This window comes from Nymphalis io, chromosome 5 (genome assembly GCF_905147045.1).
Source record: "Nymphalis io chromosome 5, ilAglIoxx1.1, whole genome shotgun sequence".
NCBI classification, from domain to species: Eukaryota; Metazoa; Arthropoda; class Insecta; order Lepidoptera; family Nymphalidae; genus Nymphalis; species Nymphalis io.
In genome coordinates, this window is record NC_065892.1 from 5554860 (window position 1) to 5619781 (window position 64922).

A 64922-nucleotide genomic window follows, 5' to 3' on the forward strand; every position below is an offset into this window, starting at 1 on the left:
CCGTAGTAAAGTCATTTCTTTTAGCACTATGATATGATTTTATAAATTATTACTAACAATATCATCAGTAATAAAATCAAAAATATTTTCTTTGCTTAACTTTATTTTTTAAAATGCATAACGTACATTACTTGTGGCTCTTTGTTTTGTAACATAACAATAATAATAAATTATTATTATTTGTTCTGTACGCTTATTTATCTCTAACGTATTTATCTCTAATGTGAATCATGTATTTTTGAGTACATTTAGGTACCTTATTATCAAGTAATACAATTCAACACTAGTACATAATAAAAACGTGCATGCTTGCACTCATGAATTGAGCCAATATTTAACACTTGTCAAAAAAGCAAAGCCTGTAAATATCCCACTGTTTGACTACGGTCTCCGTTCATTTTTTGGGGAGACCCCACGATGCTTCATTTTGGGTGACACATGCAGATTTTTTCACGACGTTTTCCTTAACTAACATACTAGATTAAATATAAACAGAAATTAAGCGCAATCTTCCATTAAAATTCACGCGCTCTGACCACTGTTTCATTGGAATATCTCGGCTGTTTATATTATGTACAGTAAAATCAGTTATTTAAATTTATTATAATTAATTTATATAATATGATATGATATCATGACCTGTCATTAAATCCACAAAAATATATTTACACAATTTTTGCTACTAGGCATCAAATTCTATCGCTTGGTCAAATGTGTCATAGGATATTTATAGATGGTCATTCCTTAGTTGAGTCTAAGCTAGCGAAGAATCTTGGGGTGAAGTTGGATGGGTCATTACGTTTTGAAGAACACATATCATCTGTTACTTCGAAGTGTTACGCTTTACTCAAAATGATTTATAAGTTTGGACCATTTTTGAATGAATCAGCGCGATCAAAACTTGTGGAATCCTTGGTTCTATCTCAGTTGGACTACTGTGATGTCCTTTATGGCCCCTGCCTTTATAAAAAGACTGAAAGGAAAATACAGAGGATACAAAATTCTTGTCTAAGATTTTGTTACAATATACCTCGATATTCGCATATTACACCTTATTTAAATTCCAAGAATATATTAAATATGAAAAATCGCCGTACACTTAAATTAAATAATATCACTTTCACCTTAAAATATCGTAAAATTCCCAATTATTTGGCGGATAAACTTAAATGGTCTGAAACAAATAAATCCAATTGTAGATTTAGCCGAGTTCCGCGACTAGTCCACATTTGCAAGCATTTAGAGGTAGCTTTCGTTTCGCTGCTTCTAAGTGTTGGAACGATATCCCACCTCCGATTAAGAACAGTACATCTCAAAATAAGTTTAAGGCACAATGAAAGCAATGGCTTCTATCTATGCAAAAGACGCAATGTGTCTGGACAAATGTGTGTAACAAAACTTCAATACTTACTTGTTATTTTGATTGTAATTTATTAAAACATATCTCTATTCGCTTAAACATTTTAAATATTATTATTATTATTTTATATTCATTTTTTTTATTCAATATGAAATATTTTTATTTTTCTAGAATTTGACAAAAAAAAACCTCAGTGTTTTAGTAATGCTTGCATGTTTTTTTTTTTATTTTAGCCTATTGGGCGTGTTATAAAATTGTATTAACTTTTATTATTTAAGTAATTTTATCTTCTTTTATCTGCACTGAATGTAGCGTTTGTTTGGGTTTCACCAAATTATCAAATATCATATTGTTAACTATTTTTTATGGTTTTGTATCTTATTTTTTTTGACTTTGTTTCTTTTTGGTGAATAAAGTTATTTATTATTATTATTTATTATATGATATTAATCCAGAAGTAAGAAAGTTAGTTAAAAATTCAATTGCAAGATTCTATTTACATGCAATGTATGAAACAGATTACTATTAATATAATGATGAGATAATAATTATATTTAGTTGAATATAGAATGTAACACGTTAAATCAAACTAAATGAGCCAACACTTGAGATGCTTACTAGTAGCCATTGAAGAACTCCATTATCCACCTCCGGTTCTATTATTAGACTAATTCCCAACTATAACGTACGGACCTCGTCAAACAACCAAATAAGGCTAAATTCGAACCATTAAAAATTTACTTCAGGGTCTAAATTATGACTATCAATTTCACCTGAATAACAATTATTCACAGTTACAAATCGATAAGACAATTATAAGGTAGTATGTTTAAATTGACTTCGTAAATTTGTTTACATACAAACGTTTTTTTAAGACAGAAAATGAATATTTGAATGAACTAATTCTTGGTCAAAAATATCCAATCGTCCAATAAAAAAATGAAATGATTGTGCTGCCATCTTTGTTAACTTATTGTAAATAGCTTAAGACCCTAACGATGTGGAATTTGTGTGCCTAATTTGACGATGCTTCGGTAGATGTCGCTACAGCAAAACATAAAAAAATTATAGTGATCCTGCTGCCATCTTCATTAAGTTACTAGGAATAGCTTAAGTTTTTTTTAAGTATGTTCGAGTTAAGTTAATTGAGACCTAACAAGCTAGTAGATGTTTGAGGATAATGGTCAGATTTATCTTTACTTCTCCATCTGGCGATGATTTGCTTCCATCTTTATGCACGACGTTGAGGAAACTTGTTTTTATATACCCTGCTGCCACTTTCACAACTACGTCATATATTAAATGTTTTTGTAAATATTTAATAAAATGTTCTAAGTACAATTTATTCACAATTTATCAATAGTGTAGTCAAGATCTTAATCCGAGGCAGTCGGCGTAATGTATAAAAATAAATTAAACATTTGTAAAATTTTGTCCGTTTTCACAATATTTTCTTTTTACGTTTTTAATTTTTTATATTTCAAATATGAGAATAATATGAACATTCAATTAGCTATAAATTCCACTATAAAATTATTTCCCTTTTCTCACTTGGATGGATAAAACTTGAATTTAATAACGTAAGCCCTTTTTTCTGAATAAAACACCGGATGTTTTGCCGGTAATACGATACGATATAAAGAATTAATGAACTAACTACTTCTACTACAATTACTACTCTTCTCTAAGTACTTAAGTGAAAACAATATGAACAAGGTATTATATATATTATATAGGAGTTTCGTAGTAACATAAAAAAAACAAATACATAAAAAAAAAACATATTTTTATTTCAACTAATAACCAACGAGAGACCAATAATTATTTGATTTATCTTTTTAGAAAATAATAATTCACAATTCATTTTATTTAATTAATTCATCAATAAAATTATAAATTACGAAAATTAATATTGCAAATTAATATTTATACGACAATCCTAAAGTGCAAAGAGAATATTTTCGTTGATACATATGTATGTTAAGACAAAATCATAATCGGTGGGCCGTCGAAAATACTTATGCACCTAATTTTGATTTATTTTTTAATATTGGTTACTAGCCGTATTATTTCTATTTCGTTTTATTTCAAAATACATAGGAACATATGTCGGATTTCGTGTCGTTAATAAACTCTCGATTCTCTTTTTTCTATATTTTTCAGAGCTCTCTTGCAATAAACTTATCAAACTTTTGTGTTTCACGTTTCTGTAATGTCCATTTATTTGTGGAACATAGGTTCCTACTGTTGTATAGATATTTTCTTCTTGTTTCATTTCAAAACCTTCAGTAGTAGAAGTTTCTTCATTTGCATTTTCTTCTGAGGTAGCTCCAATCGTATTTTTTAGTTTTACTATAAGCGTATTAGGTTCATACTCATCGTAATTTACTTCAGTGCTTTCAGAATAGTTCAATTTATTAATCTCACTTTCTGTGACCTTATCTGTGTTAGACTTTCTTACATTCATATAGTGATCGGGAACTTTAGCGTCCTCAGGACTAAATTTAATAATATCAGGAGGATTTGTAGTCATTGTTTCCGTAGTCGACATGAAAAGTTCAGATAGAGGTATTATGGACGTGACAGGATTTATTGGTGGTCGTCTATGATCAACAGGAATTATACCTGAGCTTCCCATATGATAATCTTCAATATCTGAATAATTTACTTTTGGATAATTGATAACGTGGCTGTTTCCAAATGTTGCTTTGACGTCCGAATTGATAGTAGAAAAATCAAAGTAATTTTTTTTAGGTTCACTTATTTTTATTTCATTGTTAATATTTTGTATGTTCGTGTGATGATTAAAGTATTGAGTAGTTGTATTTTTCACATTATTTATTTGAGAAAGGAAATTGCTCTTATTTCCATCTTTAAAGAACGTAGGTCCTTTGTTATTTCTGTAAGAGAACCGCCTTACGGGGCCTGTATATTTTCTTTTAAATTGAAAAATAGGTTTTGATGTAGTTATAAAAATATGATCTAATTCATTTTTATATTGAGAATTAGACTTATTGATCGGAAACAAATTAAGCATCAGTGATTTGAGTTTATTATTGTTTAATTGCGGTGAAATAGTACTTATAGCCCCTTCAGCACTTGAAAGGTCATCGCTCTTAAGGATATTCTTATTAAAGACTAAACATTTTAACCCCACACAACTTTGTTTCGATGTAACAGGATGCTTCATTTCCGTATTTTGCTTATTAAGTCTTGGAACAAATGTTGGTGCGAATCTTAACCCATCCGCTAATAAATTTACTTCACCTGGATTGTTCGGTCTATAAATGTACAAAGGATCCGAGTAATGATTAGACTGTGGAGAACTATGTATAACTGTTTTTATATTAGAGTTAGTATCCTTCGTTTCAACGGGGCCCACATACATTCCTGAAAAAGCAATTTGGGCTCTAGTTGGTAGATAAATATCTCCAAACTTTGCATTTAAAGTTTTTTCTAGGTATTTGATTACATCATGAAGGTTTTTTAGTCTTTGAGCATTGCGATATTGTTCCATCCAATTACTTGGGCTACTGTTCACCTTTGTAAAAGGCATTGGATATGGACTCTTGTACTCGAAAATAAATGGTCTAGGGCTAGTTCTTCTTATGAACCTATTCAAAACAGTAGATGTCCGTGGCTTAATGGTATAATTTTTAGAAATTTGTTTTTTTCTTTGAGAACGAATACGCGTTTCTGAATCTGTAGTGCTTTTATCTTGTAAAGCATTGATGAGAAGCGGCATTCTCTCATAATAATCTTGATCAAATCCAAAAAAATTTCTGTCAAGCCTATCAGCTATTATTGGTAAATCCTTATGGATGTATTTTGTTTTATTAAAAAATCTCTTTTCTTGTACAAAACTTGTTTCTACTGCAATCATATACTCGTAGATTACAAGAACTATCTGAAATATTAAATATAGAAATTAGTAGTGTATTATTGGAAAATTATATATATTTTTATCTGCTTTTTTACTTGCCGAAAAGAAAAATGTATTAAATACATAAATGAAAGACACATCTTTAACAGAATAATAGATTAGGAAAATGTTTTATTAGAAGTATGAAAAAATATAGTTTATATTAATGCTTATTCAAATAAATATTGATTTATATTATTATCAAAATCTTGTTGTTCATCTGGTTTCCATTCATTACGCTGAATCTCCAGATAACTCGCTCTATCTTGAAGTATCATTGATTTTATATCTTCTCTTGTATCGTATTTATCTTCAATTTTAATTAGTTCCCATTCATATAATTCAGAATTCTCTGTTGTAGTTTCATTATATACATTTGAATTATTTAATTTTTCAAATATATTTTTTAGATTCTTTAAATCTTTTTGTGGCATTACGTCCTCGTAAGAGATTTTTTCTGTTTCCTCTTCTAAAGTAACATCATCAAATTTCAACGTTTGTTCCATTATTTCATTTTCTGTTGTCAACTGCCTTATATCAGCGACTGTTGTTTTATTTTTTAAATTTATTTCACTACTAGAATGAGAGCTTATTGTAGTTACTTCCATACTTAAAGACTGTGTTTTTCCATGTGATTGCCAATTCATATCTGAATTAACATGAGGAGATACAGTTGATGAAAAATTTACTTCTCTTATTTTCTTTAGCAAGTTATAACTTCCTTCCTTACATACTTTGCAAGGAGAGCTTGTTTTACTTTCAGATACATTTAAATTTGGACCTTGTTTATACGAAATATTTCTTCTTTCCATTAATTCTAAGTTATGTTGATCGCGCGCATCAATATTTGCTTTCAAAGTAGTTTCAACATAGTCTTCGTATTCCCTTTCAGAATTTACAGGGAAAGATAACAGAGGTTTGCTTGTTTGTACAGTGTGAGATTTTAAAATGAAATCTCTTATAGTGATAGCAGAATTAGGAAATAATAATGTAGCACTATTGTCCATAGTATTTGTTGTATCTTTGAATTGAAACGAGTCTTTTCTGTCAACATCACTTTTGGTAGTAGTACTTTTTAACGAGTGCAAATTATTTCTACTTATATCTCTCTGTTGTATACTAGGTTTAAGTAAAGCTAATATAGCATTTAGCGTGTAATCTATCTTAGGTAAATCAGTCGATGTTTGATGACTTATATATGGCGTAGTAGGTGTTTCCGTTACACTTCTCGATGAATTGTAAGATTTAAAAATAGATTTTAATTGTGGTTTCAAAGTTCTTGATTGCGGTGACTTTTTTTTTACATTAAAATGCTTAGTGCTTGATGATGAAATATTGTTGTAAAAAGTGGGTAATAATGAGTGAATGCCAACAATGAGCTTCTTTAAGAGTTCGTTTATTCGTTTCGGGCAATTACAATTATGTTTTTCGTCTGATATTATTTTTGTTTTTATTATGCGTGTCTTTTGCGTGGTTATTTCATATGCTTTAGCTTTCATCATTGGCGTTGTTAAGTCTGCTATTGAGTTCTTGTGAATATTGTAAACATTTTTATTCATTGGCTGGGTAGATCCGAACGTGACTCTTTCGCTAATCATCTTATCCACGTAGTTCATTATCCTCCGATAATCTCTTATCTTTCTATCCTTCTTAAAGTAATCAATATTCCTCGTTGGATTTTTAAAATATACAATGGGCGATGTTTTATATTCTATTGTATACAGCCTTGATGTTGGCATTCGCATCCAATTCCTTGTATCTGAAAATATATTTTTATTATTTGTATGTTCTACTATATCTTCTAATGGATTTGAACTCGAGGGTTCTTCTATATTTTTATCAAAATATTTGTGTTTCTTCAATGTTTTTAAAGAGTCAAGGTATGTTTTGGCTTTGTCCAATTTAACTTCGAAGGGCAGGTCATTGACACTAGAATTCATAAGATTGAGCCAGTTGGGCGTCAAAGAAGTTCTCGAAGCAGCTTCAGATATCGTACTATATTTACATATCAGAATGAAGCTCTGAAAGCAAAAAAAATTATTATTTTTTGTTCAACCTTAAGCAGTGCAGATATTTTTAACTAACATAATATAATTTTAAATAAAAGTGCATTATAGAGATAAAAAAATTAAATAAATTTCACAAATTAAGACGTACCAACAAAGTATACATGTTTGAATAATTAATTAATATTTTAATCTAAAATTGTATTCTTCGATATTTCATATACACATAATAACTTAAGTACAAATTAAAAACACACAGAAACCAAGTCAGAAAATCTACTAAACATAGGTAGTTACTTACCTTAAATATTGCCTTTTGTCAAAGCACCGATTTAATAGTTTAAATGACATAAACAAAAGACTAAAACAAAATTAGATAACAGAACGAGAAATACGTTTACATCATTTGTGAAATTGAAGAAAGATAATTATAATTATTGTTAGTTATAACATAAACAAAAGCAACATCGATAGTTTAAAAAAAGTAGCGATAGCGTTGAATTGAATATATTTTTTATGATCAATAACTAAACATTTATCGAACCCAATAAAACGTAAACGTGAGAACATAAATTTATTGTAATGTAACTGTCTATTCAACTTTCATCTAGCATGTCCAGTCGGCCACAGCTAAGTCACAATAGACTGTCAATATGATGTTATCGTTAGAATAATTGCGATCAATTAACATTTCCAGAAACGACCGCTTCTTGATAACAATTAATAGTCACCAGATTTACATACGAGTACATCTATACTTAGTTATAACAGGCATTTGAAAGCAATCGTTATAATAAATTAAATGTTCTCTAATAGAAATTTATATAATATTACATAAAACTCTAATTTAATGAGCTTATATGATTTATACATCGAGCCGAGATGGCCCAGTGGTAAGAACGCGTGAATCTTAACCGATGATCGTGGGTTCAAACCCGGGCAAGCACCACTGAATTTTCATGTGCTTAATTTGTGATTATAATTCATTTCGTGCTTTACGGTGAAGGAAAACATCGTGAGGAAACCTGCATGTGTCTAATTTCACTCAATTCAATCAAATTCTGCCACTTGTGTATTCCACCAATCCGCATTGGAGCAGCCTGGTGGAATAAGCTCCAAACCTTCTCCTCAAAAAAGAAGAGAGGAGGCCTTTAGCCCAGCAGTGGGATATTCACAGACTGCTACGGTATATGATTTAATCAGAATTTGACGCAGCAGAGTCTGGAAGTTAGAAGTGTGTGTACACTCCCATGCCTCGGAAAGCCCGTAAAGCCGTTGGTCATGCGCCTGAACTCTTTCCGGTCGTGTTGGATTGCCGTCCCATCGGATTATACGAGTTAGGGAATCGAGAGTTCACCTGTGTTTGCGCATACACTTGTGCACTATAACATTCATTTATTTATCTCCGGCGCAGTTGATTAATCTCTCTTGAGAATGGCCGCCGTGGCCGAAATCGGTCTGGAGGACATTATTATTATAATTCAGAATATTCATATGAAATATACGAATTACAATTACACTACAAAGGATTTTCTATTAAATATTACATGAGATATGTAGGAAGGCATACACGAGAGCAGATGCACAGCGCATTGTACAGATTGGTCATGACCTTATTTCGCATCCTAGGGGCTCCCGTAGCTTCTGGCGTTTGACCAAGTTTGTGCAAAACAATTTCTGCCAACCTTCGCTGCCACCGCTCAGAAATCCGGACGGATCGCTAGCTCACAGTCCGCAGGAGAAAGCCGATCTCCTGGCTATACTCTTTGCCGACAACTCCGTGATCGATGATTGTAGTGCGCTGCCACCAATAATACCTTCATGTGGCCACACGATGCCTGAAATCAAAATCAGGCAACGTGATGTGCGTGCGGAGCTGCAATCACTTGATATACGGAAAGCTAGCGGTCCCGATGGAATACCAGCCATAGTGCTGAAGAAGTGCGCGGTGGAGCTGTCTCCTGTGTTAATGCGCCTGTTCCAACTTTCTCTCTCTTCGGGATGTGTGCCGGAGGCTTGGAGAAGAGCTAATGTGCAAGCGGTTCCCAAAAAAGGGGATCGGTCTGACCCGGCAAATTATCGGCCAATAGCTATCACCTCAGTACTTTGTAAGGTGATGGAACGGATTCTAAACAACCAACTGATTCAATACCTAGAAGATCACAGTCTAATTAATGATCGTCAGTACGGGTTTCGACCAAAATGGTCTGTGGACCGTGATCTTCTAGCGTACGTAACACACCTCTGGGGTGAAGCTATCGACAAGCATGGAGAATCGTTGGCTGTCAGCCTCGATATCTCCAAGGCTTTCGACAGGGTCTGGCATAGAAGTCTTTTCTCCAAGCTACCGACATATGGTCTGCTTGCTCAGCTATGCACCTGGATTGCCAGCTTTCTACACAAGCGTAGCCTTCGTGTTTTAGTAGATGGTTGCGCTTCACAATTCTATGTAGTGAATGCTAGGATCCCCCAGGGATCTGTGCTATCTTCCACACTCTTTCTTTTGCATATCAATGATATGCTCTCTCTTGGGAACATACATTGCTATGCAGACGATAGTACAGTGCATGGTGGATACCACTGACGCGCAGTGGCTGGGCGGGCGGAAACTGAGGAGAGGCGGGAGAATCTTGTCATTGAACTCGATAGGACTTTAGAGCTCATCGCCAAATGGGGTTCTGATAATCTTGTTGAGTTTAATGCCAAGAAAACACAGGTATGCGCTCTCACAGCGAAAAAGTCACCATTTTCCCCTCTTCCCTCCCTCTGTGGCACACCGCTGATGATACAAAGCAAAATCGCCATGCTGGGGATGGACGTTCGCTGCGACCTTAGTCCGAGGGATTACATCGAGGCTATTATAAAAACAGCTTCACGCAAACTCGGAGTTCTGAACAAGGTACGGCGTTTTTTCACGCCACAAAAACTGTGCCTGTTATACAAAACACAAGTACGGTCTTGCGTTGAATATTTCTCGCGCCTTTGGGATGGCTCCGCTAAGTACCTACTGGAGGCCTTGGACCGGTTGCAGCGACGTGCAGTACGCATTATAGGCGACGTAAAGGTCACAAACACCCTTGAAACTTTACAATTGCGTCGCGAGATAGCAGCACTGAGCGCTTTCTATCGACTGTATCGCGGCGAGTGCTCTGAGGAATTATTCTCTCTAATTCCTGCTTCCCCCTTCCTTCTTAAGTCTACGCGAGCTGGTTCTCGATGTCACCGCCTAACTGTGACATCAATTCCATCGCGCACAAAGAAATTTGGCAACTCCTTTCTTTGTCGCACTACCAAAAAATGGAACTCCTTACCAGCTCACGTGTTCCCCTCCTCTTACAACCCGGGTTCCTTCAAACGAAGCGTGATGAGGCATCTTGCGGGCCGGCAAGGCGGGGACGGCTAGTACAGAACATTCTTCCCGACTGTACTGGACGTCGTCGCGTTTGGACTCTACTACCACTTACCATCAGGTGGAGTAGAGTCATTTGCCATCCCGGCGCATATAAAAAAAAAGAGAATTATTTACATTGTTGACTTAAATAAGTATATTAAACATATCGAATTTAAAATAGCTACTTTAAAAATGACTGAGTGCAATATAGTATTAATTGAATATAATCAAGGTGCTAATTCTACTAACAAATTAACACTTTCTCACAATCTAACCGAAACGTAATCGTGCCGCGTTGGCTCTTATTCGTTTTCCTATTATTAAATGTAACTATCGACCGTTGGCATAAAAGTTAATAGTTAAGTTTGGTTTTTGGTTTTAAAATACAGAATAGTCATCGTATCAAGATAGGAATTGAATCGGGAATATATTGTAATCGTTATAGATTCGTAGAAATGTCCCAAACTACCAGTGATTATAATATGGCGTGGTTTTATATGTTTGCACTATTACCCTTCATGAATAAGTAAAATGACAATATTTTATTAGAATATATTATTCCGATTAACATATAGATTATTTTTTAACCGAAAAGTAATAAAAACACCACCTATCTTACAATTTGTATTACTTTCTTTAAGCCTGTAATAACACAGGTTCAATCACGGTTCTAAATCGGAAAACAACGCTTATAGAGCTGTTTGCGTTTCATTTCCATATATTAATGAATAATAAATAAACTTTCATTAAATATAATCATCCATACACATGTTAACGATTAAAAAAGACAAATTTAACAGCCTTTATTGTCAAGGCTAATTTAACAGCGCTTATTTACAATTGCAACAAAAACCCACATACAATGCGACGAAAGAAAATACAATGACAATAACAGTTTAAATGTTTATAAAGCAACACAGGAAGTCTTTGAGGATGATATATTTATTGTTGACATAATATAATATGTTTTGAATTCCAGTTATTTACAAGCGCGAATTTTTAACCTAACTAATCTTTGCCCAGTGGTCGAAACTCAACCATAATCACTGTGGAAATTTTGTGGAAAACATATTTTATACATTTGCATTTTTGGAACCTTTCTTTTCTATTACACATTATAGTTAAATTAACTTATTATATTATTAACACATTAAAGTTAATTCACACTAAATACTATCAACTGAATTTCTTTACCACAAAGCATTAGATTAATTTGAAGTAGAAGACGATACTCAAACATAAGAACTTAGGCAAATTCTTTGGTCCATGGGACCAAACATGGGACATAAGGAGAGTTCGCCTGGACCATGATTTGACGTTTGTTATGAATTCTAAGTCCTAAAATAATATAATTTCACACATTTTAAAAACATTTCGTGAATAAAATCTCTTCCTTTTGTATATTATCGGATAATTTAGGGTTATATATAAATTGCTGTGCTGAATATTGAATGTTCGAATCGAATTATTTTAGAAACATTGGAAAACATAATACATTTTTTTAGTGTTATAGGTATACGGACGGGCAAACGGGCCACCTGATGGTAAGAGGTCACCTCCACCCATTATTTATAGACATTGGCGATATAAGAAACAGTATCTATTCCTTAATCTAAAATGCGCCAACCAAGGGAATTAAGATGCTATGTCTCTTGTGCCTGTAGTTACACTGGCTTGCTCACCCTACAAAACCAGAACGCAACAGTACTAAGTATTACTGTTTAGCTGTAGAATATCTGGTGATTAGGTGGTACCTACAAGGCGGGCTTGCAAAAAGCCATACCTATATATAAATTTGCAAGTTTCGAATATCTTACACTTTTATTTCATTTGTTTTTTATTGATAACAATAACCTCGACAAAATTTACCACAAAAAAGGTCGTCAAACAGAGGTGTAAAAGTAATGAACTGTCTTATCTTTGCCTATATACAAATAGTTGAAAAACACTAAAAATTACACGTAATCATGATATTATAGAAAAAAATTGTAAGAAAAAAATTAGTGAATAAGATGTGTAAATTTCACTACACATAACTGTGAATCACATGGATGTTACATAACGGGTTAAATTACCATAATTAAAATATTAATTTAGCAAAGAAACGATAATTAAATACTTTCACTGCCTACATTTAAGAAATACTTACAACTACAACGGTAACGGTGATCGTCGTGGAAATAGCTGCGCAAGTGCAACCCTGTCTCATTTGCTTCTTCTTCGACAGCCTTTGAAACTCTTCAGTTCTGGCATCGATGGTTCTGTACAAACCAAAACGCCTGATTTGCGAACTAGTTATGCTGTCAGACTCGTCTGTCGACATCTTGTTGTTTGGTTCACATCACTGATAATGCTTCAAAGAGACTGCTGACTATTTATGTTCTTGTTTTGATAAAACACGCGCGTCGCTCGCGTCCGTACTGAAAAATGCGCCGGATTCTTTGTGAGCGCTGCCATTATTTTTTCTTAGAGATGTTTATATTATAGGGACGGGATGTACACTTTTACATTTTCATCGACCAGTTTATTTATTTTTTACTTATTTAATATATTATAAGTATTGTCACCAATTGTTTTTAGTAATTCCGGATTTCACAATTGACAATTTAATTTATTGGAGGTTAAGTAACTAAATAAGTATTATCATTAAATTGTATTGTTAGACATATATTATCTACCTCGGATAATGTAAAATAATAAACTTAGCGACGTTGTATTTTATTATATAAAAATAATAATTTATCAAACAAGTAATCCTTTAAGTTAGTAATTATAATATATAAATATATATGGTCCCTTTATACAATGCCTGACTTTGCACAGCTCAAATAGTGTCATTTATATTCTATGCTTATTTAAAAATAAAATATTATAATATATAATACATAAGACAAAACAAAATAATAAAAAAAATATAAAAAAGGTAAAAAATATAGTGCTCAAAATATTGCCAGCATTAAAATATTTAATAATATCGATATAATGATTTCACATCACTTCAAATTCGCGTGTGCTGGGCAGTGGAGCGTGCTAGCCACGGACAGTGCTCTAATCCCACCAAGTACTGAGTGAAAACGTTTGTTTTATTTTTGACATTAGGTACTTTCGTAAGTTTCATATCGCACGGGTCATACGCCACCAATTACGAAACTAAGGATTTGCATACCCTTTTTGTATATTGTTTTTAAGCAAACATACATAAAATTCAGTTTTAATAATATTCTGTTAATAGAAATTAGATTACATAAAAGATAACTATCTTAACAGCGACTGAATCAATATAACTATTATTTGTTTGTTATATTTGAATTTTCATGTTTCGAAAAACTTGTTAAAAATAAAAAAGAAAAAAATAGCTCGATACAGAGAGGAGAAAAAGGTATTGAATTGATTTGTCTTTGTCATTTTATAATATAATGTATGTAAAATTAATTACAATTAAACACTAATTTAAAATCTCGTAGTTGTAATATATACATATATATATATATATTATTAAATAATAAAAAAGTAAAACTAACTTTTTTTGGACGTTTTCTTAAAGTTATTTACTATTAAATATAACCTAGTTACATTTATTAATTTACTTTTACATTTTTATAATTATAATAAAATTTATTAAAATGAGAAATTAGTTTAATGTAATGTGTAGTATGTAGATTATTATTTCTAATCTGATTAAGCGTAGGAAATTTTAAGCAGTAGCACAGAAAAACAAACTTACAAGCCATTAGGTATTTTTCTATGTAAATAATTTCAACAATACTTACTAAATTGATTGGTCCAGCATGAATTGTATATAAGGATTAAAAAAATTAAGATACTTAATACTTTGGTTGAATGGCCTCAGTTTCATGTAAGGATTTTTTAACATAGATAAATAAAATGAAAAAATTAAAAGTTATCCTACTATTAAGTCATCATCTTTGCCCGTAGACGCAGCTGACATCGCAAGATAAAAAAGGTTTCGCGATCCATTGGATTCTAATATATTGTGTTTCGTGTCTGTAATTACACTGGCATATTTACCCTCGACACAAAGACAAGCATATGACGATGACTCGTTAATACTGAGCTCAATAAATACTCGTAACTTATTGTAATAATACTGAGTACAATTTACATCATTTAATGCCCACGTCATATTGTTAGCAATAAAAAGATAATTAAAATCATAAAATACTTAAGTAATTATCTCTTTGTATATGTTATAACTTGGCGCATAAAAAGAAATAGTCACCTACATTTATACAATCATTGAGACTATAATGGGTTATATTGTATACGATGTTATTAATCGAACATATTTTGGTATAGGAGCTATTGAACCGACACTGAATGGAATACGTGAACGTTAATCAATGATTGTATATTTATTTATTTATCCAATTTAAAACTTAGTGTATTTCTAATAGATGCAAGATATAAGATTTATGGTTTAAAGAATTATTATTATCGTTAAAATATTGTTATTGAAATCGTATTAGTAAAAACATATATTACATAATTGTAGTATGTAATAGTGCTAAGCAACCCAAGTTCTATTCATATTAATCTCCGTATTAGTTGATCTGTATGACGGTAGGAGCAAAATTGCGGGTTCAAACAAATGCTATTGAATTTTCAAATGCTTAATTCGTTTAATTCATCTCGTACTCGGCGTTGAAGGAAAATATCGCGAGGATGTATGTACGAGGCATGCCTTTTAAGTTTTGTCGTTTGAAGAAAAAAACAGAACTCGAACCTTATAGTACTTTTTATTGTTTTTCAAAGTATTCACCACGTAGCTTAATACACTTTTCCATTCGCTCAAAGCAGATTATTATAACATTTATTCTACTCTAAAGTGGGGGTGTTCAAAATGGCTGACTTGAAAGCGTCGACTGCTTCTTCACCGGACTGGAACCTTTGACCACGAAGACTTTTCTTAATTTTAGGAAATGTAAAGAAATCGTTAGGGCTTAGGTCAGAACTGTATGGAGGATGGTCAAGAATTTCTACTTTTTCCTTCTTCAAATACTCAATCGTTTGACGAGCGCTGTGTGAGCTTGCGTTGTCGTGGTGCAGGATGATGTGTCGCTTTGAGTCAGATTTACGAAGTTCGGCGATGACTTGTGGTAAACAAACTATGGTATACCACTCTGCGTTAACCGTTCTACGATCTTAAAGTGCAATAGTCGCAACATGGCCAGTTTTTCCAACGAACGTGGCCACCATCTTCTTTGAAGTGCTTTGAGAACGAACAACTTTAGTCGGCTTTCGCTCGTCTTGAAAGACCCATATTGTAGATTGTTGTTTGGAATCAGGATCATAGGCATAGATCCAAGATTCATCACTGATGATGTCGTAGACGTGATTTGACTCTACTCGGTTGAACCTTTGAAGAGTTTTCTTACACCATCTGACGCGGGCCGCCTTGTGATCGTTGGAAAGCAGATGCGGTATCCAACGGCAAACTAGCTTTCTCAAAAAGCGCTTCATGCAAGATCTTCTGAATGGTTGTCCCTGAGATGCCTAATAGAGCTTCTATCTCTCGATACGTCACATGACGATCTTCGAGAATTAGTTGTCTCACAGCAATGATATTATCTTCAGTGAAGGCGGATTTTAGGCGTCCTTCGCGAGATTTGTCACTAACACTAGTATGTACTGAAACTAGTACACGCTGAAATTCTAAATACCAGCGTTCGACAGTCCGCAGACATAGGGCTTCATCACTGAACACAGATGTTAGCTCTTCAAAACACTGAAGCCGTGTCAGGCCTCTTCTAAAGTTGTAGAAAATTATTGCACGAACATTTTCCTTAGAAAGATTCATTTTCGTACGTAACCTGACAGATTCCAATCGACGCTGTGACTAAACAATAGCTTTAATCCTAATACTTTCAACTGTTTTGAGGTTCAAAATTTAAACACATTTGAATATAGAACAGTTCCAAATTCAAACTTGCTGGGAAATATGAAAACGACATAACTTAAAAGGCATGCCTTGTATCATACAAAAGTCTGCCATGTATCCATGCGAGTAATGCAGCAATGGTGGAACGAATGAACTAGGAGGAAACCTTAGCCTATCAATCAGAAATTTACAGGTGTTTCTTTTTCTATATTTATCTATAATTAATATTTTCGAACTATCATACAAACCTTTTTTTAAACAAATAATAATAATCCTATAATAATATCCTGGAACATTTTTACACACGGCCATCTGATCCCAAATTAAGCTTGTACAAAGCTTGTGCTATGGAAACCAGACAACTGATATACTACACATACTACTTTTCTTTTGTAAATACATACTTATATAAATAATTACACCCAGACTCAGACACAGAATGTTTATGCACACAAATGTCTGTCCTGGGTGGGAATCGAACCCACAACCTTCGGCATGAAAGGCAAGTATCTACCAACCACGCCAACCAGCTCGTCAATCATTTGAAAACACTTTAAAGTAAATATTAAAAGTGTTAAAAGTAAAACCCATATTATCATGTAATCTAATTCAAATTCACTCGGATCGTTCCTATTACGTGTTTTAGTAATGAAAATCAAACAAAAAAAAAAAGATTTATTTCATGTTGATATGAAATTATCTGAAAGCATTTCTGATTGATGAGTTTTAATCACGAATGAACGTACATTTGAAGGAATGTATTAATTTTTAATATACCTTTTACAAGTCGAGATCACCCTGTGGTAAGAACGCGTGAATCTTAAACGATGAACGTGGGTTCAAGCCCGGGCAAGCACATCTGAATTTTCATGTGCTTAATTACTGTTTATAATTCATCTCGTGCTTTTTGGTGAAGGAAAACATCGTGAGGAAATCTGCATGTGTCTAATTTCATCGAAATTCTGCCACATGTGTATTCCACCAACCTGCATTGGAGCAGCGTGGTTGGAATAAGCTCCAAACCTTCTCCTCAAAAAGGGGCCTTAGCCCAGCAGTGGGACATTTACAGTAAATAACATTACTTACTTGTACCTTTTCCATTTGACATAAGTTGGAAGAACTTCAAACAGTATTTATTATTCGACTACGGAAAATTTCTTATTACTTTCTTTGAAATAAAAAACAAAGTATTATTATTTTTTTTATTTAAAAAATATAATTATACAATCTTAAAATTAGATTAAGGCAGTGGCGATTTCGCGTTCGAGACTTTTGAGTATTATAATTATTATTTATATATATTTTATACATAAAATACATCAATAGATAATGAAATAATTTGTACATTTTCAAAGCAACTAGCAACTGTGCAACATTGGTTTAAATAATTTCCGCAACAACATTCCTTTTTACATTAATATTAGGTTTAAAAAATCAATACATCGACATGTAAACAAAAACAATCAATATGTTGCGCTCAACACTCAGTTTGGTATCACAATAATAATAATATTTAATAGTTATGGCATCTTAATAACATCCTTACACTAGATTAGAACACAAAGGGTACTGAAGGTTTGTCGTAGAAGTATCCTTGGTCGGGAACAAATGGCGGCCGTGTAGAAGGGGGAATATAAACTGGTGGCGCTCGGGTCGTAGAAGGTGGCACGTATACAGGGGCCCTTGTTGTTGATGGTGGAAAGTACACTGGTGGAGCTCTGGTAGTAGAAGGTGGTAAATATATAGGAGGAGCTCTTGTAGTTGATGGAGGTCTGTAAACTGGAGGAGCTCGAGTTGTAGAAGGTGGTATATACACAGGAGGAGCTCTTGTAGTTGAGGGGGGAATATAAACAGCTCGGGTCGTAGGAGGTGGTACATATACAGGAGGTGCTTTTGTAGTTGACGGCGGAATGTAAACTGGTGGAGCTCGGGTCGTAGATGGTGGTAAATATACTGGCGGAGCTCTTGTAGTTGATGGACGAATGTAAACAGGTGGTCTAGTAGGTATGGTAAACGGTACTTTTGGAGTTGGGTAATCGTATCCGGTAGTTCTAAATTCAGGTATTATTGTCGAGTATGTTGGTGGTCTAGTGGTTGATGGTGGAGGTGGTCTTGTTGGAGGTTGTGTGGGTGGCGGAGGTCTCCTAGTAGTCGGTGGTGGTAAATAAGTTGATGGACGTGTTGGTGGTGGAGGTGGTCTTGTTGGAGGTTGTGTGGGAGGCGGAGTTCTCCTAGTAGTCGGTGGTGGTAAATAAGTTGCTGGACGTGTTGGTGGTGGAGGTGGTCTTGTTGGAGGTTGTGTGGGAGGCGGCGTTCTCCTAGTAGTCGGTGGTGGTAAATAAGTTGATGGACGTGTTGGTGGTGGAGGTGGTCTTGTTGGAGGTTGTGTGGGAGGCGGCGTTCTCCTAGTAGTCGGTGGTGGTAAATAAGTTGCTGGTCGTGTGGGTGGTGGAGGAGGTCTTGTTGGAGGTTGTGTGGGAGGCGGAGGTCTTCTTGTCGTCGGTGGTGGCAAGTAAGTTGATGGACGTGTGGGTGGGGGTGGTGGCCTTGTCGGGGGTTGTGTGGGAGGCGGAGTTCTTCTAGTTGCTGGTGGTAAATATGTTATCGGTTTTTGCGTGGTGGGAGTTGGGGCTCTAGTTGGAAATGTAAACGGAACTTTAGGAGTTGGATATTCATAGCCAGTTGTTCTGAAGATGTCTAATATTGTACTGTATGTTGGTGTTTTAGTCGTAGTTGGTGGTGGAGGAGGTGGTGGAGGTTTTGTCGTTGGTGGAGGAGGAGGTGGTGGTGGTCTAGTTGTTGGTGGTGGGGGAGGTGGTGGTCGTCTCGAAGTAGGAGGTAAATACGTAGGTGGCTGAGTAGGTGGAGGAGGTGGTCTTGTTCTCGGAGTAGGCGGTGGAGGCGGTCTTGTTGAAGGAGGGAATGGCACCCTCGGAGTGCTGTAATAGTATCCAGTTGTTGACGGCGGAGGTCTAGTAGGTGGTGGTGGAGGTGGTCTGGTTGTTGGCGGTGGTGGTCTAGTAGTAGGAGGAGGGGGTGGTGGTGGAGGTCTAGTAGACGGTGGGCGCGGTGGGGGTGGAGGTCTAGTAGGCGGTGGGGGCGGCGGGGGTGGAGGTCTAGTTGACGGTGGGGGCGGAAAAGGTATACGAGGCTTTTCATACACGTAACCTGTCTCTGAAGTGGGTGGTGGTGGTGGTGGCCGAGTTGGAGGTGGGGGTGGCGGCCGAGTTGGAGGTGGAGGTGGCGGCCGAGTTGGAGGTGGGGGCGGCGGCCGAGTTGGAGGTGGGGGTGGTGGCCTAGTTGACAGTGGTGGTGGTGGTGGTCGAGTTGGCGGTGGTGGTGGTGGCCGAGTTGGTGGTGGTGGTGGTGGTCTGGTTATTGGTGGTGGCGGTGGAAATGGAATTTTCGGCTTAGGGTAAAAGTACCCATCCTCGTTCAAATCCGCCGATATGGGTGCACCTAGGACAGCATAGTTTTGATTTGGATTGCTTGGGATAGCACGGTATAGTCGGTCCGCTCTGCAGGTGTGGTACACCGCGAACAGGACCACCGCGATGTGCAGTGACAGCCTCTGTAATTCAAATAAATACATATAAATATTTAAATATTTGTGGTTAGAATGTGTTCAGCGATGTAAAAAAAAAATTAAGAGATTTGAGGTATTTAAAATGGAATTTTATTACGTATATACGTTTTTTGTAATATAATATTTTTTAATGAAAATCGATGAATTAGGAATGAGCATTTTTAAATAGCTAAGAATAAAATTGGTCGCGAACTCAGGTCAAGGCTTGCCTCTAGATTTTGCAACGTTAGTTTAATATTATCTGACCTAAGGTCAGGCACGTGGTAGGTAAACATTATCAGTTGCGCGTACATCGACGGCTCTAAAACAAAAGTAATTTAACGTAATACTATATTAAACTTGCTTGCACAATTCAAATCATTAGAATGCTATTTTTATATAAATGATAAAAATACCTATTAAATATATAGAAAAAATATAAAATAAACTATAAAACCTACAAAATCAAAATATGCATTTAAGTTGTTCCTAAAAATCACTTTAAGTTATATTACCGGATTTCAATGAAAAATTACCACTAAGTTAAAATTACGATTCAGTAGTTTTCACAGTGGAGTTTTTCTAATAAAATTACATTATAACTCTTTTTAGTCATTTAATGTATTCATATTCCGTAATATTGTATAATTATTAGACTAATTTATATTTTTTTATCAGACTTTTTAACATTCATAGTGAAATTTATATTAGGCACAGATTAATATCTTATACATAAAATATGTACAAAATATAAATAGAATTGGTCCTTTACTATTTTATTATAAGATTATATATAATATTAAAAGATTATATATAAAATATTATAAGATTATATATAATAAAATAGAAAAGGACCAATTCTATTTATATTTTGTACATATTTTATGTATCGCAGAAACGGCTCCAATAATTTGGCTCAAATATTGAGTAATTCTTACAATATTACACAAAAAAGAGTCGAATGGAAATTGTAACGTTCAGAGCTACTTTATTATTATAATGACATACTATAATGAATTATAATTACATATTAAGCAAGTTGTTAACTTAACATGGTAGCACATGCCCGAGTTTGAACCCCCAATCTTCGGTAAAGATTCACGCGTTCCAGCCACTGTGTCATCTCGAGTCTCGCTAAGTTTCGTAATGATTCCATTTGTAAAATACGGATTAAAAATGTCAATACACAATATTGGTAATGTACGGATTTCTAATTATGTGGTAGTCTGTTCGGGTAATTCGGTGATATTGACAAATGTTAAGTAGATTTATCTTATTGATCATTGAGTTTCAAAATATTTGACGAATACATATACGCTTGAAGACATTTACCTAATCAGCTTTACTGTCTTAGTAAATAGGTACTTATTAATATTTTACCGCATAGTGACGAAATTTTGGCATCTGGTATTTATACACGTGTAGCAATTTAGTGATTAATAAAATTTTAAGAAATATGTGGACTAACTTATGACTGTATCCTTTTACCAAAAAGTTACATTTACTCATCGACTGATAAATAAGTAAGTCGAGATGGCCCATTGGTAAGAACGCGTGAATCTTAACCGAACGTGGGTTCAAACCCGGGCAAGCACCTCTGAATTTTCATGTGCTTAATTTCTGTTTATAATTCATCCCGTGCTATTCGGTGAAGGAAAACATCGTGAGGAAACCTGCATGTGTCTAAATTCATGAAAATTCTGCCACATGTGTATTCCACTAACCCGCATTGGAGCAGCGTGGTGTAATAAGCTCCAAACCTTCTCCTCAAAAAGGGAGAGGAGGCCTTAGCCCAGCAGTGGGACATTTACAGGCTGTTACTACTTTTACTACTGATAAATAAAACATTTATGAAAGAATGACTAGTGGACCCTTCAACAACCCCGGATTTATACAAGGCGTCGGCCTAAGGGGCTAAGTCGAGGGGCCCAACCCAACTAAAAATAATATAACTTTATTCTCAGCGCTACGGAATAATTAAAGTTAAAAAATAAAAATATTAAAGTTCCTAGGGACCTTCTAAGCTCTTTGATTAATATTTTTATGGTGTTTTTCTAGACAGACCGGCGCAACCAATAGCTATTCAGTCAAATATTGATCGTGTAGCTATTTTAATGCATGTCACAACTTTACATGTTAAAAATGACATATCTAAGCTCCAGTTTTTAAGGCGCTGTACAAAATTAAATTAACTAATTTGCCTTTAATATGAAAGACCATTGGTCGTTGACACCCGATGTTATAACATTCGATCAATGAACGTTTAGATAATAATATAAGTTATTTATTTAACTAGAGCTTGGTTACTTCACGCCATGCGTATATATATTCTAAATTATATATTTATTTTTGTTGAGAAAGTTTCCTTAATATGTCATTGCTCAAATAATTTATCAGGCGCAGAATATTAAGAAGAGTTTATGCATACATATTATTTAGTATCAGATTAACTCAGATGTCGTTATGTTATGACCAAAATTGTTACACCTTCAGATATTAATGATAAACATGACGATAAATATTTAAAGAATGAGTAGGATTTAAGTGGGTTGATTCTAGACAGTGAGTTGGCTGAGTATGCGCATTATTTTATATGCAAATGGCGCACGAGAAGTGCATCTTCAATCGACATCTACATTTGTAATTTACCGCTTTGCTGAATCTATTTAGTCATTATCTTTACATTCCTCATAAAAAAAACAATAACCTGAACAAAAAATGACAAAGCGCTAGAAAATTTTGATATGCACATAGTTGCTACTATTATTAGCAATTATGTAACAGCTTTATTGTTTGGCAACCCAGGACCTCGGGATCTGCGGTCTTAAATCTAGCCACGCGACCAACGAACCAGTCAAGTATTATGGATATATAGTATATAAAAATATTACATAAATGTCGGCTATTAACTTTACATTATGTAACTTAACGTCGTTTAATACGCTATCAAGTCAAAGGGCAAGTAGCGGATCCTCAAAGTAAGACAAACGTGCCCCCCAGAAGGTAATAAATCAATTTTTAGAAGTCTGTTACTTAATTGAAAAGGTTACATTGTAATGTTACATCGACTGTTAATATATTACAAATAGTAAGACAATTTACAACGGAAGATCATTTTTTTTTAAGAAATATTGACCTTTATTAAAAAAAACATGTTCGAATTGTTTGACCCCGGTCAATGCCATGTATTGTTTTTATTATAAAATTTCATAAGACTTTGAAAATATTTAGCGGCCTATTTGTTAGATACTAAAATTGCTTTGTCTACATAATGACAATAACATACATAACACTAGATATGCAAATGAAGTTTGAGAAGTATTTATTAAAAATTTAGTAATTTTTCGATAAATATATTAAAGTAGGTATCGCTTGCCATGCTATGATGCATTCAATTGAAACAGACTTGAAATAATTTTATTTCTGGACTGTGATATCGGTAGTGAACTGAATTTTCATGTACTTCGTTTGTGTTTATAGTTCATCTCGTGCTCGGCGGTAAAGGAAATCCTCGCGAGGAAACCAGTATGTGTCTAAATTCACTGAAATATTGCCACATACGTATCAATTAACGTGTATTGGAGCAGTATGCTGGAATAAGCTCTAAACCTTCTTCTCAAAGGGAAAGAATCCCTTAGACCAACAGTGGGTCTATCACAAGCGGTTTTCTTAAAAAAAAAGTAAAGTAACAGATAATAAATTGAAAGTTATTATAGTAAACTTTATAAGTTGTATCATTGTAAATTATAAACTTAAACACAAGACGATTGACAAACACGACAAGATGATTCATAACTAAGATAGAACTCTTTATTGTTACGCGACTTAATTTATTTCCATCCTATATATCCATGAGCATGTAAAATATTTTGTTATTCCACTTATGATGAGAACAGGCGTCTGTCAAAATTACAGAAATATAAAGGTACACAGAAGTTACGGACTATGATAGTACGCATTGTATAATGTTTGTCAGTCTGATAACGCATGATCGAACGAAAAGCTTTTCGTTAATGTTAATGCTATAATATATTTTTATATAATATAATTCCAACATTAATGTATAATAAACAAAATAATTCAAAATTAGTATAATATATCTGTTTCATTTAAATTTTGACATATTTTTACTCTGTCTGCAATTGGTCCACTGTAGGTATCTTATACGTAAGGTGTAAAGGATGCTTGCCAAAACCAAATAGCATTTCATAATTACGGGGTCAATGTTTTATCACAAATCTATGATATTATCACATAACAAAGTCAAATATATGCAGTCCATTGTGCTTGTTTAAACTATACAAAAGTGCAATAGCATGAACCTGACCCCAAAGTTACGCAAGCTAACAAACGAACGCGTCACGGAATGTTAAGAAAACTGGTACAGAGGATATTTTAGTAAAGCGATTTTACATCGTTATGCGAAATTTGTTATGTAAGTTATAGAGAAATAGTTCGAAAACATTTCTCTGCAAGGTTGTCTAAGAATTGGGTTATGTCTATTGTTGACTTATTTCGTTGTAGTTGGTTGTGAGAATTCATTGAGAATGTTGAAAACATGATGTTCTATTTTGCTTTGAATATTAACTATTCTTACTAATGATTTCTGTAAAGAATATTTAGTCAAATTTTATTAATGTATTGGTTGAGATTTAGTGTAATTTTTGTAATAAAAAAAAAAAAAGCAAATACACTTAGTAACATGGTGCCGCTTTAAAAATCTATATAATATCGTTATACAGTCGGGCTTAGAAACATTTAAAGGTTAAGAAAAGTTTTGGACATTTTGGTTAACTTTACGATATTTTCAATTTTGATTGATGTGTAACACACAATATCAATAAATAAAGTACGTAAACTTTACGGTCTAAATTAAAATAACACCAATAAAGACTATAAAAAAGTTTTGTGGTAGAAGTTGGAACTGACCTGTACAAATTTTTCAATAAAACATAAATTCATCTTTTTGACCTCCTTAAATAAAGGTCATATTTAAATGTATCGGTAAGGCATCAGGTTATGACCTCAAATCTTCAAATGTTAATATTTATTTAGCGTAACCTTTTAATAAATATTGACATTTCATTGATCAATGTTATTGTATCTGCCATTGAAATAAAAACGTCAATAAAATATGAGATGTTATTTTGATTAATGGTAGAATTAAGAACCTAATTTCTGTTTGGAAGTCACAATCGGAGAACAACTATTAGATTGTTAGAAACAATTGCCAAATGTTATGGTTGGTTATATGCCGCCAACCTTAGAATAACGGATATTGGAAATATATGTGTTTTAAGAAACTTTCTTACTATAGCTGATAAATAACTGATTCTTTTTAAATGCGTAAATACGCCACGTTTCTTGATTAATCCTTGGCTGTCTAAAGAGTCGCTTTTCGCATTCGCACATTCATAGCTTAAGATATTTCATAAAAATATTCTATGTAAAAATTATTAAAATTGGATTAAGAAAGCATGACGTAAACGTCAGGAGATATCTTAAAATTACTTTAAGGACACTAATTTAAGATATCTATATAAAAAAATGGACAGGTCTAGTTAATACACAATTGATGTTCTATTCGCTACGTAAAATTTATATAATTAATTGATTCCGCTAATATCGAAATGAAACGAATTAAACAAAAACATAAATAATTACTTGAGCAAGCCCTACCGTTTTTACCCTATGTTTGACATGACATAATATCCACTTGACACCAAAACTAAATGGATTGTATGAGAATGTTTATACTAAAAGCGATGTAATTTAGCGCTGATTGTATTCATTCTCAAATAATCTCAAACTTAATATTACCTGAATTGAATGTATTATCAAGTGGAAGATATTTAATTTAAATCTGTTATTTTTATTTCTTAACATAAAATTAATATAAAAGCAAATAATTATAATTTTATGTTATTGCTTTTTTTATAGTATAGGTAGGCGGACGAGCATATGGGCCACCTGTTGGTAAGTGGTCACCAACGCCCATAGACATTCGTAATTTTAAGAAATGTTAACCATCGCTTACATCGCCCATGCGCCAACAATCTTGTAATTACACTGGCTTACTCACCCTTCAAACCGGAACACAACAATACCAAGCACTGCTGTTTTGCGGTAGAATATTTGATGAGTGGGTAGTAATACTAACCTAACCAGACGAGCTTGCACAAAGCCCTACTACCGGTAAAACTTCTATTATATAAAAGCATAAAATAACTTCAGACGTTTTGATAGTTTCAAAATCGAAAGCTCTGACCGAATAACCGTTTTTAATAAATACCCATTTAAGCATGCCCTCTCATACGGTTAAAGAGTAAAAATGCTATAATTGCTTTACGATGTAAAGAAATGTCGGTAATTCTATAATACGCGTGGAGAATAAGTACCTATCTCTTTCGATGTCATCGCGACCGTATATGGCTGGACAGGCCCTTAGCAATATTACTCAATACCGACCATCAGTCGACAGAATGAAATACACCGACCGACGGATATTTTATTATTAGACATGTGTATGAGACATGTATATTGTGCTTTATGTAACTAATTGACCTATTTTGTACTTATGTACAGAAATGTTGTCAACTACTATATAATTTCGTCATAAAAAAGAATACTGGGTTTTATAATTGAAATATAATATTTAAAAGAGATTTTAAATATATGATAAATTATAAAAATCAAGAAATATGTTTTTCAAGAATTGTGTTTTTACGTTTACACCTTATCCAGTTTTTTATAACAAACGTATATATTTTTATTTAATAAAAAATAGACGCATAAGTCCGAATCCCTTTAAGCAGGGAACGAGGCTAAACGACTTTTGTATAACAGGATTGAATTTATAAGCTGTCCGTATGAAGTTATTTCACCATATATCACAGTTGTGATTCAATGGAAGAAAAATATTATTGATATTTTTTTCTTAATTTTTTATATATAAACTGTGTTGTAATCAAAATTTCATTGATATTTTATGTCACTATCATCTGAAGTTTTCTTAAAGACCTTGACATTTTACACCAAATCCGTCAACCTTGGCCCAGCAGGTAGCCTGCCTAAAATGATAAATAAAATTTTAGGCTATGCGTCGTGAACAGTAACAGTATAATGATATATCATTTAACATTATTCATGATGTTTTTATAAAACTGGAGAGTTTGTATATTTGAAAACTATAATTTCGGGAGCTACTAGCCTGATTTAAAAACATATTATTGTCTTAAAGCTTCGTTTATATAGATAGTTTAATTAACGATGACATGACTTTCTCTTTTTTTTCAATTGCTACTGTGCAAGTGTGCAATATAAGCTGTAGTGGTAATATAATAGTGGGGCGCTTCTTCGTAGATTGAACTAACTATACTATTATAATTTATAGCATAAATTGCAAGTGGTATTCACCTTAATAGGTAATGCATTTAGTTTTAAGTTGTATTAAAATTGTATACCTTTGTACGTGTTGATGTATTTACCACTGGTGAATCTTAAATAAATAAAATAAAATAAAAAATATCTTTACGTTATAACACTAAGAAGCAGAGACTATAAAGGTCAACCGACCTGACAAACCGTATTTGTATGTGAGATACACCTGGTTATTTTTTTTATTTGTAACAGAAATCCACAGCAACATACAAAGTTAAAAAATTCAAGTAAAAAAGTCATCATATATCAGACATATACATTTTATTCATTGGTTCATTTAGTACAGGTAAAACCGTGAATGCGGTTTTATAGGTTAGTGAGTTTTTTATTTTCTTATTATATTAATGCAGTTAGGTATGAACATTAACGTCTTTACACGATTCAACATTTTTATACTTTTTATATCCATATCAAAGTCAAATACACTTTTTTGTTTATGTTACACAGTTTATGTTATTAATTTAAATAAATACACAATAAAATTATTGCATATATTTGTACAATATAATAAATTAATATCTAAGCATATCAAGTGACAATCCAGTTTGTTTATTTACATTAATTATTAATATTATGTCTACTTAATCCGTAAATATTAACATAACGACTTACTACATTTACGCTAAAATATTTTAAGTACGTTAATTCTCTCCTAATTCAAATAAGCCCACAGATAACGGAAGCAAAAAATCAAGAAACCAAACTAATTCACCAAGCAAACAATTATTATCGTTTTTCACGTTTTTTTTTTGTAAAAGGGTATCTAATTCTATGCAAAATGCAGTCTATTGCAATAAATCCCACTAATAACCACGTTCAAAAATCTAAAGGCGAAAATTACTATATAACTTTAAGTGTTTTTCATAAATACCCATTAAAACATTACATAAAAAAAATATGGAATAAAATATAAATAACTAAACGTTATTTGCAAATGATACTAATTAGTATTAATGTTTATTATTTTACTGGCTTAAAGCGATGAAGACCTTCTAATTAAGCTAAGGATGATAATAAAAATTCATTTTGACCTTAAGGATTAGGAAATATTAAAGACGATCTCTTTCGAGTCAATGTTTTGAAAGCGTTCGATACAAGTCAGAGGTCAGTCTGTGGCTACAGACAGTTTAGGATATAATTTCTGAAATTAAATTATTCAGAAAATAACTAATATGATTATCTTACTCAACTAATAATGATAGTTTTAATATCATAATAACTCTGATAACGTGATTTAACACCAATATCGACCTTTCGATGAATTCTATAGATTATTACGTCGAATATGTTTTTTTATGTAAGAGGGGGCAGATAAACAGGAGGTTCACCTAATGGAAAGCGACTACCACCGCCCATGGATACTTGCAACACCCGAAGGCTTGCAGGTGCTTTGCCGGCCTTTAAGGAATGATTACGTTATTTTATTGAAGGATTCTATGACATATCGGTTTGGAAAAATCGCCGGCGAAAGCTGGTCCCACAGAGTGGTTATGCGAGGCAGGAAATGCCTTCGTCAGAGCGTCACGGCAGCATACGAAAGCGATCCCGTGGCGCTCTTCGTTAAGACGGAAAGGGTACCGCTGGTTTTTTAGTGGGTATTCTGATGTTCGGAGCGCACTCGGCGCCTTGGACATCGGCGAGCCACACACACCCCTCCCAAAAAAAGGCAGAAAATGCCTTAAATATCGCTGTTGTAGATTTCTAGACATCGAGGTGGTGAGGATGGAATTTAGAATAAAAAATAGATGTCATTGCTAATAGATGCAGTGGCAGATAGCAGTGGCACATTCACAGGCTGTTACGATACGTAAGGTGTATAATCATTCCCAAATTCCCACATTAACTTGTCCATTAAAGCTAAATCTTCACTAAAATTCTTAATTATGGACGAATTACGCTTGCACATTCATGACATCTAGATTTATGACGGTTTGAGTGTAAGAAAACATGTACTTCTGCTTTTTTTATAATTTGAAGGACTTAACAATTATTTTCATCTTACAAGTTAATATTATATTTCAACATTGAACATTATCAATAGATACTTATGTCAGTTTTAATTATTATTTTAGTAAGAAAAATTTTTAAGTATTTTTAATTATGTCATCACATAAGTGGGAGTTAGCACGTAGTGATTTGTATTCAAACCGTATTGTTGTCATGTCTTCCGCTTCTAAGATAATATAATTAAACATTACAAGATGCTGTGTTTACATTTAATTTATAACGACAATGGAATTGTGATATAACTTCTAGATAATTGCGACTCCAAAAATAACTAAGCATTTTAATAAAAAATAATTTAATACTGTCTTTATAAAATTGTCTTTATCGTAAATAAAATTTTATTGTTAAAATTGTAATTAAATGTGTTGTTTAGGTTTTTTTTCATTCCTAGTGACAATTGTGACGGTCTAGTGACCGATTTTGGCCAAGGCAAAAAAAACATACATTTCTAGATAGAACCTCATATAAGCTTATTCAGCTTCAAATGTATTATATTAATTAATTTCCTTATGTATGTAGTGTGCGTAAGAGACATACTTACGTCTCATTAGTCCAATTTAAAACGTTAATACCTTAAAGGTTAGTCATTGTATTTGATGCAAACGGATAAATGCATTCAGATTAAAGTGTTTGTATATAAATCGCACATTAAATAATAATAAAGAATTAGTCATTGTTGATGCTAGATTTAAATATAACTAACAATAAAAGCTCCTACTTAAATGACAACTACGGTTCGCACTTTAGACTTCAACGCGTTTTTCAAGTTGTTTTAACGATCATCATTCCAATAAAATATCTATTAACATTTTATAAAAAACAATAAAACACGTTTTATATGCCATTACTATGGCAATACCAATTGTATAATTTAATTGTTTATGTTTGTTTGTCACGTTTTATTTTGTTCTTGTTGTTTGAATTTTAGTTTAGATTTTCTATATCTTATAGTTTCTAGATAATAGAACCTAGATATTGCTAAAAAATACGTAACTATCTTTTTAAAATAAGTTGCGATTATTTATTATTTCCTTATATTCATTTGATTTCGGTTATTGAAAACAACGGCACTTTAATTGTAGTGATTATTATTAAGGTAAGTTTCTAAAAGATCCTGAATCATAATATATCTGTTTGTTTGGATTATTAGATTTTATTTTTTATTTCATACAACTAAGCTTACATTGACACATGATATAAATCAAAGATATTTTAATCAGCAGTTATTAATAGCACGGATGTGAAAAAGTTCCTCATGCTCTTTTTAAACAGGCTTAAATATTTCATGTTATTGATTTTCGAGCACACTATTTGTATCGTGAATTAAACTACACTAAGTGCTTCTGATCAGAACTGCAACAGTTTTAAACCACTAAATAGGAAGCCAGTTCAAAACGTACATAAGAGCCAAGCGAAGTCAAAGTATAAATTATTTTTATGTATGTGTGCAAAATATGTTTTATTTGTACTTCACACTACATATGCATACAGAAAAGTTGCACACGTATGTAAGTGATATTTAGATAAAAGTGGGTAAGTGATAAAGTTATATAAGCGACATGCACGGTCAAGTCTGTCTTGCCATTTAAACACTCGAAGGATCCAAAGATTATACAATCAATTAGAACTGTTTTCTTCATACGAGACGTATACGATTTGTAATACCTTTGACGACGATTATTTATTATCTATACAGATATTTAATGTCAAAATTTAGTAATTTTCTTATCTCAGAATTTATTATATTATATAGAAAAATCATCATTTTTCATTCATTCATCATAATATCTATATTTATAATAATTTATCTCGTGTGTGGTGTGATAGAAAACGTCGTGAGTAAATCTCACAATTTATATAATTTTATATAAAAGCAAAAAGTATGAATCAACAATTTACAAGAATCAATCGATTTTTTATACTTATTCGTTACTAACATAATCTGAATTCAAATTAATTTTGTAGTTTTATTTTGAATTTTTGCATATTTCTTGAATTATTCTTATATAAAAAAATATGAACAGAGCTGTTGCAGATGTGATGATAACATCACAGCCATATATGGAAGTGGTCCAAATTCGAATCAAGTTTAGATAAACTAATGTGACCTTGACCGAAGCTTTAATGTTATTTTTGTTATTATTAAGAATATTATTGATAAACAGAAAAAAAACATATACATACGTACTAGTATTTGAGGAGAAAAGATTATTATTCAAATTAATTATAACAATTCATTGCAAATACTTAATGTTATGGGTAAAGAAAAATATGTTTCGATAAAATATTTTTCAGTTAATAATTTCATTGTATAGTGATTGTTTTAAGGCTGGTCAAAAGTATTCCTAAATTGCTAATATTAGATGTATCAAATAACAGATATTTAAAGTGTTGAAGTTATAAAATTCTAAATCTTTCAACGTTACATTATAAAAGTTCAGAAACGACATACTTTAGAAGCAAGTCAATATTTTTATACAAACATCTTTTTTACAATATGACATTATTTAAAACAGCATATTAGTCAATCAAAACACTCAACATCGTGATTTATTATTAAGTAAGTAAAGATATTTTTTATTCAACACGGATAACCAAAGATCCGTATTATTCTTCCTCATAAGACTCTTTAATAACCTTTGGCATATTTGCTTCTACATTTTAGAACCTACAACCATTAATGTCCAAATATGTACACGAAATTGAAGCTTTTACGACGTACGTGTTAAGAACGAAAGTGATGTGTAATAATTTAACTGGTTTTTACGTTCTGCGGTGATCTCGCGGCGTTGTATGGGTGTTGACATTGAAATCTTTGAATAATTTTTCATATTAATAAGCTAATTTCGAATGTGGCTGGTATGTGTTTAGTGTTAAGAACTATTAAATGTAATTATGATTTTTGTAAATATTGTGCATTGCAATGCTCTGACGGAAATCCTGGTTTTAAATAATTAATTGTAAGTGATATTTTGATGAAGAGTATAATAGATGAGAGGATGAAGTATATTTATATAACGAATGATAAATATTATTGTCATTAGTTTTATTTATGTTTTGCACTCGTGAATATTTGAATAATCGTTTTTGTATCGTAAATTATGTTAAACATTCTTTTACTTGGCCTGAAACATAAGACTCTCCGGGACTTACCGCGTGTGTAATACCGTAAAAATAACTATAATAAATAATATATATATATATATACCAACCAATTATGACTGTCTCGATGTTCTAGTGGCTTGATATAAGACCGCAGTCCCGGAGATCCTAGATTCAATACCCAGGTCGGGCTAATAAAGTTATTGAGTTTTTTGTCAGAAAATTCTCAGTAGCAGCCTGGAGTCTGGAAGTTGGAAGTTTGTACACTCTCGTGCCTCGGAAAGCACGTAAATCCGTTGGTCCTGCGCCTAACCACTTTCCAGTCAGTCGGATTGCTGTCCCATCGGATTATGAGAGTTAGGGTATAGAGAGTGACCCTGTGTTTGCTCACACACTTGTGGACTATAATATCTCCAGCGTAGTTGGCTAATCTCTCTTGAGATTGGCCGCCGTGGCCAAAATCGGTCTGGAAGACATTATTATTATGTACTACACAATAAGCGTATTTGCATATTTAGCCTAAGTGAACCCCCATTCCACTCTTTTATTCTTAATTTATACTTATACAAATTCTATCGCTTTGAATAACTGACCAGTAAACTTAGATCACGCATATTATACATTTTTGGCACTAGGAAATCAATGGCTGATCGGTTGATGAAAGATGACGTAATACAGACAAGAAACTCAGTAATTCAAAACATTATAACATAAAATAAAATGAACTTAATACTAATATTTACAGGATGTGTATGCTCAAATTTATCAAATTAGACTCTAGGGTCCAACCAATAAATACAGCCTGTTTGTAAATCTGGAACTGGTAAAATAATCAAATGTATATAAATTAATGGAAACCTGAACCAATTTCAAATTAGTCATTCTGTAATAACGTTTGTAATATCGTTGTTTTTTATTTCAAAATCGTTTGTGTGAATTTTTCCTACACATTCTAATTTATTACATGACCCTTGTTATTATTTACTGTACTCATGTTCATTTGGTGAGTTAATATAAAATATTTTGGTAGTTTAAAACAATAACTGTTAATTGTAATATTTATCATTGACCTTAAAGTATTTTGTCACATTAATAAAATTCAAACGTGTTTCGTAATATTGAGAAAGTGATTTCCGAAAATTGATGGATTTCCTCGCACAAGGTCCACCAGTTCGACGTTGAGTAACATCAAGATGACTTGTGTAGTGACTCATTAAGATGAAATATTTTTAATACATATGTGATATACTAAAATTTAATAACAAGTATTTTTACAGAATCCTATAACAAATAAGACTAATAGTACCGAAATAGGAATCATTAAATATTTCTTGTATTGAAAATATCTATATAATAGAAATTGTCTACTTTCTTTGATAAGAAAAATACTAATAATTGGAAACAGCTAATGGTAATATCAACTTGTTCGCGATCAAAAAAGTAAACTAACAAAATGTAAATGTCTCCCTGCCGGACTAAGGCCTCCTCTCCCTTCGAGGAGATTTGGGGTTTATTCCACCTATATAATACGCTATATACACATATGGCCGAACTTCGGAAAATAAAATTAGACATGCAGGTTTCCTCACCATATTTTCCTTAACTACCGAACACGAGAAGATTTATTAACACAAATTAAGCACATCAAAAGTTTAGTGGTACTTGCCTGGGGTCGAACCCGTAATCATCGGATAAGATTTACACATTTTAACATCTGTCAAATGAAACATTAATTAAATAATATTAAAATTACATCAAAAGTAATGTACAAGTTATTAATAAATCGTAAAAGATGAAGCGCTTAGTATGTAAATCTAAATGGATTAAAGGTCTTTATCACTTTTAAAAATCACGTTTTTAAAAGGCTACAATATCCGCACGAAATAAGACAAAAGTCAGCATTACACTTAACTGAATTTAGTGTTTACTGAGCAAGTTATATCTTACAGCTTTAACCATAAATATTGTTAAGGGGGTAATTCTTTAAATAATGCTGTGTCTTCTTCTTTCAAATGTCGAAACAATAAATGATAAAACAAGAGAAATAGTGTTTAACGTGTCGCCGCCCTATTCTGGCAAATTGAATAAATAAATCAAGTGTTTAAATGAAAATCTAGACAATTACATTAAACAATATAAACACACTAATTAGTATTTTAAAGTAGTCAATTAGCTCTAACACCCCCGCTATTTAACTACTTTAATTAAGTTCTTTCAATTTAGCCGTGTGTCAAGTTAAATATAAAAGCTAGCTTATGTATAGATTTAAAAAAATGCTTTATATATATTTTTTATAGAATAGGAAGGCGGACGAGCATATGGGCCACCTGATGTTAAGTGGTCACCAACGCCCATAGACATTGGCATTGTAAGAAATGTTAACCATCGCATACATCAGCAATGCGCCACCAACCTTGGGAACTAAGATGTTATGTCCCCTTGTGCCTGTAATTACACTGGCTCACTCACCCTTCAAACCGAAACACAACAATACCAAGTACTGCTGTTTTGCGGTAGAATAACTGATGAGTGGGTGGTACCTACCCAGACGAGCTTGCACAAAACTCTACCACCAGTGTACACGCATAAATACACAAGTATGTAGTCATCAGATGTTACGAGTAGAACAATGAAGCATTAATTGCAGTTTTAGTTCATTTTATGATACCTCAGAATTATGTACATCAATGTAAAGATTTATTGCATCCGAATGCACGCAGCATCATTAAATTCACATTAATAATTTATAATAACTTATAGTAGTATTGTAATTATAAGCTGTAACAAAAGCAACGTGACCTAAAATAATACTTTAAATAATTATAGTGATTGAAATGAACTGTAATATTTCAAAATACAAATGTTTCAGCCACTTGAATTATATTTTTAATCGATGTAGCGTATCTGCGAACTTATGAGTTTTGCTTGATCATTTGTTTGGATATTACCACGATTCACTCAAATAATAACGTTACATATAATTATAATAATAATTATATAGTTTTGTTATGCCTTTCTGTATCTCGCTCACACTTTTCCGCCGTGTATCAAGTAACACTTGTTATACAACTGGAAGAAAAGCTTTTTCATAAAAGCCATCTCCATAATATAAAGTCTAAATTACAGAATTTAATAATTAGTCAAATAATACATATGATAATAATCTTCTATTGTACCATGTTTATGTTGCAATTATCTATAATTATAAAATCGTTCGTCCAAACTATCTATCAACGCAAATACTAGTGAGCCTTAAAAATTTGGAACGTAGGTGTAATTCATAACCTTATGCATCCGCTAAGAAAAGTTTGTCATAAAAATCTGGACGGGCAGCTTTATATTATACATATATAAAGATATCATAATCCGTAGAAACTAAGTGGGCGGAATGTCCATTGCTACAACAATATAATTAAAAGTCGATTTTATTAAATACGACATTTTCATACGCCTCCATCTTGAATCTTATTTACATATCAATCAGCTGTCATCTCCAAGGTGCCATCTTGCGTAATGTTTAAGAACTATTTTGTGAATAATTTGTAACTTTGTGTATAATTTATAATCGATTACTTTTAACTTGGAGACTTCTTTACATTGACACCAATATTTTTTTATTTAAATATTCATCAAGTTAAAGGTACTTATGTTGATTATTCTTAAATACTATTTAACATTATTAATTTAAATTCAAATTCAAATAGTATCACACGCTTATCACGTCCTTATACATAACTGTCATATCTTTAATTTTTTTTAAATAAATATTCAACTGAATGTGTTCTGATACGTTACCCGAGTATTATGTAAGCTAAGGATTAAAAAATAGGATTTCATTCATTAAACAAAAGCTGCAATAGTACTACTTTATCAAATTGTGTTCTTTAATTATATATTGCTAGTTTAGTTAGTTTAGGCATTAATTCTTTTATTCTTGAGTGTATCATAGGGCTAAATGTGCTGACTAATAACTTATTTTGGCACCAGGTAGCATTATAATATTTCTATAAGCTCAATTAAATTATGATAACTTTTGGGATAATTCTACTATTTTAGTTGCCATGTTAGACGCATAGACATTGACTGTATATAGATTGCTTAATTTCTCTCGTCACTGCTACTGTTCAATGTAGTAGTGACACAAGAGGCTGTATATTTGCTCGTGATTAAATTCTAATATTTTATTTAAAAAAAATTTGAAGGCCGCTTTTGAAATTCCAATATCCGGTTACGATTTCAAGATTCACGTGTTCTATCCAACTATTATACATATCGACTCCTACGTTGGCAATATCTATTGATAAAACGACTTATAATCAGGACATTTACTTGTTATCTCGCATCACATAGTTGTCAGTAAAAAGTCATCTAGAAGCCATTAGTCTCAAGCACCCAACAATCGACAAACCCGTCACCGACCGTGTTGCAAGACTGCGGCTCTGAACAGAAACGAGGCAGATCCATAGATATGTATTCGAATCATTGTTCTATTGAAGATGAAAACGTTCCACGTGTTCGTTGATAGGAAAAATATGTTCTTTATGTATTGATCATTGTTTACGATTTCAATGGTTGATTTTTTACGAAAAAAATTAGACTGTGTCCAATAACCTTGTGCTGCTTTCTGATCCTCATTTAGTAAATAGAGCAAAATAAGAGATATTTATATACTTTAAATCCAAATAAGGTAACAAATGAATTTTCTGCCAAACACCAATACTTTGACGTTTGAGGGATGAGTGTACCAGTGTAATAATAAACACAAGAGATATAACAAGTTAAGCTGTAAAATACTTTTGGCCACGATCATTTTCAAGGGTGATTATCTAACTGCGCAAGACAGTTATAATAACGCACAAACACAAGTGCATATATATATATATATATATATATATATATATATGTATAAGCTTCTATAAGCTTCCATGTAACTCAGCAATCCCAGGCCAATAGATTATTAGGAAATAGAGAAGAAACAGTAATTTAATGTTATAATAGGAAGCAATACAAATGATATAAAACGAAACTTACATTATTTCTAGTATAAATTTTGCCCGGATTTAAACGTCCTTGAACCTCGTAAGAGACTAGAGTCACTCCGGTTACTAATAAACTCCGGTTTGGGTAAAATAATCAATAAAATATCCAATGATTCGTATTCGAAACACATTTTAGGGTTCCTTCATCAAGACAGTTTCACATACCTCATCAAGAAAATTTGTAGGTAATAATTTTTTACTCTGTTCTATTTTCTCCCTTTTTAAAATTGAGGTCGTGGATTAATGACATTTTTCAATTTAAAAAAAAACTGTATAGATTAAGGTAAAATTAATAAATCTAAATAAAATATTATTTTTTTTTACTGACATTCTGATAGATATGCTGTAATAAATTAAGGGCATTATATACCGAGCATTCATATTTTTTTTTTTTTTTTTTTTTTTTATATCGCCGGGAGGGCAAATGACTCTACTCCACCTGATGGTAAGTGGTAGTAGAGTCCAAACGCGACGACGGCCAGTACAGACGGGAAAAACGTTCTGCACTAGCCGCCTTCGCCTTGCCGGCCCGCAAGATGCCTCTTCACGCCTCGTTTGAAGGAACCCGGGTTGTAAGAGGAGGGGAATACGTGAGCTGGTAAGGAATTCCATTTTTTGGAAGTGCGACAAAGAAAGGAGTTGCCAAATTTCTTTGTTCGCGATGGAATTGATGTCACAGTTAGGCGGTGACATCGAGAACCAGCCCGCGTGGACTTAAGAAGGAAGGGGGAAGCAGGAATTAGAGAGAATAATTCCTCAGAGCACTCGCCGTGATACAGTCGATAGAAAGCGCTCAGTGCTGCTATCTCACGACGCAATTGTAAAGGTTCAAGGGTGTTTGTGACCTTTACGTCGCCAATAATGCGTACGGCACGTCGCTGCAACCGGTCCAAGGCCTCAAGTAGGTACTTAGCGGAGCCATCCCAAAGGTGCGAGCAATATTCCACGCAAGACCGTACCTGTGTTTTGTACAGCAGGCACAGTTGTTGTGGCGTGAAAAAGCGCCGCACCTTGTTCAGAACTCCGAGTTTCCGTGAAGCTGTTTTTATAACAGCCTCGATGTAATCCCTTGGACTAAGGTCGCAGCGAACGTCAATCCCCAGCATGGCGATTTTGCTTTGCATCACCAGCGGAGTACCACAGAGGGAGGGAAGAGGGGAAAATGTTGACTTTTTCGCCGTGAGAGCGCATACCTGTGTTTTCTTGGCATTAAACTCAACAAGATTATCAGAGCCCCATTTGGCGATGAGATCTAACGTCCTATCGAGTTCAATGACAAGATTCTCCCGCCTCTCCTCAGTTTCCGCCCGCCCAGCCACTGCGCGTCCGTGGTATCCACCATGCACTGTACTATCATCTGCATAGCAATGTATGTTCCCAAGGGAGAGCATATCATTGATATGCAAAAGAAAGAGTGTGGGAGATAGCACAGATCCCTGGGGGACCCCAGCATTCACTACATAGAATTGTGAAGCGCAACCATCTACTAAAACACGAAGGCTACGCTTGTGTAGGAAGCTGGCAATCCAGGTGCATAGCTGAGCAGGCAGACCATATGCCGGTAGCTTGGAGAGAAGACTTCTGTGCCAGACCCTGTCGAAAGCCTTGGAGATATCGAGGCTGACAGCCAACGATTCTCCATGCTTGTCGATAGCTTCACCCCAGAGGTGTGTTACGTACGCTAGAAGATCACCTGTGGACCGTTTTGGTCGAAAACCGTACTGACGATCATTAATTAGACAGTGATCTTCTAGGTAATGGATCAGTTGGTTGGTTAAAATCCGTTCCATCACCTTACAAAGTACTGAGGTGATAGCTATTGGCCGATAATTTGCCGGGTCAGACCGATCCCCTTTTTTGGGAACCGCTTGCACATTAGCTCTTCTCCAAGCCTCCGGCACACTTCCCGAAGAGAGAGAAAGTTGGAACAGGCGCGTTAACACAGGAGACAGCTCCGCTGCGCACTTCTTCAGCACTATGGCTGGTATTCCATCGGGACCGCTAGCTTTCCGTACATCAAGTGATTGCAGCTCCGCACGCACATCACGTTGCCTGATTTTAATGTCAGGCATCGTATGGCCACATGCAGGTATTGTGGGTGGCAGTGCACTACAATCATCGATGACGGAATTGTCGGCAAAGAGTTTAGCCAGGAGATCAGCTTGCTCTTGCGGACTGTGAGCTAGCGATCCGTCCGGATTTCTGAGCGGTGGCAGCGAAGGTTGGCAGAAATTGTTTTGCACAGACTTGGTCAGACGCCAGAAGCTACGGGAGCCCCTAGGATGCGAAACAAGGTCATGACCAATCTGTACAATGCGCTGTGCATCCGCTCTCGTGTATGCCTTTCTACAGGACTTGGAATTTTTATTATAGTTTGCTTTCAGTGAGTCAATGTTAGATGCCCCGCTAATGCAGCCGTTGATCCACTTGCGATATGCCGCCTGCTTAGCTGATACAGCATCGGCACATTCACGAGTGAACCAACGGTTACGCGTACTTCTACTGACGAGATCTGAGCTAGGAATGTAGTATTCCATTCCCAGCATGATCTCGCCAGCAACAGCAGCGGCACTAGCTGTCGGGTCATTCCCACTGAAGCAACGTTCCTTCCAAGGGACCGACGCATAGTAATCGCGCATACCGTCCCAATCCGCCGACTTATAGTGCCAAACGCGACGTTTGCATACCGCTAGTGGCGGCAGCTTGGCCTGTGGCACTCTGGTAGAAATAAGGCTGTGATCCGAAGAGCCAAGAGGAGCCTGAACCACAACCTGATATTCCACCGGGTGAGAAGTCAGCAGAAGGTCCAGTAGAGAAGGTGCTTGCCCATCAATGTCTGGGATCCTGGTGGGCTGATCAACCAGTTGGGTCAAGTCATGTGTGAGAGCAAAAGCATGAGCAGTCCTTCCAGCATGGTCAGTTTTGAGGGATTTCAACCAGGATTCGTGGTGAGCATTAAAGTCCCCCAAAAACACCAATTCCGCGTTAGGAAATTGCTCTTGCGCAGCATCTGCCACCCGACTAAGATGGTCAAATAGTCGGCTTGTCTCCAAGTCACCATTGTGGGATCTGTAGAGGCACACGTAGACTCGGCTCTGACGAACCAGGTCCACACGTACCACCAACATGGAGAAGGAGGGGTCCTCCAAGCAGCGCAGTCGGTGACAGCAAACATCCGTCCTGACGAACAAGCATACTCCGGCTTTCGCTTTGAAGGATTCTTCAAGCGTGTAGCCGGGATAATTAAGGTAGCTGGTATCGGCAGGACGGAGTATTTGTGTCTCCGTGAGAAACAACATTGCTGGCCGTGCTGTCTCGAGATGGTGGTGGACAGCGTTGAGGTTAGTGTGGAGTCCTCGGATGTTAGAGAACTCGACCTCAAACAGCGAGGGTATGGTGGGGGTGAGCACCGCTGTACGACCGTTATTTCTTTTTTTGTTGCGCCATTTGGGAGAAATTAAATGGAAAAGAGACGTGAAGCGAGCGATGTATTGCCACGATAGGGATGGGCAAAGTGTGGAGGCGTGTTTCCCCAAGTGGTTGCCAAAAGGAAAAATACACTGACCCGCCGGACGGAAGGGCCCCCGAACCCCCCCGGAAGTGGCCGTCGGGACCCCACCTACCGGTCACCAACCGGCACGACGGTCCACCCCGAGATTATGCGTGGCCTGGTGGGGCAGCCTCACGAGCTGGTTAGGCACGCTCGGGCCCCTGTACTATGCCACGGGCGGCCAGCGGAACAGCCGTTTCTTCGGGTCTCCCTGGCCGGCAGGTCAATACAGTTTCCCCCGGCATTGGTTCAACAGCCGTCTCCAACCGGACCAACACCCATCGCGGCAATACTCGCTCGGGCTCTGGCTGTACGCTGGCTGACCTCGAAACGCGGCTGCAAGCCACTTCACGAGTTTTTCACCATGCGTACGGTGGTAACAAGCCAGGCGGATGTTAGCATCCTACCACCAGGTGATATATACTATACATATGTGGATACTTGCACTAAATTGCTATCGTATAATTTGGAATCATATTTATTTTATTTATAATAACATAATAATCTATATAATAAAGTATCGTACGTATATTTGTTAAAGAAAAAATATTTAACGTCAAAATGAAGAAAAAATTATTTTCGTATTTTTAATAAATATTTTTACACTGATCACAAATTCTGAATTTCAGAAGTTGTAAACAAAGATTCTAAACGCATTATAGTGCTCAGTTACGCGTAATCTGTTAAAGTGTTTTATGTGACAGAATCTGGAAGACGCAACACTGTTGTTAGTTGAAGGCTTACTTAGAAAGGTCAACTCACATAATTGACATTTTAGACATAACTGTTACTTTGTTCACTGACTGTCAGTATTCATTTCATAGTAAAATATGTGCTACAATACAATACAATTTATTGTCATAGCTTAGCAGTAAATGAAACTAATAATAATTGATGATATTTCAATATCAAAGTTGATGTTGATGAAATCTTCGAATTGACTAGGTTATTGTATTTTAACCATCGGGTTATTACAAACACATTAGTGCATTTAAAGCCCGAAATTTGAAAGTTGAATATTTCAGAAAAAGCAAATATACATATAGTTTTATTTAAAATAATTATAACAACAATAACACAATTAATAATTTTCAGACTTAAATTTTATGCTTAGGTTATTCTATTTAACAGTAACCAGAAACTTCAATAAAAACTGCTTGAAAACAAGATATTATACAATTTTTAAAATCAAATAAATAATGAAAACTTTTATAATATTTAACTTATTAACATTAAAAATTGAAATACAAAACAATGAAATAAAAATATTGTAAAAGCAATTTGAAGAGAAATTTCGATAAATGAAGAACGAAATTGTTTACTCCGTGAGTCGACAACTCGACATCGCTGTAACCTTTTCACAACGGCCTTTATTACGTCACGCATCCCAGTGATCTCTTAAACCTTCACTCACCGCAATAACTCCGGTACAACATTTTTTATAACATCAATATATCACCAGTAGTAGTTTTTCTAATTAGTATATAATTTTAGTAGCTAGTTATTTTATTAGACTAGTTTTCATCCGCGACTTCACTTGAAGGCTAGTGGAGGATCAGGTATTAAAAAGCCTATGTCGTTCCTCTAGGTTCAAGCTTTCTTTATACCAAATTTCATCAAAATCGGTTTAGCTTATCCGTGAAAGCGTAACAGACAAACAGACAGAGTTGTTTTCACATTTATAGTAATAGTATAGATTGTATTACGAGTAGAACTTCACCCATGTTAGGGTTTTGTGTAAGGACAGTAGTATAGGATTTGGGAAGGTTTCATTTATTAATTATTCTACCGCCAAAGATCAATATTGCACCCAGTATTGTGTTCGGGTTATAAGATTGAATAAGTCAGTGTAAAATATTGCTGAGATTTTTGCTAAGATTCCATTGACGGGACAAAATGTGATCTATACTCATAATTTTTACAGTGGCAGGTTCTAAGGAAAGGTAACTATATATTTCCTAATAAAAAACACAGTAAAAAATACCAAAAATACGGTAATGCATATTTTAAAGATTTAACGAATCAGTATTTTTATTAAAAACAATGAATGCTCAATATTATATTTGTTTGTTTTTATTTTAATAAAATCTTTTTATAGAAAATATTATCCACTATAATTAATGGTTATCGAGTTATACAGATTTTATTAATAATAGTATTTTGTTAATACTTAAAAAAGTTATTATGACGACATAACAACTATCGTTAAATTGTCAAACGACTTTAACACTTGTATTTCTGTTCGCGCATTACCGTATCGTTAAGTCGGATAACTTTTAATGTGTACAAGCTTTATACCAATTTAGCTGTCCAGACATTCAAAATGTAATTACTTAATTCATTTTAGGCTTACGTTACATAATAAGAGATATTTTGAGGTCTTTCCATTTTTAAAAAAGCCTCAAGGGATTTATGAAATAAATTATAATTAAAGTGTAATTTCAGGTGTTATTCCACTTTTGTACCGACAGTGAAAATTAATATATTCATATTTATCATATTTACTTACGTATTATATTATTAACCATTATAGTAGGAATTGTATCTCATAAAAATATAATAATATATGATTTTTTATTAGTAAACAGTGTCCTTTTTTTCATATTTGTTTAGAAAATACTCTAGGGTGACGTTTGAAAATATGTATTCACATTATTCCTATTAATAAGTATAATTGACCAGAGTATTGATAATTAATAATAAATCATGAAAATCGTTTTTAACAATTTAACGTACCGACCAACACTGCCCTGTCAAAATTATATTAATTTTTTTGTCTCTTTCTTTCACACAGCACATTTTTTGTACATATAATAAATTTAGAATCACATATACGAAAGCAATTTTTATAAGTAAGCTTACTCCATATATTCTTGGATATGGATACAGTTTGAAATAACATAGTGAACTGTTTTAGTTCATTTCAAATTATTCCTTAGTAACCACCATAAAACATATTATCAAAAAAATATTAAGCAAAACATATTTAATCCGACAATAGTTCTGGCAAAACAAGAATTTACTTAAAATAATCTCGCGATGTTTCGTAAAGGTATTGACGCATTGTTGTGAGGTAACACTGAATATAACATTGATTGGAGTTGTAAGATGACATCTGTGAGTTTCGTGAATAAATTTCGATCAATGAAAGAGTTTCAACGCTACTTCAAATATTTCGCGTATAAAGGAACCCACCTACATACAAGCATTAACATAAGTTTGGAAATTATATTAACAGCCACTAAATTTCCTAATGCTGGGCTAATAAGGCTTACTCTACTTTTGAGGAGAATAATCTTCATATCTTCATACACATGTGGTCATACACCCGACTCATTCAGGTTTCCTCGCGATGTTCTCTTTTACCACACAGCGTTAGATGCATTATGAAAACCAATTAAGTATATGTAAATTCAGTGAGGGTTGTCTGGTTTGAACCCCTAACCATCAGCTAAAATTCAAGGCTTTCGTGCATCCTAAGGTGCTGTCCCTTACTCATCACTGATTATTTCCTAATTACTATAACATATCACGGTGGTATGTTTGAAAGAACACAAGACGTGCCGTCGAATGTATTACCATTATACAGTAGGCCGACTGAGTACGAATAGATCGCTTGGCGCGATAATGATTTTATTACAATAGTTGTTTAAGCATTTATTATTTAAAAATATATCTCGTTTTTTTTTAATTGACCACATAAAAATTTGACTACCTTGTATATAAATGTATATGCAAATATATTTTTTTTGTTTAGATATTAGCTTCTCGGTGACAGGTAAAATGAGGTCACCAGATCGTATCCCACGGGCTCATTGACTAAATTCATTAATTTTCCGTCAAAAAATTCTTAGTAACAGTAAACTTCTGTGCCTCGCAAATCGTTGATCCTTCCCTTGATTCAGCTTCAATTTTATCGTATGCACCTTTATGAACGAGTATTTTCCGTAGTTATTAAAACTGATCGTATAAGCTGAAGTTAAGTCAATTAATTCGTAGAAAAAAACAGATATCAAGCGAAACAAACCATCTTAACTCACAGTTGGCAGATCAGTTTAATGCGACTCGATGCAACAAATGTACATAATTGAATATACTTTTCATATATTGACATTTTCTTTACACAGTCGCGAAGCAACACGAACATTGCACAGTGAGTTTAAAGGAAGTGGTGTTTACGGACCGAACAGGTTTATGAGTTAAACCATTGAGCTATTTACGCTATTGATACACCACTAAAGTATGTTTATAATAATTCATCTCGAGCCCAACGGCGATGGAAATAAATCGTGAAGAAATATGCATGCGTCGAATAATATTTCTTCACAATTCACTAAAGCAGTGTGATGGAGTACGCTCCAAATATCCTGAATAATGCAGCAGTGGGATCATATAGTTTCACTCTATCTCAAAGCTCTCCCCCATAAGGCTTAATAAGGCTCCTAATAAGGTTTGACTGATATTTAATTTTTTTTACTAATAGCACAAATGTATTATGATAATAAATACTTATTTCTTTAATAAAAAAAAATATCTCTACATTCGTGCTACCAAATTGTTGATATTAATTTTAATGCAATTTATGTTCTGTGAGCGCCATCATTATCGTTGACCTAGGTTCAAATACGAATGTTTACCACAGGCCAGGTAAAAGGCCAGAAATATATTATTAAAGTCACGAATTCCTATGCGCATAATTATATTTTTTTTTCTGAAAAACTTAAAAGCTTGGCCTAAAAACCTTATTTTCTACTTATCCGTTCTTTTTTATTTTTAGTATATAAGTATAATAATTAGTTTCGTCTTCTGTTTAGTCTTTTACTTCTACAAATTTTTTTTTTACAAAATCCTAAATATTTAAATAGAGTATTTGACAAAGATTTAAATTGAAAAGCATTACTTTTTTTAAATACTTATTACTATAATATCCTCATGAAAAATATATTTTTAATGATAACATTCAATGTTCATTTAAAGTCATTTACTGTAGTATAAAAAAATACCACACACAATTTAATTTGTAGATTAAAAAAATATACATCCTATTTTTATCACGATCATAATTTCAGCCAATAAGAAAATAAGGCACTACCTCACTTTTGTAAGTAAATAAAAAAAATAGGCTCACCATAGTATAGCCTGAGCTGTCCTCACTCACTGCATATTCACACACAACACAAACCTTGCGCGGACGCAACTCGTTTGACCTGCGCGCGCATCCTCCCGTCATATATAGCTTTGCACACCAAATATTTAGATTTCTTTACATTGGTCATTCAGTGGTATATTAGATGTTATAACGACTTAACATTCTTAAAAAATGAAAAAAAAAAAATTAAATATTAATTTTTGAAATTGTATCCTTATATGTAATATCGAAAGAATAGGCCAGTTATTTACAAGGTTACTGTATCGATCCACTTCTAATACGTCACTTGGTGGTAAGGCTTTGTACAAGCCTGTCTAGGTAGACTCCTCATTATGAATACTTCCGCCAAACAGCAATACTTAGTATTGTTGTGTTCCAGCTTAAAACAAGTGAGCCAGTGTTTCTACAGGCACAAGAGACAACATCTTAGTACTCAAGGTTTATGACGCATTGGCGATGAAAGGAATGGATAACATTTCTAACAGCGATAGAATGTCATATATGTCTATAGTCGGTGGTGACCACTTACCGTACGTAAAGTAAAACTCATTTATAACTATTAAGTCATTTTAAATCAATTTAAGTAAATCTATACTAATAAATGTGGAGACGTTTATTTCTAATACCTAACTGAAAAATACTACTAAACCGATAAACAAAAAACTTATACAAGAAGATGTAGTGCGATTCGAAAAAGGTTTTAGCGTATAGATAATATTATTATGTAAGTGGCTGCGCTTCGCAATTTCGCCCGCTTTACATTTACATCATTATGGTAATGTTTGAATTATTTCTGAATATAATCAAGGATACACTTAATTCGAAAAAAAAAATGTTATTTTGATGCAAAGATAAAATGATTTTATAGACTTTTCTAAGCTGACGTCTTGTTAGTCAAAACAAATTAAGACAAATCTATTTCGATATAAACATCAATTTCAAGAGTCGGTGAATAAATATTTAATTAACAATAATTTAATATATGGTCTTTATAATCTTTTCTTCAACAGAATAAAAATATATTTTTTAAAAACTCATATAAATTATCGGTTATTACTACTCACACTAAGGCATAATTACTTATATCTTTCAATTACACGATTTAAGCTTGTTGTCATAATGGTAATTCAGTTAGAAATGTTTTTTAACCCTCATTTCTTGTAATTAATATATTATAAAATTATTATAATTTAAAACACCAGACGTTTTTATTTAAATTAATTATTCTGAATTCTATTTTATCTATATTCATTAATCTTCGTTACATAGATGTCATCTTTCCCGTGACTTATTACATATTTCTGCTGTGCAAAATAAAAATACAATAGCCAACCAATGGTTACTGCAACCGGTCGCCTATACAAAAGGTCGCCGTTTCGAATTCATCGCGTAACAATCTCAGGCTTATAGTTATCTGTTGTAGCTAGCGCGTTTTAGCTTTGTTATTAGGTGTGACGTTCAATAACGATATTTATAACTTTTCTATTAAAAATAATTATATATGATCCTATTTTTACAAATGTTGATAGAATATTTAAGTTTATATTTTATGATAAGGGGATTTCTGATTGTTTATAATCTTTTGTCTCTCATGTCTGATGTTTTATTTTAAACGAATTAAGTCAGATGCGTCTTTGCATATTATGTTTTTGCATGCATACATACAGTACAATCAAAAAAAATTTTACTACAACATTTTACTCATAAAATACAAAAAAAACCCAACCTGATATTATTTATTATTCTTACGGTTTTATATATGTATAATTTTATATAGGAATTATTTACATTGAAGAATTAATACAAATTAAATAGCTTCTGTTAAATTCATGGCTACGTTTAATAGTGATAATAATAATAATAGCTGTACAATTTAATATATATTGGAATCGCAATTTTTAAATTTAACATTAAACAAGTATAAATTATGAGGATCATAAGTTTCGATAAATAAGATTTTATCGTTATATTAGAACGATTCGTTGTCAGTTTTAATTGAAATAAAATTAAAAGAATATATACATATTTTTAAATTCAACATAACTGTTACAGCTAACGTTCATGCTTGATAATCTTATTAAATATGTTAACAAAACACTAGAAGTTTGATACTACATCAATTAATAAAATGAATATAATTTAAGAAATTTATTTTTTAATTAATTAAAATTATGTAAATATGCATGATCAACAAATTTTAGTAACAAAATATACAAGTTTGTTTGTATCTAGATATCATGGTTATATTCTAAGTTATGCAAACATAACTTGCATTACAAACATATTAAATTTCTAGTCTGTACTTACTTTTGATGTTTTATTTGGATCTTATCGTCATTTTAGTGCATTACTCCATTTTTTAAAATTACTTTTTTAAGACCAAAATTTATTAATAATCAACGCTTAACATTAGATACTTAAAATAGACGTGCCATTTTAAGTATCTAAAGTACCGCAAACGTCATTATCTTGTAGTAGTTTTATACATATAAAATAGTTAGCCGAACGGACAAATGGACCACCTGATGGTAAATGATCACCACCGCCCAAAGACTGTAAGAAACATTAACCATATTGCCAATGCGCAACTTACCTTGGAAACTAAGATGTTGCGTCCCTTGTGCCTGTAGTTGCACTGGCTCACTCGCCCTTCAAACCGGAACTATACTATTGCCGTTTGGTGGTAGAAAATTCGATGAGTGGTCACCTACCTAGACGAAGTTGCACAAAGCTCTACCACCAGTAAAAAAAAATTAAGATTGCCTGCCTTGTTCTTCTAGTGGCTAGATATAAGTTAGCAAATTACGAAGTTCTGGGTTGGTTGAATTGGGAAGCCAATAAAAGTTAGTAAAGCCGTCGGTCCTGGGCCTCAATTCTTTCCGGTTGTGTCGAATTTGCTGTACCCTCGGATTATAAGAGAGACTGAATAGACAGTGTACCTGTGTTTGCGCACACACTTGTGCACTATAATATAACTTGTGTAGTTGGCTAGTCTCCCTTGAGATTGGCCGCCGTGGCCGAAATCGCACAGGAGGACTTCGTCATACGTTTAGGTTGCTACTTAACCTACAATTGTGATAAAATTCAACAACAATTATTTTACGAATTTGTTTCGGCAGTGAGACAAGTACATAATCTGTGTATATATGTGAAAAGCGCATAAAATTCTTGCTTTTGGTCATGCAAATGTTGAAGCTTAGACCAACCAGTAGCTACCACTATAGTGTCTATGCCCATGCGCATATTTTCACATGAATACAACAAAATATCCAATTAATATTAAAATATTTCTACACCGAATTGTTATTGTGGTCATTCATTCAATAGTTACGAAAAATGCAAAATTTTATTTAAAATAAATAAGTTGTTTTATAAATAATTTTGGTGTCAATGCTACAATAAAGATTACTGCGCATAGAGTTATTATTGCTAGAATTGTTAAAGAATTAATAGCTTAATGTGATTCAGAGGAAAACGTTTAATATTTATCTTTAAGTCATTTAAAGTTGCAACGAAAATTATATTAAATAAATGGTTTAATATAAATTGAATGAAAGGATAAAATATCTATATTGATGCTGTGACTTAACTTTACAAATGCAAACAGAATTAATCAAATCAGACTGATATTAACTACTCAATCACTCAAATTTCAACTATATTGTATAAACTAACAATGCATTGTGGTTTCAACCGTGTTTATTTAGATTGTCAAGAAATATATATTCATGTCTATTTCATACAGTTTGCCTTGGCAATTTAAATTTAAAGCAATGTGTTATTTATTATTACACACTATTATATGGACAAAAATATCATAAATTAATTATCAATTATCAAGTTCAGTATTCTTTGGAACACTCTTTGATTAAAATATTATTTATCATTAATTTCAAATAAAGTTTAATAACAGCGGTCGATTAAAGCTACATAATCTAAACGCAAAGCGCTTTATCAAACACTTCATTAATTCAAGCGAGAAAGCGTTTAGCTAATTATTAGAACATAATTTTATGAAAACTTATGGAACGTACAAATTAATTCACACGGTAGGTAATTAATTGATAATTATTATTGCAATGTTGCCACTGGCTTTGTCATCCTCCCGGTAATTTGAATATCAAAGCATACTAGTGAATTATATGAAAACAAATTATTAATTCAGCCACGTGTATTCTTTAAATGAATAACTGCTTCGTTACTCTATTAGCTGCCTTCTAGGATGCGGTTTTCTGTTAATACATTTTTAGTCTTCTTCAGCTCCGGACAATAAAAAACAAAACGACCAAATTAAATCCGTTTCGATTTGGTCGGTTTTCCGATCAGGACGCTGATTCCACTAACTAATTGTCACTTTGCTATTTTACTACCGCAACGATTTATTTGCGTTTCCGTCGAAGTTAGTTCGTAATAGAATTGAAATTTATTAACAGTTACGATTAAGCTGAGGTTTATTTTTGTGAGGGATAGAATCGGAAGCGTATCGTAGCAGTTATACATTAGAGGAATTGTCCTAAGGTGAAGCCAATTCTCCAAGAGATTATGCTCGTCTGCCTTACTATAATGAAACAGTCCACAAGATCCGTTCCCAAGAATTATCTAGTACAGACGCAAACCGCGAGAGTCTCACGCGGCCTCTTCACAGGTGCACCTGGAACAGCATAAATGAGGTAACCGTCTATAAATCCCCCAGTTCCTATAACAAATAGATCACTTATCATTATAATGTTCAAAACACTTTCATATTTATCATTTTTATACGCTTCAAAAAGCTTCGCTAACGGTAGTCAATCAGCCTAATCAAGGAGGTTAACAACTAAACATTGAGTACGGTAGCGAAATAAGAAATCCATCTTTAATGTTTAATCGGTTCAAGGACATTAAATGCATCACATTAAAATAATTTATTTGTATATTAATTGTTTTAGAATTTAAGTGTCATTCTTATGGAAATCGCTGTTCGGAAGTATAATCAAAATGTTTTAATATTATATTATTGCTTGGCGCCGTATATTAATGGTACCTAATAAAGCTATAAATTTATGTCACGAGACGATTTTTGATTAATGGCGATAAACAAATTTTAATTATTCTTAATTTCTTAAACATAATTTTATATTCATTAGGGGTTTATTTTAAAATAGATCAATTTCATACATTTGTTTTTTATTTGATTTATTATACTTTAATGACTAATTCTGTTTGAATAAGACGCAGAAAATATAATAAATAGCTCGTATTACATAGCGCGTATAAGCTGATAGCACAGTGGTTAGCACAGATGCAACCTAATCAAACAATGTGGACATAAACCTTAAACTTAAACCTATCCTGCTGCAACGGTTTTTATGTCTTATTTGTACTTATAAAAATTCATCTCCTGCTTGGTGGTGATGCATAGTCTTTCACATATGTATTCGTACCTTAACGGTAACAGCCTCTGAATGTCCCACTGCTGGGCTAAAGGCCTTCTCTTCCTTTTTGAGGAGAAGGTTTGGAAGTTATTCCACCACGCTGCTTCAATATGGATTGATGGAATACACATGTGCCAGAATTTCAGTGAAATTAAACACATGCAGGTTTCCTCACGATGTCTTCCTTCGCTGTAAAGCACAAGATGAATTATAATCACAAATTAAGCACATGAAAGTTCAGTGGTGCTTGCCCGGGTTTGAACCCACGATCATCGGTTAAGATTTATGCGTTCTTACCACGTGGCCATCACGGCTTGTTACATATGTAACCAACACTCCGCATTGGAGCAATTTAACAGAATAAGCTCAAAACTTTCTCCTCAAAAGGGAAGAAAGTTTAAAACTAGCACGTTTACATGCTGCTACTTTAAAACTAAACAAAAGACAACTTTTGTTTGACCTTCGCAATTTATTTATTATGAATGATGTTCGTACGTTCTTAATTTGAATAAAAATAAAAAATGAAATAGCTAACGAGAAATTGGTCACAAACATACCACTGATGAAACTCAATCAACAAAAGTTGACGCTGTTCATTTACATGTCAAGTTTAATCAAGTATCAGTAAAAACTTGACTAATGTCGACGAGATTTATTTTATTGCTAAATATCCTTATTAAATGCCCCTCACTGACTTGTTTCCACATAGTTATATACGGGCACGATTTTCATTTCATTTCATTTACTTGTACGTAATATTTATAGAGAAATAAAAATATGCTCACAAGTTCAAATTCCGTAAGAATAGCAAAAAAATTGTGGCATAAATATATTTATTATTGAGTAATATTTTAAGTAAACAAATAATGAGCAAGTGGTCTAAATTATCAATTAAATTGGGACTGCAAGAAGTATTAATATAACCTATACCTAAATGAAACTAGGTAATTTTTTCATGGTAACCTTAATTAGAGACAATCTTTTAGCTATATATCACCAGTAAATTTCGTTACAAAGCCGATTTTCGCTGATTGTTCTGGAATACATAAGCTACGTGAACGTTATGAATAAGATAAATTATATAGAGTGATAGATTCTTTTAAAAAAAATGGCAATTCCTATAAATAAATAATAAATATAAACATGTAGCAGAATTATTAATAAGCACACTAGGAATAAAACTTGTGGTTAATTCCAAGACAGTCCTGATTATTAGATGCTTTATTAGCTTCGATTTATGAAATCGAAACATCAAATAACAGACCCGCGACTTCCATTTGCAGAAGTACAACTTTCCATAGTGTTAATGTATCACTACAAAACCCAAATATGAAATAAACTGTGTCGTTTTTCGTAAGATTCTTATCTGACATAGTCATAGCTATTTATGATAATTTATTAACCTTATATATGAATGCCTTGAGCTTAAACACCTTCATCGGTTTTGATAAATGAGCAGACGTTACGTTTGTCGAAATTACGCAAATGTCATAGGACGAAAGGACAATGAATATAAAGTATATAAATATGAGGTCACAAAAACTCTGAAATGGTGTCGCTATCTTTGAACAAAATCTGATTTACACTACAAATTATTATTATACTACATAATTACTAACTACTTATATAGTCGTTTACTAAATATATATATATTGTGTGTATATCAATATTAGTAACGACGATCGCAATAAAACACAAGAAATAATAATAAAATTATACATTTCCTGTACATCTCGTGCTCACTAATTAAGGAAGACGTCACGAGAAACATGTTGAAATTCTGCCTTATCAGAGCTCACGTGACTTTATACAGATATAGTGGAGTAAGTTCCAAGCCTTAACAAAGGGGACGCCTTTGCCCTTATTTAAGGGATTCTTATATTTCATGAAAACCCTTATGGCAACACTGTCGAAATCTACTCAAGAAAGCAGTTTAAATTTAGTACTTATTCAGAGTTTCAATGAGACAATTACAAAATTATTGTAGTGACAGGTAAATATGATAATTTTTGAGAGTGAATTAATGAATATTTTTGGGCATCATCTTATCATTTACACAGTTTAATAATATACCAAGGAAAGCTCTAGCTTCACCTTCATTGTAGTCTAATTAATTTCGCATTGCCTTTCGTGTAGACTTAAGTTAAATATATTAGTAGTTATTGAATTATATGATCAATTAAAACTTCTCATTAGTATTTAATTTTGGTGAACAAGGTTTGTATTACACATTTATTTATTATATTATTATATTTATTTATTTATTGTATTAAACTACATACGACTTTAAGCCACGGCACACCCACAAGGTTGTTTGTGGATTATTTTCAATCAGAATATAATTCCTTAATCTCAGACCGATTATTACTTGTTTAAAACATTTTCTAAATGTAACTTTAATGATTGGGAATCGATTTAGCAAGGAGGCAGTTGAACTAATAGGCAACTCGATTGTAGCATGATCACGTTTGTATTTTACATGTTCAAATAGTATGTCAGCAGGACATAATACTTTAGAGCCCAAATTAATAAATAATTTGTGCTTTTAGTGACACCTATGAAATAATTGTTGTTTGTCGGGTGAATATGATGATATACATTTATGTATTTTTCATTTTCTATCGCTTCAGTAATGTGGTTGCAGGCCACAATAATTCCCCTAAATATAATTAATTAAGTTGTTGGTTGAGTTGTTCTGTGAAAAAAAAAACTTACGAGCCTTTAAAACTGGCAGTACTGAACTCCCTTGCCTCGTAAAGCACGTAATGTTATTAGTTTCATGATTGATCTTTCTACAATTGTGTTACCAGCGCATATGGCTAGTCTCCGCGAACGGCCTGGGTCGAAATCGATCAGGTCAGAAATCATAAACACTGACTGTGTTGACTATTCCTAAGACATAAGAATTACTGTTTTTTATAAGACAAACGACCACTTGAATTTTATTATTGATATCATATTTAACTACATATAGTTCAATGAATATTTAGAAACTTTATTACTGTAACAAAAATAAAAATCATAACATAACCTATGGACAGTTCGAATATTAAAAACATACTTCAAAATAATTTTCGCTATACACAAAACGTTTGTACGGTAATTTACGATCATTCGTGTTAGTGAAAGGATACATCCCGATGCCATGAACTCTTATTTAAGATAATTTTGTTGCAAGAAAGATTATATTTTATTTATAAATACAGAGTACAAATAGTTTATCTTCCAATAGCTGATGTTGGCTTGTAAGTGGCATTGCATTCATTCTCAATTTAAATCTACGACAACATAAGTCAAGGTGTTTCTATGAATCCATTCTTTTCCAAGAATAGTAATACTTTTGACAAATGTCGCTTTACTACTTAAGAAGCTGTAATTAAAATATGCTGTAATTTGTATATCGTGTATGAAACACATATAAAAAAAAAATTACAATTGACATTTTTAATCTTGATATATTATATACAGACTATAATATACCCATAAAAAACCTAATTATTAAATTAATAAAACGTAAACATTTTAGGTAAGATTTCTCCTATATATTTTTTACCAACATGAAATCACACTGCATTCATAAACTCCATGAAAAGTGCACTATTCGAAGTTAACTTAAATATGTTTGTACTAATGATGGACGTATTGATGACCTTTATAACACAGGATTTTCAAAGCATAGGGGTAATCGATCAAAACATTTAAGTATATATTTTATTTTATTTTAACTTCTGTAAAGGCCTATAATATATTAATTCATTATTTCTGCGAAATAAATTATATGATTATATATATATATATATATATATATTATATACAGGTGGTAATAATTTTCTAAAAGAGGAAATACGCCTTATTGTTACAAAGCAATGATCTGAGCATATATTTTCCCTTGGCATCGATCTCAATCATTTATCATCTGCAAAATAATATATTCATTTGTTTAGTGACTCTTGAGCCTCTTGAATGTAAAAAATGTTGTAACGTAAATTTATGTCCATCACTAAATGTCATCACTAACGTTCTTAGCAAGTGGTATTAATTAGATATTTATATATTAAATGTATATTCAGATTAGGGTTGTCATCTTGAACTTTTTAAAACTTATATTTAAAAATTTTTACGAAACCGTATTAAGGTCCTCCAGACCGATTTCGATCACGGCGCCCAATGTCAAGAGAGATTAGCCAACTGCGCAGGACATATAGTGCACAAGTGTGTGCGCAAACACAGGTGCACTCTCTATTCCCCAACTCTCATAATCCGATGAGACGGCAGTCCGACACGACCGGAAAGGGTTCAGGCGCAGGACCAACGGTTTCACGTGCCTTCCGAGGCACGGGAGTGTACACACTTCTAACTTCCAGACTCCGGGCTGCTACTGAGAATTTTCAGACAGAAAAACCCAATAAGTTTTTATTCAGGACCTCCTGGGCAGCCGCCTTATAGCCACTAGACCAACAAGGCCGTCAGACAAAAACCGATTTCGTATGTAAGCGTGTAACTCTCAATTGACTGCTTCTTCGAATGCTTTTAATTTTAAGGTTAAATTCAATTCCATCTTAAATTTAAGTTCCAGAAACGTTCGAGAACCCTTAGGTATACTAACATTTCACGATTCAAAAAAAAAAAAAACGGTGTCAACCTTGATATATGAAAATTCGCTTGAGTTAACTAATTAATTAAAGAGTCTATAGTTTAACTTGAATGACAGATAGGTTGAAGTTTCTAATTACCACTTGCCAAATCAGAGTCAAAGATCAATAATGAACTATCGAAGTATCCTCAACCGACAGCTATATTCGATTGCGACCATACTGGATAAAATTACAATTAACCAATCGAAAACATCGATCTGCGATTGGCTAATCGATATCAGGGCGGTTCTTATATTTATGTTATTTGATACCTTAAATTTACCTAAGCTTAGGCTTCTTTGGAAGTAGTTTTTAAAACATTACATTATTATGGATTTTTACATTTTGCATTTTCAGTTATTGCTTATATCATACGGGGTATGATATTAAAATATCTATTTTTATTGAATTATAGTAATTTTCATTTATTGCTGGCTGTTTTCGATATAGTTTACATTCTGAACCAAGGATAGATAAAACTGAATCCTAGAAAATGATTATTACAAAGCGCTTATAAGGATCTACTTAAATAAAAAAAACATTTAGGAACATCAAAAATAAACTCAATCAAAATAATAAAAAGATACACCAAAGGCACGGACGACAAATATGTTCAGATTTATTTAATTAAAGAAAAAAATAATTTAGCAAAAATGAATCTTATTAATATGAAGTTTACAATTATAACTACAATGATTGATTTACACAAAGAAATCAAGGGGAACTTAATACTATCAAAACAATTATTTAAAGTAAATGACGGGCCGGTTGGCGTGGATACTTGCCTTTCACGCCGAAGGTTGTGGGTTCGATTCCCCCACCAGGACAGACAATTGTGTTCATAAACATGTCTGTTTGTCCTGAATCTGAATATAATTATCTATATAAGTATTTATTTACAAAAGAAAAGTAGTATATGTAGTATATCAGTTGTCTGGATTCCATAGTACAAGCTCTGCTTAGCTTAGGATCAGATGGCCGTGTGTGAATAATGTCTTAGGATATTATTAATGTAATACATGTTATTTAATCATATTGAGTAAATTGAATTATAATAAAATACCTAGTAGCTAAAATATTTGAATATTTCGAAATAGTATATTCATAAACATGCGTTACCATTTTTGTCGAACGACAACGTTCTTTTTCAATTATTATTTTATACGACACGGTAAATAACACATTTTTAATATTTATTATTTAACTTGCATCGTTATCGTTAATCGTTAGTTGGAGAGACGTTGTAAATCTCATAAAATATGTTTTTATTATTATTATTGTCGATCGCTTTGAACATTGCCGGTAACAAAAACATTCTAAGATATTAAATGGAATCAAATGGTCAAAGTATTTATTGTATAAAATTATTGTATATCTCATAACAAATATCATTTTGTATAGAATGTCGTGGAATAAAAAAATATATCGTATGTTCTAAAATAAATCTATTTGAGAAGAAGTTAGTATTCATGGTCGACCGGTTTTACAAACTTCTGAATAATAATTTGAATCGGATATATCGGGCGCATCATTATATATTATATTATTATTTGAATAACATTATGGGAATTTTAAATAACCTTTATGTATATTTACATCTTATGGTGTATATCCGCTGCAATAAAATGTTACACATACAAAAACCAAAACAAACCTTTGGTATAGTCCGATACTAGTGAAACGTTCCTTTTTTTATTAAGGTAAGCATAAAGGTAAGCAGACTGGCAAATGATCCCCCTGATGGTAAGTGATAACCTTGATAATTAAGATATCCCCTGTGATTAGTTGAACTAGCTGAGGCTGAGATATCGTTCAAGCCGAATTACTACTAAATGGTTTGGAGTGTGTAATGAGTGAAAATTACCTACCTACACGGGCTTGGGAAAAATTCTACCATCAAGTAAAACATTAAATTCTGTAACACTTGCCAAAATATATAGTTAAGCTGGAAGCCATCATTGTAATAATATAGAGCAAATCCTTCTAAAACTTTAGTTGCCTCGTAAGAGCTGAAAGGATTTTTTTGCTATCGAGCATACGTAACAAAACCCATCACTATAGTGTAATAGTGCCTTAGCAATCAGTATCATGGCAGGATAGGAAAATATTTAAAAGTATAATGATTATGCATTGGTTATTGTTGTAGCAGATTAACATTTAATTCAACCGTATCAAGATTTAGGTTTTTAACACTTTTTTTTTGTTTTTTAAGATGTCCGCCTTTGATGTCCGGGAAATTGTGACGCTACGTGAATGCCATGTTAAAAACCGATATCCGCTATCTGTGACGTCATACTAATAAAAATAAACTCTTGATCTGGTGAGGAAGTTATATGAAAATTGATCTTTTATTCATTTAAAGGTCACGTGTTAAATTTGCAGTAAGTTTTTTAAATGGTTAATTAATATGTATATTTCATTCGTACTCTGCGAAGAAAAAAAATATCGACAGGAAATCTACAAGTTTTAAAGATATATTCAGATATTTCTTAAAAATATATAACATTTTAAGTTATATATTTTTAAGAAATATCTGAACTTTAAGAGTTCAAATTATTCAAATTCCAAAACGTTCATCTTAATAAAAGACCTTTGCTTATCAAGACTTCACAAACAGCTTTGTTTTTTAATGCCATTCAGCCAACTTGAAATAAGCGTGAAAAAATAATAACGACAAAACATAAGTACACGCAATGAGGTGTCTAATTGCTTCCACTTGCGAATGATACGCTGTTTCATTTTTACAAATTGATTAGAGCAACATTGAAATGTTGCTAGCTTTGTTGCACACACATAAATGATTTGCACAGTACTTTTTCTAATTGCGATATGTATTTACATTGTTTTGTCCTCAATTATAAAAATAAAGCAACAGCTCGTAAATGCTTCACAGTTGGACAAATAACTGTTCTTTAAAGGACATATGTATGCAGATTAGTGCTATCATCACGTTGCTCTAATGTAAGGTGAGGACGGCCATCGCAGTGGTTTTAGTGGGTAAGAATCCCATCTGACAAATAAAAAACATGATTTTCTACGATGTTTTCCTTCATCAACGATTATGATGAACTATAAACACAAATTAAGTACATGGAAATTTAGAAGTATTTGCCCAAATTCGAACCTGCGTCAAATCATCCTTTAAGATTCACACTTTGGTTTTTAGTCCGTGATATTGTACTATTACTTATCGATCATATACAATTCACAGTCAATTATATTCATGTCAAATATTAAATAAAATAACTTATTTTAATTGTGAAATATATAAGGGACATATTAAAAATAAACATAAATTAAGCAAACTTAACTTACGACACGATTAATTTTATATTAAACTGTACAAATTATATGCACATATATTAAATTTATTATAATAAAATTAATATTTACGATTGTAAAAGATAGATATGACTAAAAATATATAAATTAAAAATTCTGTTATGTAAAATAAAATTAAAATGATTATTTAAAATATTATTAACAATGATTACGATTTCAGATGAAGGCTGGATATTTTAAATAACTTGACAAACAAATAGAAGGTCTAAATAATTATTATATGGATACGATTTGACATTGCATTCTCTGAATGAATAAATAGACGTAAAAGAATCTTAGGTTTTAATGGGCGGTCATGTATATCTCCTTATGTTATAAGAATCCACACCAGTTCGATATCTGGAAATCCAAAACAGCACGATTTTTAACACATTTTTTGCCTCACATCACCACTCTGTGAACCCAGCTTTCGCCGGCGGTTTTTTCTGAACATATGTGAGTTGGGATCCTTTAGAAAAGATTATACCTCAAAGGTCAGCATCGCACCTGCAAGCCTTTAGGTGTTGCAGATGTTCATGGGTGGCGGTAGTCGCTTTCCATCAGGTGAGCCTAGCCGTTTTTCCCCTATAACATAAAAAAGTGCTGGGATTCAACATAACAAAGCAGATAAGATCTTCATATTTTTATTTAGTTTTAGAATATTAGAAGATAGAAGACAATTTCGTACCTACACTTGCGCCTGGTTAAACTTTCTCTAATTTTTATTCTTAATTAAGTTACACAATTTTTGCTTATAGTTAGAACAAAGCTTTTAAAAATGAGTACCAAAAATTTATTACTATTTACATAAACATAATTCTAAGGGCATCGTCGGGTAGTTTTTTACCATGTCTTGCTGGTTATGCATACTACTGACAGTGCGGCGTGGGCAAAAGCGTGAAGTACTCGTAAAAAGACGTAAGGTGCGGCGTTAAAGCTTGGGAAAGCACAGAAGCTTGAGCGTATATTGAAATTGAATTGAATTGACTCGGTAATGTTGTGGATTTGTGCCACGGAAGAGAGATGGGTGAGTGTTTACCAAAAAAACTACCAGTTATAAACACCGAAAACCAAAATATAACAAGTTCATGGATGAGGTAATTCCCTAAAATATTTTCTCGTTTACGAATAAGCGTCATAATATTAAACCTACGCGCTGTTCATATAATTATTAAAAAAACCTACTACTATAATCGTACAATTATTGTATTTGTACATTCGACACACCATAATCGTATCGAATTGCTAAATTGTAATACTTTTATTGTCCGATACGATACAATTCCAATTCGCGGCTGAGGTTGTTTTCATGTCCCCTATAAATTCTCGATGGTTTAACCACAAATTACTTTGGTACGACAAAAGTACAAGTAAGGATGGTAGAATTAGTACAAATTAGAGATACTGGTATATATCTATTTCGTGTTGACATTGCGTCGTATCCAAAGAGTTAAGGCAGTTCCTAACTCCCACTTGTACTGAGTCCATCGTACGCTAGTTATGATTTATCGTACGACTGGCGTGCGAAGAGCTTAACGTAAAGATCACGTTCTTATATGCAATTCACCACACAGGATGCTTTGTGATTATTATATTGAAGTATGTAAACCATCCTCTAATCACTCATTATTATGTATTATTATGTATTCATTCCATTGCATTTAATATTTACAGATTATTATATATAGTTCCGTGTTAAATTAAGATATCAATATGAATGTAAATGCTTATACTTCTCAACTGTGACCTGTTATTTCTATGTTAAGTAATAATTATAACAACGTATATTATGAACCATATGTTTTTTTTCTATATAACGACTCAAATGTCCGTTGTTATAGGATTACACCCTACTTTTACAAAAAGACAATCCTCCTTTCTACGCAACTAGGGGTAGTAGTACTTTTTGAATTGTATGTTAGACTAATTGGCGCAATTGATTGTAACAACTAGGGTGTTCTTAAATTCGTCTCAATTGTTCAACGACACAAGGTATATGATCTGTCAACACAAACCATCGTAACGGCTGTGAGGTGCTAGATTATTGAAAAACTTTCAATTTTAATTTGTTCTTATATAACGTTAACTGACTGCTATTTGGACTAATGTTTAAATTCGCGGGAAAATTAAAAAGATTTAAATAATAATAAGCTATTATATAAATAAAGATAAACTTTTCTACATTTTTAAATTTATTTATTAAGGTTAATTAATATTCAAGTAATAATTTTATTTCAAAACTTAACAGAGACCTTCGATTCTGAACTATAATAAATACATTTAATGTTTTTTTTAAGAATTAGATTTTTTAATATAGATAGGTATAATAGACGTTTTGTATAGTAATATAATACAAAAATATGATCATCTTCGTAGTTCCTATCTTCATGGTCAAATCAAATGGTCTTTATTACGATCAAATAATTGAAATGTGCTTAAAGATTATACATTTCGCAATCGTTAACAAATTTTATTGGTAACTATAACTTAATAAATTAATATAAACAGAAGATTTTATCAATTTATAACATTCAAGGCGACAAACGATGGGACGGCCATGAATGGGAGGTCCAAGTATCTACGGACATATTATACAGATCGATTTATTTAAAAAAATATTTTTTTTAATGTATAACTAGCATTGATGTCAGCGCTTTGAACCAGGACTTTATAATTCTTTATTTATCATAAAACCACAGTCTACCAGTTTGCCATTATGAACAAGACAGGAAGATTTTCCCAAAAAATTTAAAGGATTTATTAATAGGTAGGTTATTTTTTTATAGGTTGGCGGAAGAATGTATGGGCTACCAGATGGTAAATGGTCACCAACGCCCATAGACATTGGCATTGTAACAAATGTTAACCATCGCTTATATCGCCAATGCGCCACCAACAGCCTGTAATTACACTGGCTCACTCACCCTTCAACCCAGAACACAGCAATAACAAGTACTGCTGTTTTGCGGTAGATTATCTGATGAGTGGGTGGTACCTACCCAGACGGGTTTGCACAAAGCCTTACCACCGAGTAAAAATTTGACCGTTAAGATAAAGCAGCTAATTTGGGTGTCATACCATAATAATAATGTCCTCTAGACCGATTTCGGTCACCACCGCGGCCAATCTAAAGAGAGATAAGCCAACTGCGCAGGAGATATTATAATGCGCAAGGGTATGCGCAAACACAAGTGCACTCTCTATTCCCTAACTCTCATAATCCGATGGGACGGCAATCCGACACAACCGGATAGAGTTCAGGTGCATGAACAACGGCTTTACGTATTTTCCGAGGAACGGGAGTGTACACACTTCCAACTTTCAGACTTCTGGCTGCTAATGAAAATTTTCTGCCAGAAAATCGGAATAACTTTTTATTGGTCCGACCTTGAAATCGAACCCAGGTCCTCCGGATCTGCGGCCTTACAGCCACTAGACCAACGAGATTATCATACCACGATGTTTACAATCTAGTATTTTAAGTCAATGATTTTTTTTATCTCTTAACTTATTTTATATTATAACTTATTGCGAATTTTAAAATTATATATGTTTTGATTTTTTGGTCTTTTTTTTGGTGTTATTATTTTTTTTTCAATAAATTATATAAAACTGTTACTTCACCTAAAATATTTCATACACCTATAAAATATATTATAATTCTAGTTTTAAATACAGCTTACTACGCCTACAAGCACTTGAATATAACTAATGTTATATTACACAGTAATTGCTTATACTGAGAGCATTGAGCATAACGTCGCACGTGTGAGATCTCTTGATCTACATACGCATTCATACCATAAACGAACGGAAACACGGCAAGAATTTGCGCGTGCGCACTATCAGTACTTGTGTGCTTGCTTATCGTAATCAGTTCAAATGCTAATTCATTAACAGGTGCCTTAAGTCCCAACCTATACTATATATATTTATATGTTGTGGATAATAATTTTGAATGAAAAGACTATAGTGCTACAGCAGTATGTAACGAGCTTGTACATAAGGAACATAAAAATTATTAGTCGTTACTGCAAATACATAATTTGATTGCTGGTATTTTTATAATTTTGCATTCCAATCAATATTCAATGCAAAATTTAATTTCTACATGATTGACACATATATAATACTGACACACACTACGCTATTTGGCTTTAGATGCTTATGATCTTGGATCGTGGTATATAAAGATTTCTACTGACTTTTCTGAGTTCGATCTCGTATCAGGGTCTCTTACTACATTTTCCTCGACTAACCTAGAGCTGATGGTGTTCTTGTTTTTATACAATGCAACTTCCGTAATGCACTTAAGGTTATCTAGTTATTCTTAGGTTAAATCATTGTCTATATCTGGTAATCGAAATTATTTTTATATAAAACATCTATTGGTTAACGAAAACATTTTCTTTTATTAACGACAAATTGTTTTTTTATTTACTTTATTCTATATATATTTATCGGTTACTTTAATTCTTAATTATTTAAATAACCATCGATTTCAATGTTTTACACCTGCAGGGCGTCCCGTGATGGCCACCATTTTATTTTATTATTCAATCGCAGATGTGTAAATTTAATTTAATGATATTAAGATTACGACAGAATAAAACCTATACCTGCTAACTGGTAAATGCCAATTGATATAAAATGAAATTAGTCATGCTGTCATGAAATTGGATATAATGTAGGCATTATGTATTTTTTTTTCTGTTAAATGTGTTTTGGTTACCTTAATTTTAATGAATTAACAAAAAATAAGAAAACACCTTAGACGGAAAGGTTAGCTTGTGACGGAAAGGATTAAGCGCTTTGTGTTTAAATACTTTGCATTGTACCGTAACCGTAGCAGCCTGTGAATGTCCCACTTCTGGGCTAAATGCCTCCTCTCTGTTTTTGAGGAGAAGGTTTGGAGCTTATTCCACCACGCTGCTCCAATGCGGGTTGTTGGAATACACATGTGGCAGAATTTCAGTGAAATTAGATACATGCAGGTTTCCTCATGATGTTTTTCTTCACCGTAAATTACGAGTTGAATTATAATCACAAATTAAGCACATGAGAATTCAGTGGTGCTTGCCCGGGATTGAACCCACGATCATATGTTAAGATTCACGCGTTCT

General features: G+C 33.1%; 2 protein-coding genes across 2 annotated transcripts; both read right to left on the reverse strand.

Annotated features, from left to right (window-relative positions):
* Positions 1–3328: 3328 nt before the first annotated feature.
* On the reverse strand, positions 3329–14472 carry LOC126768365 (protein PFF0380w-like). Its single transcript, XM_050486389.1, has 3 exons — positions 14450–14472; positions 12829–13099; positions 3329–5267 (listed from the first exon to the last, which is right to left on the reverse strand). Exons 2-3 carry the CDS (start codon positions 13000–13002, stop codon positions 3405–3407), a joined length of 2037 nt encoding a protein of 678 aa, XP_050342346.1. The 5' UTR covers positions 13003–13099; positions 14450–14472; the 3' UTR covers positions 3329–3404.
* A 3294-nt stretch (positions 14473–17766) lies between these two features.
* LOC126768483 (uncharacterized) lies at positions 17767–46469 on the reverse strand. Its single transcript, XM_050486623.1, has 2 exons — positions 46410–46469; positions 17767–20149 (listed from the first exon to the last, which is right to left on the reverse strand). The coding sequence occupies exons 1-2, from the start codon at positions 46410–46412 to the stop codon at positions 18131–18133; spliced, it is 2022 nt and encodes a 673-aa protein (XP_050342580.1). The 5' UTR covers positions 46413–46469; the 3' UTR covers positions 17767–18130.
* Positions 46470–64922: the final 18453 nt, after the last annotated feature.

Coding starts and splice junctions, on each gene's coding strand:
- LOC126768365 (XM_050486389.1), bottom strand. CDS start 13,002: ATGTCGACAGACGAGTCTGACAGCATAACTAGTTCGCAAATCAGGCGT. Junction 5,268..12,828: donor TCACCGTTACCGTTGTAGTT/GTAAGTATTTCT, acceptor TTAATATTTCAG/ATAGTTCTTGTAATCTACGA.